At 53.8% G+C, this 68,183-nt stretch overlaps 4 protein-coding genes and 1 pseudogene across 7 annotated transcripts in view; 4 read left to right on the top strand and 1 right to left on the bottom strand.

Moving 5' to 3' along the window:
- The first annotated feature begins 11,350 nt into the window (after nucleotides 1-11,350).
- Nucleotides 11,351-11,686, top strand: LOC101582552 (annotated as a pseudogene).
- A 1,165-nt stretch (nucleotides 11,687-12,851) lies between these two features.
- On the top strand, nucleotides 12,852-27,638 carry Fads6 (fatty acid desaturase 6). 2 transcript variants are annotated; one of them, XM_004630080.2, is made up of 7 exons: nucleotides 12,852-13,008; nucleotides 13,529-13,719; nucleotides 14,363-14,529; nucleotides 23,463-23,643; nucleotides 24,313-24,500; nucleotides 25,407-25,586; nucleotides 26,133-27,638. In XM_004630080.2, exons 1-7 carry the CDS (start codon nucleotides 13,001-13,003, stop codon nucleotides 26,280-26,282), a joined length of 1,065 nt encoding a protein of 354 aa, XP_004630137.2. In that variant the 5' UTR covers nucleotides 12,852-13,000; the 3' UTR covers nucleotides 26,283-27,638. The 2 variants fall into 2 exon arrangements, with proteins under 2 accessions (XP_004630137.2, XP_023569951.1); XM_023714183.1 differs by having other exon boundaries at nucleotides 13,495-13,719.
- A 7,907-nt stretch (nucleotides 27,639-35,545) lies between these two features.
- On the top strand, nucleotides 35,546-43,305 carry Fdxr (ferredoxin reductase). Of its 2 annotated transcripts, none has more exons than XM_023713905.1 (12): nucleotides 35,546-35,676; nucleotides 36,359-36,459; nucleotides 39,406-39,501; nucleotides 39,679-39,801; nucleotides 39,910-40,023; nucleotides 40,282-40,383; nucleotides 41,056-41,163; nucleotides 41,378-41,462; nucleotides 41,578-41,777; nucleotides 41,860-42,031; nucleotides 42,590-42,760; nucleotides 42,903-43,305. In XM_023713905.1, the coding sequence occupies exons 1-12, from the start codon at nucleotides 35,598-35,600 to the stop codon at nucleotides 43,031-43,033; spliced, it is 1,482 nt and encodes a 493-aa protein (XP_023569673.1). In that variant the 5' UTR covers nucleotides 35,546-35,597; the 3' UTR covers nucleotides 43,034-43,305. The 2 variants fall into 2 exon arrangements, with proteins under 2 accessions (XP_023569673.1, XP_023569672.1); XM_023713904.1 differs by having other exon boundaries at nucleotides 35,546-35,700.
- Nucleotides 43,306-47,347: 4,042 nt separating this feature from the next.
- On the top strand, nucleotides 47,348-59,649 carry Grin2c (glutamate ionotropic receptor NMDA type subunit 2C). The gene is made up of 12 exons (XM_012514502.2): nucleotides 47,348-48,440; nucleotides 50,775-51,373; nucleotides 51,848-51,962; nucleotides 52,720-52,931; nucleotides 53,124-53,289; nucleotides 53,547-53,700; nucleotides 54,667-54,792; nucleotides 55,110-55,339; nucleotides 55,714-55,874; nucleotides 56,435-56,622; nucleotides 57,539-57,771; nucleotides 58,097-59,649. Exons 1-12 carry the CDS (start codon nucleotides 47,745-47,747, stop codon nucleotides 59,228-59,230), a joined length of 4,014 nt encoding a protein of 1,337 aa, XP_012369956.2. The 5' UTR covers nucleotides 47,348-47,744; the 3' UTR covers nucleotides 59,231-59,649.
- A 3,514-nt stretch (nucleotides 59,650-63,163) lies between these two features.
- Tmem104 (transmembrane protein 104) overlaps nucleotides 63,164-68,183 on the bottom strand; it is a 54,144-nt gene continuing 49,124 nt past the window's right edge. For both annotated transcript variants that reach the window (XM_004630073.3, XM_004630074.3), the window contains exon 10: nucleotides 63,164-65,425. In XM_004630073.3, coding sequence (XP_004630130.1) covers nucleotides 64,665-65,425 — 761 coding nt within the window. In that variant the 3' untranslated portion in view covers nucleotides 63,164-64,664. The remainder of the gene's footprint in view (nucleotides 65,426-68,183) is intronic.

The following is a 68,183-nucleotide window of genomic DNA, read 5'->3' as shown; positions in this document are numbered from 1 at the left end:
GCGATGCTGTGGTGGTGGGACTGTCTTTGTAGGGGCCCAGGGAGCTCAGAGTGCCAGCGCACCCTCAGCTAGCCAGGATCTGAGCCACGGGCTGGGCCCTTGCTGTCCCAGCTCACCCAGCCCCACCCCTGTGAATAATGCCAGTGCCTCCAGGAGTGGGCCTCACTGGGGCTTTGAAGATTTAGGGGAGTTGTACAAAGGCATGAGAGATACGGAAGTGTCCAGGACCCACCCGGCCAGCCATGGGGAAGGGCATAGAAACACTGCACTTGCTGGCAGGAGGCACCTGTCTCGCCCACCCTGTGTGCCCCCAGTTCAGTGCCAGCCCTCCGGGGCTCTATGCCCATCAACACTCAGCACCTCCTGCCAGCCCCGGGCCAGGGCGGGCTCCTCCCCATTTCACTCCAGCCACAACAGTAATTAACTTCAATGAAGCTAGCAGGTAAAGATCCAAATCACAGGAGGGAGGAATCACGGCTGCCCTCAGTATGAGAAACTCCAGAGCGCTGGGGCAGGGACCTCACCCCGCCCACCTCCATTGCCTGGGTCGGTCCCAAGGTAGCCAGCACTGGGGCTGGGAGGAGGCCCTTACCTCCCCGTCCATGTCAAGTTTGGGAAGACTTGCTTGTCTTCGCTTTGGACCATGTCTTCCCCGCCATTTAGTGTTAAAAAAAAAAAAAAAATCTTTGCTCTCCACTCTCTTGAGCCTGTTTCCCTATCTTTCCATTCACCAGTTCCACAACTGCCTGCTGAGCTCTGCCATGAGCCAGTACCATGTGCAGCTCCGGGGAAGCGGGGCTGTCCATACCCAAGTAGGACCTGCTCTCTGCCAGGCCCCAGCCCTTCTCTGAGCAGCCTGCTCTGCTCATCCACGAGCCCGTCCGTACTACATTCTGACCAAGTACGAGGCAGCGTGTGGGTCTGATGGCGAGCAGGCTGGAAGGTATGGAAGAGACTCCGTGGGACACAAGGAAGTTGTGTGAGTGAGCGCTGCTGGCCCTCAGGACACTCACGGTGTGGTTGACTGTGGGGCACAGTACTGATTCCTCTTTTCCCGGTATGCCAGGAGGCTAGAGCGCCAAGCGTCCAAGTCTGCCTGTGGTTGCCTGGGCCTGTCTGCCAGGGTCCTGGCTACTGCAGTATGGACAGAAGTGAGGAGCACTGAGCTCAGACTACCTCCCATGCCGTCCCTTCCACTGGCATGGTGGACGTGGTGGCCCACTGTTGAAAATGGGGTCCCATGAGATGGAAGGGACCCAAGAGCCATGTCACCAATTGAAGGAGGGCCACCTGATCCATTCTGCACTGTGATATGAACAAGACATGATGAGATGCTGGGCATGTTTGTTACGAGGCTGATATTGCTTATACCGACTAATCCAGGTGGACAGCTCAGGAACAGGGAACGCCTTGACTCCTATGGCCAAGCACAGCATGGGAGGGGGCTCATCGCTGAGCAGTACTTGACCACTGATGCCTAACCCTAGCTGGTAGATGGCATGCGGTCAGATCAGGGGAAGACGCTGGAAGCCACAATGCTTAGACTATAGCAGGTGCTCAATAAAACAGGTTGAATGAGTGAAATACAAGAAAGCATTGGAAGAGATTGATAGCGATGGCTGAATTCACTAAAAGCCCCTTAGGAGGGATGGAGTTTGGAGGAGGTACAGGAGTAGAAGCAATTGCTCTAGAAAGGAATACCTAGGGCTGAGAAAGACCTGGCCCACTGCATTGATGAGGGGCCACTGAGCGGCCAGTAGTTGGAGACAGGAAGCTGGGAGTTTGAGGCCCTCAAAGGCTGTGCTGATGAGCGGCACAGCCTGAGATCTAAAAGACTTTGGCAACAGTGTTCGCAATCATAGTGGTTTGGGGTGGTCACCAAAGGAAGGTATGCATCACAATCTATGGGGGGGCTGGCCAAATAGCTCAGTGGATTAAAGCACCTGCTTAGGTAGATGCAGGGGCTGGGAGTTCCGTCCCTGGGCCTGCTGTGCCAGCCCCACCCCCTGGGACATGTGGAGACAACGATTGAGACTGGGCGCGGTGGCACATGCCTGTAAGCCCAGCATTTGGGAGGCTGTAAACAGGAGGATCACTACAAGTCCGATCTAAGTAGTGAAACACTGTAGACCCTGTCCTAAGTGCAAATTTAAAAAAAAATCTATTGGGGTATAGGGGTAAAACAATATGGCTTCTATTGACAGTCAGCTCACCCCTTTAAATATATATATTTTTTTTGGGGGGGGGAAGGGTCTACAGGGTGTTCAGGGTCTCACTACTAGAAGGGACTCATAGTGATCTGCCTGTTTACAGCCTCCCACAGAGCTGGGATTACAGGCACGCGCCACCACACCCAGTCTCAATTGCTAGCTCAGTGCACCCCAGGGGCGGGGCCGGCACCACATGCCAGGGGATCAAACCCCTGGACCCTGAGCCTGCTTGCAGTTAAATATGTTTTTTAGTGTATATGATAACACAGAGGCTTAGGGAGGTTGAGCAAGTCGCCCCAGGTCACTGCACAGCTAGGAAGTACATCTGACTCCAGAGCCCAGCCATGCCCTTCACACACACTGGGTCTTATGGACAGAGAGGCAGGTCCAGGGCAGGGGACAGGGAGTGCAGGTGTGTGAAGCTCTGGCTGGGAGCAGAGGTCGAGGACCCTGGCCTGCTCATCGGACCCCCACAGCTGTCACAGGGAGCCAAACAGATGACCTAGGTGGCACGGCCTGGGTTCTGCACCCGGAACCTCACATCCCAGCATCTGGTGATTCTTCCTCACCTCCAGGAGCAGGATCTGGAGCCAGAGGAGTGGGACAGGGCCTGAGAGGTCAGCATGGAGTGACAGTGGGATGGGAAAGAGTGGTCACTTGGACCCTGGTGACAGCTGGCAGCACGGGGTTGGCCTCCCTCACACATGCTCACCCCCACGGCCCAGGAAATCCAGGTGCCCCACTTGCCGGGCTTCACTGTCTGGATTTATAATGGCCACCTCTGATTGACACTGCTGAAACTTTATTTCTAAGGAATAGTATTTTATTTTTACTGTACCTTATTTTATTGCAATATTAGAGATGAACACAGGGCCTCATATGTGCTGCATGAGCACACCTCCAATGAGCTATCTCCCCATTTATTATAGTTGATGGGACAGGGGCTTGCTAAATTGTCCAGGCGGGACTTTGAACTTGTGATCCTCCTGCCTTAGCCTTTCCAGCACTGCAGCAGGGGTTACAGGCATGCTCCACTGTGCTAGGCTCAAGACTTTATTTATTTTTTAAAAAAAACATAAGCTGGGGTGTAGCTCATTATTAGAGGGCTTGCCTAGGCTACATCACTAGAATCTAAGTGACTCCTCTTTCCCAACTCATCTGTCACTCCATTTTGACCTCTCAGCCCCTGTGCTGCTCTACCTGCACTGCAAACTAAAACAAATTAACATAAAAATGAAATTTTAATTAAAATATAGGCACAGAAAAATGCAATCAACAGTATATCATGAAGGGCCTGGGGAGATAGCTCAGTAGAAGAAGTGCTTGCCTGGCAAGCGCAGGATCCTGAGTTCAATCCCCGGTACTGCGCAAAAAAACAAAACAAGACAAAAAAACAAACAAACAAACAAAAAAAACAACCAGTATATCATGAAGGCAGGTGGACTTCCTGGCTTATACAATGAGACCCTGTCTCAAAAAAAAGAAAACCAAACCAAACAGTATAGCATGATGAGTTTTTCCAAACTGAACACATTCAAGGCTAACTGAAATTCAGATAAAGAAAAAGAATATTTGCCAGCCTCTCTCGTCTCTTTCCAGTCCCTAAGCTATAATTGCAGGTTACTGACTGTAACAGCCACCCCAGCTTCTAAAGCTATAGGCTAGTTTTGCCTGTGTTTGTTTAGGGGGTGCCGGGGATCTAAGATATGCTAGGCAAACATTCGGACACTGAGCTTTACCCTCAGCTCAGTTTTCCCTGTTTTTGAACTTTATAGAAATTGGACCATCCAGCGTGTGCTCTGTTGTGTCACATTTATCTTGTTCAACATCAGGTTGGGGCTGTAGAACATTCCAGAACACGCACATGATGCATTGTATCATTTTAGCAATACATTTATGCATTGATCTTGGCTGCTGTCGGAGGACATCTGAATTGTTCTCAGTTTCTGCCTATTTGAAGGATGGCTAAATTGGATGTGGCACAAGCTGGTAACTCCAACAATCTATATATACATATATGATATAGCTCAGTGTGCAGGGCTTGGGTTCAATCCCTAAAAAACAAAACAAAATGAACACAGTGCTGTTATGAATCCTTTTGTATGTTTCTCTTTCCATGCAGTTTATATCTAGGGTGTGCAGCCACTCAGCTCCAGGGGAGCTCCTTCCATTTTAAAGAGTTCCCTTGCTGTTTTTGCTTTAACCAGCTTTCGTGAGGTGTCATTACATACAATAAAATGTGCTCATTATTTAACGGAAGACTTCCATAAATGTTTGCACACCACCATAATCAAGATACAGAACTATCGCCCCCAGGAAGTCACCTTATACTCCTTGGCAATTACTGTCCCCCGCCCAACTAACCCCAGCAGCTACCCCTTTGATTTCTATCGCTGCGGACTCGTTTGGTCCATTCCCGAGTTTCCTATACGCAGAATCCTGCGCGGAGTTGCTGCTCCTGTTCGGTTCTTGCCCTCGGCAGCCGCCTGGGGGCGCACCATCTACTCATCCAGCTCGCTGCCTGTATCCCTTTCACTGTACGTACTGCTTCTCTCTTCTCCTGAGGATGGATGCATCTGCTGTGACCAGCGCGGCTATGCTAAGTCACACTGGTGTGATCAGGCACAAGACTGAGTGGACAGGCGCTGGGTAAACACATGGAGCTGAGTCGCTGGGTCACGGGGAGGGATATGTTTAACCTCCCAGGAAATTGCCCAACTGTTTTCCAGAAGGTTGCATGCCGCGGCACCCTCATCAGCAATGGGGGAGAGGCTCTGCTAGCACTGAGTTTTGCTGTTTATTCTCACTTAGCCATTCTGGCAGGCTGAGAGGCAGGATTTGTCTTTCCCTAAAGACTTCAGGTGGGAAGCACCGGTTCATGTGCCTCTGGGCTATTTGTGTAGTTTTTTTGGTGAATGGTCATTCAAGTTTGTTTTTTTTTTTTTTTTAATTTATGTATTTTAGTACAGAGTCTACAGAGTCTCCATACACAGATTAGACTCATAATGATCTTCTGTTTTCAGCCTCCCAAGCGCTGGGATTACAAGCAAGCACCACCACGCCCAGTCAGTCGCTGTCGCAGGCTCCCCGGGGGCGGGGCCAGCATGACATTCTGGGGAAGTTTTATTTCTCCCACTGCAGGCCACAGGTCCTGCCTCTGCTGTCAACACCCCCAGTGCCTTTTTGTTTTGAAATTTCTCCAACTTGTCTTTTTCATTCTAGTTTCTACTCCACAGTGCCGGACATGTCTCTCTATACGACACAATACATAAGTCACTCCCTTGTTCTAAAACCTTCTATGGCTCCCTGAACCTTCATGGCCAAGCCCCAGCTTTTCCAGCTGCCATTTGAGATACCTGCAGACTCTGCTTTATGTCTTTCTCTCCTGCCTTTCTGACCTTTCCTACAAATCTCTGCAGCTCTACTGCCCTCTGCCTTGCAGATGAGAAACTTCTTGTTCTGTTCTCTCGGGAGGTTAAGTCTAGCCCGAATCAATTCAGCCTCTTTGCAGGGAGGCCACCAGCCAGCCCTGTGCCCACAGGGCCTCCTGGCTCCTGTGCTCCTGGTTGGCACTCAGGCTTTGCCTGAATTGATTTGCCTTCTTACAGTGCTACCGAAATGCCTGGGTGGCAGCTGGGACCTAGAGAGAGACCATTTAGTTATTTATTTAGTGCTGAGGACAGAACCCAGGGCAAGCACTCTCACCTTGAGTCACATCCCAGCCTGGGGGTATGGGTGGTTCTTGGAACCAGAAAGTCCCCTGTATATATGATCAAAGCAGTGGTGGTCATCTTATGAACTCATAGTATCACATAGCATTATTATGTAAAAAAATACTATGTTTTAAAGATTGTACATGTTCTCTCCCTGAAAATCCTAGTTTGTGGGTGTAGGGGGAGAGGAACAACAGGAAAAGGGCACCTCCTAGCTAGACTGACCTTGAGCTCCCTAGGTAGCCCAGGCTGACCTTGCACTTGAGGAGACCCTTCTGTCTCAGCCTCCCAAGTGCTGGGATTACAGGTGTGCACTACCACACCTGACCAGACCTCTTTTAAAAAGATATTTCAATGTAAAACTGGGGGAAAATACAGCAAAGAAGGAAAAGCAGAAAGGGGAGTGAGCAGAAGTCAAAGGCTTATTATCCTCTAAGGACCAAGGTCAGCTGGGTCTGAGGGGTCTGGTAGGGGCCTAGCATTCAGGCTGGGTACCTCACATGAGTGGAATGGTAGAGGGATCGCAGCAGGTATGTCCATCCAGCTCGATGTGGACCTCTGGACCTGTTTTGTCCCTAGCCAGCCATCCTCTTTCCTGATGTACTACTGGGCTGAAGAGCCATCTCCACAGGGTCCCCTTGATATAGGGTGTTGTGGGTTCATAAAAAATATAGGAATCCAAGTAGCCAATTAGAAATTTGAAGGTTTTTTATTAGCTGAGCTCAGTGACCGTCAGCATAGACCCGTTTCAGAGTCCAAGTGAAGTGGCCCCGATCAGAGAACATGAGGTGTGTATAAAGAGGAGGGAAAGAAAATATAAAGGGAATATGTAATAGATCCTACTTGACCAAAAAGTTTAAAATAAAATGCATCGCATGAATCCTGTTTGTCTTTGAGTTAGGTCCACACACATCCTGCCTGTCAAAATAAAATGTAAAATAAATAAATAAATAAAATAAAAGGTATAGCTTGATTGCAGATAGATCTGGCTACTTTTTCCCATTTTGTTTAGGGCCAGTGCTTTCCAGGGTCTATTTCCTCCCTATGGTCACTTGTTTCACACTTAGGCCTGTTTTTACAGCCCTGGGGTCGGCTTAAGATAATAGGCAATGCTTGCTAAGAGTCTGGGTTCAGGCCATCACCTGGGGAAATGGAACTCCCGACCCAAGAGGTACCCGGGACGAGTTCATGTTCTCTACAACCAAAGAATGAATTTTAGGAACAAACGGAGGTTAAGAGCAGAATATTTATTTGGGGAAGAAAGCTTCTGTCTGAGAGAGGGACAGAAGGGGGGAGCTGAGCAGGTTGCCCCAGGAAACTGTCTTTTCCAGGGATTTTAATAGAGTAAAACCATGCAGTGAGGTGGGTCTAAGGTGGAGAACATGAGAACTCGCTTAGGTGGGCATGAGGTGGGACACAACTATGGTCAACCAATGAGATCACAAGCACCACTGCTCAGGTAAGATTGATTAAATCCAGAACCAAATGGGGAAGCGAGTCACGTAGCAAGCAGGCATGAAGCGAGTCACGTAGCAAGCAGGCATGAATATAGAGCAAGGGTTTAGCTAGTAGCCAGCTGGGAGCAGTTGGATTAGTGACTCCTCATGGCTTGCTCAGGGTGCTGATCAACCCCGGATGCTTATCGTTAGGGAGGTCAGCATTTGTTTGATCCTTGGTCTCCAAGTCTGACTCACAGCAGGAGCATCGCCTCTCTCACAGTTGCAATGTTGGATCTTGTCTTCCCTGCTGTCTCCTTGAGGGCCTGGCCCTGTCTGACTGCCTGTATTTCTGTCTAACTCAGCTGCCTACAACACTGCCCCCTCTGAAGAAGTAACCCGAACTGCCATGAGGGAATCAGGGGCAATGACCGCTTTTTCAGGTTGAAAAGGGTCCTAGTTGTGAACTAGCAGTCAGAGATACTCTCCAGAGGTTCTATCTAAAGGCCCTCAATAGACACCAGGCATTATTTAATTTTGGGCAGGTGGAATAGCTTTAAATATGGAGGAGACAAAGCCCAAGAAATGATTAAACACACATGGGCTAAAAATATTAACAGGATAACTATGAATACGTCAAAAATTATTTTCACCAAGGAGAGAGTAATGACTTCTCATAAAGATGATAAAGATAGGGTCCAGGGGACCTCCGCATCTCACATACCATTTATTTAATATCTTTATTTTTCATTTTTTATGTAATATCTTTTGGACAGCTATTGAGACATTAGCAGAAGGATCTGGAATGTAACAACCTTTTAAAGTTTGTAATTATAAAAAGACTAAACAGAAATTTTTGTAGGTCCATTAGCAGAGATCTCTTAAATGTGGGGTTTAATCCCTTTCTAATCTTCCATGGCCATTGGGTATTGTTCAGATAAATAGGCCTTTTATGTCTCACCAACTCTATTCTTACTGGGGGCACATGAATTGCCAGACCTAGGGAGAACACTGAGTACTCTCCAGTTGGCAAGTGGGGTCACTGGCTGGGTAAGTACTGACAAATCTCATGAGCATCAATCAAAGGTCTAACAGGCTTTTTCCTTATATTTGGCAGTCAACATGGGTTCCCTCAAGCTGAGAGGCAAAGACCCATGATTTTACCAATCTGCCTTTCTACTATGAAACACTTTCTGAGCAATTTCTAACTAAGACAGATTCATTCCTGCAAATCTTTCTAACTTCTGCAGCTTGTGTCAGGTATTTGGGGCCCATTGAGCAGCAAAGCTAAGGCCTTGACACGTATCACATAACTGCTCTAGACAAGCTGTGGTAGATCTCAGTAAAAGGATTCTTGATCTAGCATATTTGTTATGGATTTTACCTGCATGATTACCTGGTGTTTCGGTTACTCTTCTCTTATTGCTGGGACAAATACCCAACGCCCTAAAATGAAGGAAGGAAAGGTTTATTTAGCTCACAGTTACTGGAGGTTTCAGTCCATACTCAGCTGGCTCCAAGGCAGAGGGGCACATGGCAGAGGGCAACCTTTCATGGCAGTGGCAAAGAGCAAGGGAAGCAAAAGGAGGAGAAGCAGCAACAATGGCTGGCTTCCCTCCTTAAATTGTAACGCAAATTACCTGGCCCAGGGCAGGCGCAGCATCCACATCCACAATAATCAATCACAAACTCCAGAAGCTGCCCCAGGACTGCATGACTGCATGATGCTTTGGGGGGGGGGGGAGATGGATGGACCGGGACGGGACGACACCTATGCACAAACCATAACACCTGGGTTTTGGGATCTTCTAAGAAAGAACAAATTTTTTGAGCAATTAGCTAACAGGTACATTTATGAACCTTTTGAGGCATAGCAATCATAACCCACTGGCACGTAGATTCCTTTATTCATGGCGTCTGACAATTTGCAGACGTGGGGGACCCTTACATTCACTAATGGTGGGCGAGGCATTTGTGATCAGCAATCAGTTTTTTTTTAATTTTTTTGAGAGAGAGAGAGAGAGAGAGAGAGAGAGAGAGAGAGAGAGAGAGAGAAAGAGAGAGAGAGAGCGTGTGTGGTGTGTGTGTGTGGCCAGCTCAGCCCACCAGGGGGCGGGGCTGGCTGGCATGTGGTGTTGGGGGATTGAACCGCGGTCCCTGATGCTTTGCTAAGCTTGTTCTAAGTAGGTGCTTTAGACCACTGAGCCATCCCTCCAGCCCCAGCAATCACAGTTTACACGTTGGTAAAAACACAATACAACTGGCAAAAATCCCTTACTCTTACTTAACGTGTAAGGCACAGAAGTAAATCATTGCCCTGATAGATGCTGTAGAACGTAAACTATTGCAAGCTGCCTCAGGCCAGTTTCTGAAGGAGTGGCTAAGTTCTACTGAAAGGCTTAGGGAGAACTTCCAGTTTACTAGCAGAGAGAGAAAAGTACAATAGGTAAGAGGAGATCTTCCAATGTTCAGGAGCCAGTTTTCACCAAGGAACTTTGGGTATTTGCCAGAGAGTAACCCTGGCCAGGACCCCTCGGTTGTTCTCAGTTTCTATTGGCCTACACAACCAGAGATCAGTCTCCAGAAAAGAATCCAGCTGTCTCTCTGGTCAACATTCCATCAGCCATTAGCTTCAATGGGGATTCACCAGAAAAATGCTGGGGAAACCTGTCCTCTGCTTCAAAGAATGGCAGCTGCTCTATGAGCATTTACTAGCTGGCAGAGTAACCACTGTTTGTCCAAGTTCTATAAGGGATAGTTAAAAGCCTGAATAAGATTACCTAGCACTTTACAGTAAAGACTTTGAAGTTCACAACTTATCTCTTATACACCTGAATGATAACTAGACCTAGGAGAAAAGATTGGTGATCCTCCCTTACACTAAATGCATTTTGGTCCCTTAATTGTGCTGCTTTTGGAGACAGCTTCTTCTGGTGTCACCTAGAAGCTGGTTCTCTCTACTGTGTCTCAGGTTTAGCCTCCTGAAGGAGACCTGCCCAGAACACTAAGCTGGGACATGGCCTTTATATGTGTCCTCCTGGATGGGCACAGTGCATTTTGTCTCATCTGACTCAGAGATGGGGTATGTGTCCTTTTTCTAAAATGACTTCCCTGTCTTTGGCATTAACAAATGCACATTTTCTAAGGGCTTCACTTAGTTGGAACAGTCTAGAGTTTTCCTAATTTTACATGCCTCTAAAAAGGAAAGTACAGGGGCTGGTGAGATGGCTCAGTGGTCTAAAGCACCTACTTAGAACAAGCTAAGCTAAGCTAAGCAAAGCACAGGGACTGCGGTTCAATCCCCAGCACCACTTGCCAGCCAACCCTGCCCCCTGGTGGGCTGAGCTGGCCACACACACACACACACACACACACACACACACTAAATAAATAAATAAATAAATGTTTAAAAAAAAAAAAAAGGAAAGTACAAAGAGGTAGGAAAATTAGAAGTAAAATCAAAGAAAGGAAACTGAAACAGAGCAGGCCTAACATTTCCTTTAGCATGTAGAGGGGGCTCAGAGCCAGTCTGTCCCAGTGAAACCTGTCCTCCAAGTCTTTAAGAACGGTTGCTGGGAGCCAGGGAGATAGCTCAGTGGAATAAGTGCTTGCCTGGCAAGTGCAAGGTCCTGAGTTCCATCCCTGGTACCACCAAAAAAAAGGTATAAAGTCCAAAGTCCAGGCAAATTGTTTAGACTGGGCGTGGTGGTGCACGTGGTGGTAATCCCAGTGCTTGGGAGGCTGAAAACAGGAGGATCTCTATGAGTCTGATCTGTGTAGTGAGACCCTGTGGACCCTGTACTAAATATATAACAACAACAACAAAAAAAAATTGCTGATCTAATGTCATTTAGTTGGCAAAAGGAGTTCCATGTTTCATATACAGGCATGTATATTTTCTAAGTTTGAGCTACATTCAAAAAGTCCCATTCTACCTTCTGGACTCTATCGTTGTAGTAGTGGTGGCTGGCTTAGCTGTTTAGTTGTCAACATGCAACTCTTTGTCCATGCCCAGGACCTATATACTCTCAAAGTGACCAGCCAGGAGACGGCTGCTCAGATAAAGACTCATGTGACATCACTGGAGAGCATCACACTGGAAGATCAAGTTGTTCTCCTGGCAGGCCAACTGTTGGAGGATGAAGCCACCTTAGCTGGTCACATGCTTGGAGGTAAAGTCCACGGTTCCCTAGCTCAGGCTGGAAAAATGATTGGTCAGACTCCCAAGGTGGCCAAACAGGAGAAGAAGAAGACAGGCCAGGCCAAGCAGCAAATGCAGTACAACCGGCGCTTCATCAACGTTGTGCCCACATTTGGCAAGAAATAGGGCCCTGATGCCAACTCTTAAATGCTATGTAGCCCTGGCTTTCTCTAATAAAGCTACTTTGCCCAGTCCAAAAAAAAAAAAAAAAAAAAAAAAAAAGTCCCATTTTATAGAAGTTTATAGAGTCCACTAGGAGGCTTACTAACATTACTCTCTCTAGTGCTATTGTCTAAGGTCAAACAAGGAATACCAGTACATTTAGCAACTAGTTCAAATGCAACATATACAAGTACAAAACAGCCATAAAATGTCCCATTAGAGAAATATCATAACCTTATTACATTTCCATGTTTTAACTTGGATTTTCCAATATTTTCACCAACATTTGAACAAAACCATATGAGACAAAGCATAAGCAATTGTAAGCGATTTTAATAGAATTATATAAGACAAAGCTGTATGAGGCAAAGCATAAACAATTATGAGCAATGGGCCAAGACATATCAACACTGGAAGCATAAAAATTTGTTACCTAAGCAAGTTCCAATCCAGAATCTATGAAAGAAAAGCAAACTCATACCTCCATCCAATGATCTTGGTGGATGACCTCCAAGTGATATAGGGGAAAGGAAACTCCCAACCTGAAAGGTACCTGGGATGAGTTTGTGTTCTCTAAAACCAAAGAATGAATTTTAAGAACAAATGGAGGTTAAGAGCAGAATGTTTTTTTGGGGAAAGAAAGCTCTTGTCCTAGAGAGGGACAGAAGGGAGGCCCAAGCAGGTTGTCCCCAGGAAGCTGTTTCTTTCAGGGACTTTAGAGTAAAACCATGCGGTGAAGCAGGTCTAAGGTGGAGAACATGAGTGGGCATGAGGTGGGTCACCCAATGAGATCACAAGCACCACTGCTCAGGTAAAATTGATTAAATCCACAACCAAATGGGGAAGCGAGTCACATAGCAAGTGGGCACAGATATAGAACAAGAGTGTATCTAGAAGCCAGCGGTAGTGGTAGGATTAGTGACTGTTCCTGGCTTCCTCGGGGTGATGATCAATCCCGGAGGCTAATCTATGGGGATGTCAGCATTTGCTGGATCTTCAGTCTCTAGGTCTGGCCTGCAGCAGGAGCATCATCTCTCTCATAGTTGCAACCTATCTTGTCTTCCGTGCTATCTCCTTGAGGGCCTGGCCCTGTGTGACTGCCTATAATATTTCTATCTTACTTAGCTGCCTACAACACCCCCTGCTAAAGCCACACTCTGAGGGGACCCTGTGCGTCCTATCCCACAGGAGGAGCCAGTCTTTCAACTTCCCTGAGTACCATATCTGTGTTCGGCAGCTGCTCCAGGCGCTGAAGACACCACCTGAGCCAAAGTGGCAATGGAAAGGTCCTGCAACACCCAGGGTCCCTCTGTTGGACACAGGCAGGGATGAATTCCTCCGTCTAGGGTGGGCAGGACGGTAGGGGACTAGTGGACGATATTAAGAGAAGATCTGGGGATAACGCCGCAACAAATCCAGGTGGGGGACAGAGGGCACTGAGGTTGGTGGCCAGGGAAGGCCTTCTGAGGTCTCCGCGGTGGTCTCTGTCCCCTCTCTAGCCTCGTCCCCTCTACCCTAAGCTGGTTCTCGCTCCACTGTCGCCGTCAGCCGCTCCCCCCTCCCCCCGCACCTCGGCTCCTCCGGAGCCTTTCAGGTGCGGCGGGCCAGGAGGGTGCAGGCGGACAGAGCCTGGATCCCTGCTCAGCAGCAGGAGGGGTAGGGGAGCCCGCACCTTCACCCGTGTCACCCACTGTGCCCAGCGCAGTCCAACCCGGCGCAGACTCCGCCCCGTCCCGCCCCCGACTATGCTCCCTGCCTCTCCCGCTCCGCAGACGCTCACCGGAGTCCTCCGGTACTCGCTAGCAGGCGGGCGAGCGGGGATCCGCGCGGGGAGCCCATGGAGCCGAAGAGTCCGCCCCCGGAGGGCGGCAGGGCCGAGGAGCTGCTGGGCGAGCTGGACGGGTTGGTGAAGGACGTGGTGAGGGCGAGCTCTTGGTGGGAGCGCCGCGGCTTGGACTGCGCCATCCTGACGCTCAGCCTCCTTGCGGTGCCGGCCGGTGAGGGACTCAGGGACTGAACACAGGGGAACAAACAGATTGCGGGTGGGGGTGGGATGAAGCGGGGTGGGGGCGTGGGACAGACGCGGTCCTGCTGGCTGGAGGGGAGCGGGGAGTGAGGGTGGGGTGCGGACGTCCCACAAGGATCGAGGGACACATCTCCAACCTGAAAGTCTGGTTTGGGGTGTTTCACCCCATGTTCCCAGAGGAGCTGGGCCCTGATAGCATGAAGGTGGCAGAGGGGAAAGTTGAGGAGGCCTGGAGAGGTGGGGAGGAATGAGGTGACCTGGAAAGAGGGAAGAGACTCCAGAGGCAGTGGAGGGGAGGAGAGGGCGTGGGGCTTTCCACTGGATCTGTACTGGTCTGGAATCGCCATAATATCAGCTCTCATCTCTGTACAGTGTTGGGGCTCAAGGGCAGGACTGAGCAGAATCAGGACCACTAGTCTCACTGGGAAGCCCATGGGCTCTACTGTGTCCCAAATCTGGTAGACAGAACCACCGCGTCTACATCAGGTGCAGAGGGACCTCTGCCACCCGTGCCTGAGGCGGCCCCACGTTGGCCTGGGATCTTGGGGTGGGCTGTTTGGGTCCAGATCTCTCAGAGCTGGAGACAGACTTTGTCCCCTTGTCCTCTCCTGCAGGGTTCCTGTGCCTGCGTTCTGAGAATGTCCTGGTCTTTGCCATTGGCATCACCATCTTGGGTGTGTGCCACTACACACTCACCGTCAAAGGCAGTCACCTGGCCACTCACAACGCCCTCACCGAGTCCAAATACTGGAACAAGATCTTAGCGCTTTTCTTTGTAGAGGTGAGTGTGATGTGCATGTGTGCGTGTGTGTTGGGGGCAGCCCGGGGTACTACGTGGGTGGGGTGATTATTCCGTGTACACATACAGGTGTGTCCACATGGGCAGGCAATATGAATGCAGGAGCGTATGCAGAGTGCACTAACTACAGTGTGCATGTGTGTACATGCGTGTGTGCTTTTATGTGCCTCCCCAAGCTCCTCAGAGGGAGTTTGCACCCTTGGGTAGAGAACTGTGTGATAGGTATCCAGTGTCTATCTAGGCCGGTGGCCTTGGCCTGGCCACCTTGCTTTCTCCTGGCCCATGCGCCTCTCTGCAACACTGGGCCAAGTGTGACTAGAGCCTCTTCCTCCTACGAGATACCTGTGGCTGGTGGCTGGCTCTCTGCCTTGGCCCGTGGCTACCATTGAGGTCTTGAGGTTTTGTAATCAGGGTTTATTAAAAATGTGAAACACAAATAAAAAAGGGGGAGGAGTTCACCATCCCAGCCCCAGCTTATGCCTGTGTGAGGCCTTGCAGTGGCTGAGTGGTCCTGAGAAGGCACTGCTCCCCTGGGCCTCCAGGAAGAACCTTCCTCCTGACCCTTGCCCTCCCTTATCTACCCTTCTCCGCTCAGGCTTCTCACCTGTGGGCCAGCCAGGAAGGCAGAGTTTACTTGCTGAGCTGCCCTTCTCTCCTGACTGGTCAGCAGGCCTGTCTGGGTTACTTTCCGCTGGGATGAAATACCTGACACCCAGAATTAGGGGAGACAGGTTTATTTAGCTTATAGTTTGTGGAGGTTTCAGTCCATGCTCAGCCAGCTCCAAGGCAGAGCGGCACATGGCAGAGGGCAGCCGTTCACGGTGGTGCAAGACAGCAAAAGCAACAAGAGCAAAAGGGGAGCGCCACAGAGAGCAGGCCTCTGTCCCTCCCTTAGTGTATGCAGGCTGCTGCCCCGGGCTGGGTGTAACGCTCTCACCACCAATCCCAGCACTGGACCATGAATCAATCACAAACTCTAGAACCTGGCCCCAGGACAGTATGAAGATCTGGAGGGACAGCTGGACACAAGCCATCACAAGGCCTCTTCAGATTCTCTGCTAAACTCATTCTCTTTTCCTTTCCAGGGTGGGCCTCGCTGGCCACCCAGGCCCCTTAGGAATGAAGTGTGGGGCTATAACAAAAACAGGCTTTTTCTGGCAGGGCCTGGTTATCATGACTAATTAATTCAATTATTAACTTTTCATTAAGAACTCAATTATTAACTTTTCATAAAGCCACATAACTTTATAAAACTTCATAAAACTATACATGTACACATCTTATAATGGATCAGCGGAGCGGTAGAAGTATTTCTCACCTCCTGTTTTTGGCCCCAGTATTTCCCTTTCCCCTCTGCCCCTGCTTTCCCACCAGCACACACTGCTGAGGGGCAGAGGAGGAGAACCACCCGCAGGCTCCCCATCTTCAGGGATCCTTCCCAGGGACCCCTGGCTGTGGCCCCAGGCAGATTTGGAGGTGTGGGCCGGTCCACTGAGTTTGTGACCTGCCAAGACAGACAGGGGCAGTGCCGGCTGTGCTGATGTGTAGGCACTGTCCCAGTGCTGGACTGAAGGGGAAGGGTTAGCTGTTTGGATTCTCAAAGTTGTACCGAGTGCCAGGAGCCTGGAGGCATCTGGGGGTGAGCAGAACTGAGGACTGAGTGACGACACGACTGGACAACTGCACACAGATGGCCATGTGGATCTTAAACGTGGGTGCCCAGCCAAGTCACCTGGTGCCCCGGGCTTGTTGCACAAGAGGCCCTTGGCCGCTGCGTTTCTATCAAGTTCCCTGGTGCTCACACAGGGACCCCTGATCCTTGCTGCCCCGACATAAGAGACTTTGTGTGTGCTGTCATGTATGGGGAGGCACACACACACACACACACACACACACACACACACACACACAGCAGCTAGTACATGCTGCACACTTGCATTCACACGCCAACAGCAGTTGCCTGCTGGTGCGCACGTGCACACACACACACACACACACTCCCAGCTGTACACACCTGGTGCTGTGTGGCAAGGAGCTGAGGATGCCACCTCTGAGAAGCCTTCCCCAGGACCTGTGGGACCAGCAGCCAGGGTGCCGAATTCAGCTTACGGTACGTGGTCTTGCCCCCAGGCACCTCAGACCAGTGGCCTCAGTCTGGCCTCTTTATCTGTTCGACCTCTGCACAGGCCTGAGCTCTCAGCATGTCTTCCATTAGTATTTCCTGCCCTGACCCTGCAGTTGGAATTAGGGACAACAAAGCTGTGTGACCGAGGATCACCTGGAGACCTGTGCCCCTCAGAGCAGAGAAGCAGCTTGGTTTCCACCTCATCCTGTGACAGGGGCTGGTGCGGCAGCCACCTGGGGGGCAGGGCACAAGTAATTTGTCACTCGAGTTCTCCAGTACCTGGGTGGGGAGGCTCTCTCCATTTTCTGACCTCTGTGGTAGGCCCAACCCTGGGATGTGGCAGGGGATGGGTCAGCCGCCTTCCCCAGTGGGCATGCGTGAGGCCACTGCAGCCTTCCAGGAAGTTGCTGATATTATGGGCCAGACAGGGGCCTGAAGTCAAGGGCATGGCCTTTGGACTGTCAGCCCCACCAGCTTCCCTGACCCCCGGCATGTACTTAATTCAACATCCAGAGTTAGTTCTCTTGTGGAGTCAGCTGGAGGGATGACATCCCCTCCCCCCACACAGCTGGCATGCCTTGCGTGAGATGCCATAGATCCGACCTTGGTGCTCCTTGTTTGCTTTGCTTTTTCTCTCTGGAGGGAAAGCTCGGCCCACTGCAAGGTCAGGGTGAGCCGTGTGTGGTAGCATTTGTTTTGCCTGTTACTGTCTTGTGTTTGTTAACAGGGAAGTTGCTGAGTTCCACTGAGCTGGGTGCGTGCTGCGGGCTGGGTTGGGCGGCACGCAGGACAAGGTCTCAAGCAGCCTGGGACCTCTGAGCATGCCCTGGGCCTTCCTGACCGGCGCTTCTCACTTCTACAGGCTGGTGTTTTCTCCCTTTCTGCCTTCTCTTGGTGGGGCTTGTGCTCTTCCCCTCCCTGGACTCTCAGAGACACCACTGCTGCAAGAGCATGCAGTCCCAGGCCTGGGTTCCTGCCGGGATCTTGCCAATGCTGCAGCCTCAGCTGAGTACCACCGACTTCCTTAGGCATGCAATGTTTGTGGGGATTTCCCAGGGATTACTGGCTCCAAGCTGGGTGGGACCAGGGCCTTTCTGACCCAGTAGGTGTGAAAGGAGGTACAGAGAGGAGGGTGGTGTTGCGGGGAGAGCCCCACTGCGGTCTGCATCCAGATCGCGTACCCGTTCTCACACCAGGTAGGCTTCTCTCGGAGAAGGAAGTTGGCACAGGAGAGAAAGTTCCATCCCTCCAAGCAGCAGCCTTCTCTCTAGCTTTCCTCAGCAGAGCACATGGCCCAACCTGTCCCTGTTATATCACTGGCACCCCAGCCATATCCTTGGGGACTTCCAGAAAAGGATGCCATGTGCAGGTGGCCACTGAAAGGTGGGGGGCCAGGTGAGGGAAGAGGCCACTGTGGTGGTTTCAGTCTTACACCTGTGGAGAATTCACTCCACCGTGAAAGGGCGCCATGTACAGAGGGCTTTGGGGACTGTCCTGTATAGGATCCCCATCACGACACTCCCCTGAGTGGAACAGGCTGTGCCAGTTACGAAGCTCTGTATTGCGTCTCAGTGACAGATGTGCCTTGTGAAGCTGGCTTTGTGCTGTGTACAGGGGCAGAGTCACAGTGGTCCTCAGGGAGCCCTGCACAGTGCCGGTGCCCTGCAGGAAGAGCTGTCACACAGAGGAGTGCCTGTCACCATCCTCCTAGTTTCTGGTGGGGTGGAGACTACTGAGGACCCCCAGCCTTGTCCCCTTCTGTCCCAAGTCAGGTGCAGCCTTTAGCTCCTTGGCCTCTCTTTGACCTTCTCTGGGCTTGTCCCACCCAAACCTGAGAGCTCTTGTTTGAGTAAAATCAACTGACTCCTTTCCTTTCCTCTCTCCTCCCCCTCCCTTTCCCTTCCCCTCCCGCCTCCCCCCCTTCCCTCCCCTGTCCACTCTTACTTCCTCCTTCCCTCCCTCCCTAGGGATTGAACAACACAGGGCCTCATGGAGGCTAAGCACATGCTCCACTGCACTATACTGCTAGATCTCAATGGGAGTTGGGTCAGGGAGATAGCTCAGTGGAACAAATACTTGCCTGGCAAGCACAGGGTCCTGAGTTCAATCCCTGGCACTGCAGGAAAAAAAAAAAAAAAAAAGAGGAATTTATTATTTTAATGTCTTAAATTCATTTAGGAGCAAACACTGATCTTCAGGACAAAATATACGTTTGTATAAAAACTTAATGTTTTTGAACAATTACAGACTCACAGAACTTCCAAGAGCGGAAGATAGCCGGCGGATCGTCCACCTGGTTTCCCCCAATAGTTATATTTACGTGCATGTCATTTGATATGAAAACCAAGGAAACGATCACTGCTGGCATGTGTGCGCATGCACACGTGTGTTCTGTGCCACTTTACCACGTGCATTGCTAAAATGCATTTTTTAAGCAGTGCTTTTCCCTTCCCTAACTGTGGTGTGACCTAAAAGCCTGGGAACCATGGGGAGGGATTCTCATTCTGATTCCCATTGGGGGGGCGGGGGGCATCAAAAATCCCGGCTTCTCCCATAGGTGGCTCTGATGGGCTTACAGACAGCCCCCTAAGCAGACAGGGATGGGGGCAACAGAAACTGCCCTGGACCGGTCACAGCAGTCTGCACTGGCCTCGTGGGTATGAGGAGCAGTCCCTTGAGGGAGGGGCTGGGGAAAACATGGCAGAGACTTCAGAGGACTGTGGTGAGGGTGACAGTAGACATCCAGCCAGCAGAGGAGACTTGGAGGAAGCCCCAGGGTGCTGGGTGCTCTGGGGCAGAGACTGGCTCGCAGGTCCAGGTGGGTGAACCAGGCCAGGGCTGTGACCTGGTCCTGCAGCCAGAGCTATGCTTGCAGTACTGTGGAACTTCTGCTCTAGCCTGGCCATGTGCCTGCCACCGGGTGCTGAATAAGACCCCTTCTGTTTCCAAGGGCTGAGTCCAGTGGGGAAAGAGACCAACACATGACATCAACATAATAAAGATCTAAATCATGTGGTGGCACATACCTGTAATCACAGCAGTCCAGAAGGCTGACACAGGAGGACTGCAAGTTTGAGCCCATCCTGGGCAATTTAGTGACACTGTATCAAAATTAAAAGAAAAAAAAATGATGCTGGAGATGTAGCTCAGTGGGAAGACGGTCCCAGGTTTAATACCCAGCAGCAACACACACACACACACACACACACACACACACGCATATACACACGCAGCACGCTGATGGTCCCAGCAGATACTTGCTGGTGGCATACCATGCCCTGGAAAGGAATCATCTCATTTAACACTCCGCAGCACACAAGGGACCCAGAGAAATCTAGGATCTCAGCAATCTAACAGGGCTCCTGGAGAAAGGGGAGCAAGGAGGTCTGTGTTCCAGGCGGAGGGGCTGGGACTTTGAACCGTGGTCAGAGATAGCGTCTACCCTGGTAGTTTTTCTGATTTTGATTTTGTGATAGGGTTGTGTAGGTTGGCTTCAAACTTGTGATCCTCCTGCCTCAGCCTCCTGAATGCTGGGATTAGAAGTGTGCACACGAGGGCCTGAGTTCAATCTCTGGTTCCGCAAAAAAAAAAAAAAAAAAGAGGTGTGTACACCATACTTAGCTTACATTTTACTTTCTAAATAGGTAATGTTTTTCTAATGCAGAATTTAGAAAGCACGGGGACCTGTCTTCTTCCTCTGCTGCTCCTCAGCTGCCCCATTTTCTCTTTGGAAAGTGATGGGGGGCTGTCTTTTCTGTTTGCTCTAACAGTTCCCTCTTCGTTGTGTTTAACTAAACAGTAAACACAGTATTTAAAAACATAGTAATAAAATTATGGTGCATTCAGAGATAGTTGTGACTGGGTTCCTCTGTTGGATTTGGGGCAAATAAGGCAGGTAATGGGCCAGCGGGCAGCTGAGCCATGGGGCTAGGGGGGAGGGAGAGGAGGAAGGAAGGAAGGAAGGAGGGCACCTGGGCGGGATCTAGCTGAGGGAGAAGGGGAGAAGAGTGGGAAGCATGAGAGCGGGGGCTGGGGCTCCAGCTGGGGGCACAGCCAAGGGGAGGCCATCCTGGGGAGAGGGACACGGACAGGACAAAGCCGTGTTGGGGCATCCGAGGGCGGCATCCTTCAGACAGAGGATACCCTGGGCTGTGATGTGCCCAGCCCCCGTTCCTCCCATCCCTGCCAGCTCCTCCAGGATGAACCAGCCCTTCTGGCTGGACTCCGAATGCTGGGGGTTGTGGGGCATTGTCAGCTGCAGCCATAGGGTTCCCAGATTAAATACAGGATGCTTGGAGAAATGTGAATTTTCAGGTAAGCAATTTTCTTTATAAGTATATCCCAAAGGTAACAGATGCCTATTACTTACTCGAAGTCAGATTTACCTGGGTTATCCTTATTTTCACTGGTTGCATGTGGCAACCCTACCTCTGGGTGACCAAATTCCAGAGCTCAAGTCCTCGGGGTGAGAGGCAGGCTCTCCAGCAGGCTCCGCACGAATACAGCCACATTTGAGCCACTCTTGGAATAGCAGAGTGACGGCAGTGAAAAGTCACAGAGCAGGACATTGAGTACTCATTCGATGGCAGTGGGTTCAGAAGGAGCCAGTCAGGTACTGTCAGGGGTTCTGTCCCCTTCCAGGCCCTGTCTCTGGCATTACCACAAGCCTAGCATGGGGCCCAGTGCCAGCAGGGCACTCAGAGGACGCTTAAAGTGGAAGAATAACTGCGAGAAAGAATCAACAAATGAGAGGCTGGGGGCTCCTGAAATTTAGCTGAAGATAGCGTCGGGATGATACTCATCAGAGTCTGAGCCTGCCCAAGGGCGGCTCAGATGTGCTGTGATGCCTGCCAGGCACAGAGTGTGGCACAGGATCTTAAGAAGCTGCGCCAAGGTGCGTGTGCCGGTGCAGCCCATAATCTCGGCACTCTGGGAGGCTGAAGCAGGAGGATTGCATGTTGGATCCCAGCTGGCAACTTAGCAATTTAGTCAAACCCTGTCTCAAAAAATAAAAAGAGAGAAGGATGTAGCTCAGTGTGAAGGCTGTGGTCTCAATACCCAGTACTGCAAAAGAAGAAGAGGAGGAAGTGAGGAGTGGGGGCTGTGAAGTTTTGTTGTTTTTTTTTTTTCCAGAACCGGGGATTGAACTCAGACCCTTGCGCTTGCCAGGGAAGCGCTTATCCTACTGAGCCATCTCCCCAGCCCAAGGGCTGTGAATTTTGTGGAACTTTGTCTGGGTATAGATATGGGATCCTCTTCAGCAAGACTGTGTGTGTGTGTGTGTGTGTGTGTGTGTGTGTGTGTGTGTGTGCAGGGTCTCATTATGCAGCTCGAACTTGTAGTGATACTGCTGTTTTTAGTCTCCCTAGTGCTGGGATTACAGGCATGCACCACCATGCCTGGACTCCATCGCTGGCTCAGTGCACCCAGGGGGTGGGGCCAGGGCAATATGTGGTGCCAGGGATCAAACCCTGGCCCCTGCGCTTGCTTAGTCTGCTGAGCTATCTCACTGGCCCTTCAGCAAGACTGTTAAATGACCCTTACTTCTCACTGCCCATGGATAGATGGCCGATGGGTTGCGAGCAATGGCTGGACCATCTCAGGGGTGTCATCCTTATCTGGGGTGGAATTTGGGCCTCCTGGTCCAAATCTTGTCCTGCTGTGTTTGCTTACTGGCCAGCTTTCCTGTTGCACCAAATATCTGACAGCCACGACTTGAAGGTGGAAGGGTCTGCTTCTGCTCCCAGTTTCTGGGGATGTGGTCTGTGGTCAGCTGGCTTAAAGGCAGCAGGGTCATGGGGGTAGGGCGTGGGGTAACAGATGGGCTTAGTTCCAGGCAGCCGGGAAGCAGAGCAGGGGAACAGCGGCAGAGAGGCAGAGGCAAGAGAGGAGACACAGACCCCATGGTCACTCCTCCCAGACTCTAGACTAGACATATCCAGAATGTGCTTTACTAGTCCCTTGGGCAGCTCCAATGGGAGTTAACAAACCAATGAGGTTAACAATTAAACTTACCTAGGCACCCAAAGACCTGTATTAGGAAATCCTTCACTCCTGGAATCAGGCAGGCAGCATCTGCAGTAAGATTACTGAAGTCTTCTGGCCTTGATGAAATATTCAGTTAGAGGCTCACAGAGGCATACTTACACGCATAAGAGACACCATAGTGCCACCTCATTTGCATTCATAAGGACTGTTCTAGGAGTCAGAGTCAGAATGCACAGGTCCTCGTGAACAGCTTCAGAAAATCCCATGCAGGCTCCACGCCACAAGAGTCACCTCTAGGGAGAAGCTTGCTCAGCCCCCACTCACAGCACCCCCATCCCACGCTGTGATGAGCGGTGCTCTCCAGTGATCCCCGTGCCATCTCCCTACTCTTTTCTGTGCTGTTGTGGGCTCAGAACGTAAAGTGGTGTGGTGAAGGTGCAGGGGTTTCCAACATGCACAAAGTAACCGCACTGGCTGCCAGCCTTGCCAGCAGCAGTAGCTTCAGAGACTTAGAGGTCGTCTGGGTGGTAGTCAGTGACAAGAGCGACAATGCAGGGTCTGACCTCTCATCCCCTTAATGCTTTGCAGAGCTAGGACAAATGGGTACAGTTGTTTGGTCTGACTGCCTCTGTAAGGTAGCCAGACCAAACCTTGCAAAGTCTTGCTCCCTGTCTGTGCAGGTCAGGAAGGTTCTGGGCTGCAGGATTCAAGGAGAGTGGGCTCATTCTTGAGGCTTCTCCAGGCCCCGCCATCCTTGGCTGTGCCTGACCTGGGCCTGGTGCTCTCTCCAATCCTCCCCCAGGTATGCACAGCCTTCCCTGCAGAGTACGCCAAGTATGGCCACGTTAAGATGCACCACGGCTACACCAACGTGCTGGGGCTGGGGGACTCGAGCACGTGGAAGCTGCCATGCCTCAACCGCTACATCTACATGTTCCTTGCACCCTGCTTAGTCCCCATTATAACCCCTCTGGTGGCTCTTGGTGAGTACTGCCACTTACCGAGTCTGAGGATCCTACAAAATCCTGCTCCCAGCCCCTCCTGCCTTCTCATAGCTTCATAAAGGCCACGTGGGAGGTGGAGGTGGGGTAGGGTGCCGGGTAGAAGCCAGGAGCCTGGAGCTAAGCCCAACAGAGACTTCCTCACATGGCTAGACATGGTCCGAGTCCGGCTGTGGCGCTTCTGGCTGGTGACTGTGTGGGGGTAACTTGACCTCGGTGAGCCCCAGGCTCTTTACCTGCTGCTGCAGAACGGTGTGAATGCATAATGAGGCCGCAGATTTAAGAATGCTCAGGACAGTGACTTTAGAGCTTTCAGTGATAACGAACAGCCCCCTGCCGTGTGCCTGCCACAGGTTTGCCCAGCTCCCAGAAATCACAGTGTGTGTTGTAACCGATGGCCTCACCGGAGTGGTAGCAGAGGGTGGCAGCAACAGGGTGTGGCGCAGGTTGTGATCTCGGTGGGGTTGCTTAGTGGCTGTTTCCTCATCCAAACAATGGGTGAACACGCCTTTCAGGGATGTTGTGTGGATTCACTGAGCCTCTCATGCCACACTCTACCTCAGCAGCCTTGGCCACCCGGGAGCCAGGTCAGGATGGCTGCAGAGCTGGTCCCTGCCCCACCCCTCACTCCGAGTCTTGCTCCCCTGGCAGAGCGGCTGAGGAAGGTAGAGCTGGGATCAGCTCTGCAGACGCTGGGCCTCATTTCCCTGGGCCTCTATGCCCACTACTGGCTGCTCCTCAACGTGTCAGGCTTCAGGAGCCCCGGCTCAGCCCTGGCCTGCATGCTGCTCACCCGAAGTCTGCTGGCCCACCCCTACATCCATGTCAACATCTTCCAGGTGAGGTGTCCCACCCTGGTGCCCGACGGCAGGCTGGACCTGGGCTCTGTGGGGAGAGAGGCCACCCAGGAGGGACCCCTGCTTCTTGGCCACGCTGCATCTCTGAGTCATCTCACGGAGAGCTGGGGCTGTGGGTGAGGCCTTGAATTCTTCTCGGCACCAGCCGGCATGCTCACACCTGTGCATCAATGCCCACGTGAAGTAGGGCCCAGCCAGTGCCACGAGGCAGGCACTAGGCAGGGGACTTCGTGGGAAGTCAGCAGCTCTCATCCAGCTCTGGCGCTGTCCCCACAGGGGTGGCCCCTGCTCCTGGTCAGTGAGCACGCCAGGTTAGGGCTTCCTGTATGCCAGCCTGGCGCTCAGCACAGTGCTATTCATCACTTAAGCTCATAACTGCATCCTGTCTGCTTATCCAGCTTGGAGGAAAGTTTCTGCTCCCTTCCAACTCCCCTAGACCCAGGATGGAGCCTGGCAGAGGCCCCTGGACTTACTTTTTGAGTGAGAAAGTACCAGAGGTTGCTAGGCTTGATCTGGAGAGACAAGTAAGATTCTGAGTGGTGGGAGATCAGGGAGGGTCTCTCCAGCATGAGGCGAGGCTTAGCACCATGAGAACAAATGGAAGATAATCATGGGCCTTGAGGGAATCCAAAGGGAGCCCAGGCCACATCCCTGATGGCCCAGCTGGGGAATGAGGCCCAGAGATGGGCAGAGCTCAGCCCAGGACACAGACTGGGTCAGCACCCGAGGTAGACCAGGTGCCCCGGCCCCTGATCCTCTACCAGGTCCTGCTGGAGCAGGGTTTGGATGCCAGAGAAGCAACTGGGCTGCTTCTTGGGGAAGACACCTGGGGCTGGGCGCAGGTCCAGGGCTGCACAGCCCCCAGGGTAACCCGCGTGTCCATCCTAGCACATTGGGCTCCCCATGTTCTCCTTGGACAAGAAGCCCCGGCGGATTCACATGATGAGTCTGGGCGTGCTTAACCTGCCCCGGCTGCCGGTGCTGGACTGGGCGTTCGGCCACTCCCTCATCAGCTGCCACGTGGAGCACCACCTCTTCCCTGCACTCTCGGACAACATGTGCCTGAAGGTAAATAAGGACTGGGCTAGAGGCGGAGCAAGAACTCTGGGCTCTCCAGTCCCAGTCTCCCTGGGGCCATGGGGAGGGTATCTGGAGGACGTGCAGTGATGTAGGTTTCAGATTAGGCACCCTGGGTTTCTTACTGGTGAGAGACTCTGGACAAGTTTTCTGAACCTCAGCTTCCCTGTCTGTAAACCTGAAGGAAGCAGGGCTCACTTTGAGGACAAAATAAGGAAATACATCGATCTACAGTGCTTGACGTGAAGTAGACGCTCGGCACAGGGGGCTGTGCTTTTCATTGCCTTGTGCTACAGAGCTACCATGCAGCAGGAAGCCCTGGGGATGGGGGTGCGGGGAGACCCTGGTTTTCTTGCCTGCAGTAGGGTTGGGGGAGGCAGGAGTTCCTCAGTACCTCAGCCCCTCAGCGCACCCCAGCATCTTGAGACAAAACAGATAGAACTGGGGCTGGAAAGATAATTCCCGCCCCCAACACAAAGATGGGTGAGTGACAGGCTCAGCTCATAGCCTCCTCCCCCTTCCATCTATCTCCATAAGGTGAAGCCCGTGGTGTCCAAGTTCTTCCGTGAGAAGCAGCTGCCCTACAACGAGGACTCCTACCTGGCTCGCTTCTGGCTGTTCCTCGATCGCTATGAGGAGTTCATGGTGCAAGCCCCGCCGATCACGGAGCTGGTGGGGATGCAGTGAGGGCTGGACTCCGGTCCTGGCCTAGCCCTGTTCTGCTGGTGCTCCTGGCCTCAGGGGTGTGGTGCAGTGGCAGGTCACGGACCTGGAGCAAGGAGGCCCTGGGCAGGCAGCTCATGCTGCTCTTCTGGGATTTGAGGAATGCCTGGTGGAAGAGAATAATGGCGGCTGAGCAATGCTGTCTGTCAGGGTCTCTGCTGGCTCTGTCTCAGAACCCCTCCCTCTGCCCATCTGAACCTGAGGAGGGTGGGGGTGGGAGGCGGAAGGTGAGGCAGTGTCTTGTTTGTGCTCCCTCCACGAAGGAAGCACAGACAAGAATGTCAGCCTCGTGGGCTGCGGCCTTCCTGCTGCCAGCAACAGCCCCTCTGGCTCCGCCACTGTTATTTCCTGCACTGTTTGAAGCCTTGCCTCCCCCCACCCTTGGCCCTCTTCCCAGGCACCACAGGATCTGTCACTTTTGACAGAGCCCCTGAGTTCCTCAGCCAGAGAAGCTTGTGCTGGCACAGGCTCAGCAATTCCCAGGGCCTGTGGTCTCAAGGAGATAAAAGTATGCTTTGTGGGGTGAAGTATTCCAGGAGAAAGGGGAGATGAGACGTCAGGGACAGAGCTGGGGAAAGAGCACACACAGCTTTAAGCTTGACCTGGGCTAGTTCTAGAAAAGTGTCTTGTGTGATGTTTAGAAGTAGTAGACCAGGGAGAGAAAGTTATTATGGGGAGGCATCTGGGGTGGGAGGGGATTATGGGAACTGCATCCGTCCTCAGGGAAGATCAACTTAGGACAGGAAGGAGGAGGGTGGGTGAGAACAAAAAGCTTGGCAGTGAAAGTCCATAGCCTGGGCGTGAGGTGGGGATGTAGGAGGGCGACTACTGCCAACCCCACAAAGAGGCCAAGGCGCAGGGGTACCACTGAGAGGGAACCCGAAGTAGGCAGAGCTGAGAGGCTGGAACCAAGAGGGTGCAAGGAAGCTCCTAGGTGAAGGTTAAGGGAGGGGCAGAGAGGCCAGGCCTAGGACAGGAGGCCAGAGAAGTTAGGGCAGGATTTCTCACCCATCACTGTTTTTTTTGGTAGTACTGGGGATTGAACTCAGAGCCTTGTGCATGCTAGGCAAGAACTCTACCACTGAGCTATATCCCCTGCCCATTATTTTTTTTTAAAGAAAATTCAAAACAACATAAGAGACTAATGATGGTTAATACAGTTCACATTATGATCTCTAAATTAGTTACTCTGAGTACAATATATAAGCATTTAGTTGTCCAAGCAATGAACTAAGTTTCTCTTAGTTTCTTTTCAATGAACTAAGAGAAATTAGTAGTATTATGTATGTGTGTGTGTGCATGTATATTTTGCTTTTTCCTTGCTTTTTTCCTTTCCCCATACCAATTTGTCTTACCTTTTGAACAGTTTCTCCCAGTTTACAATATCTATTATACATTTTGGATCTTATTTACTCTTTGAGTTTCTCACACTAGGGAGACAATATGATGTCAACATTTGCATCTGGTTTATTTCGCTTATGAGTATGGCCTCCAGTTGCATCCATTTACCTATGAAAGTCTCTCGTTTATCCTTCTTTATGGCTGAGTAGTATACTCCATTGTATAAAAACACCACCTCCTTTTTTATCCATTCCTCAGTTGATGTCACCGGTCACTACTGACATTTTGTCTGGATGATCCTTCAATGCTGTCCTATGCATCATGGGACGTTTGACCATGCTCCTGGCTTCTAGGTACTACACAGAGCCTGGGAGCCCAAGTTATGACAATCAAAAATGCCCCCAGATATAGGCAAATGCCGGGGGGGGGGCAGAATTGTCCCTGGCTGAGAACACACAAGTTGTTTTTCTGTGCTCCTAATTGCCTGGTTTTTCAGTTAAAGCTTTGCATGGGTGAAGGGTGCGATGACCCTGATGAGGGGAAGCTGAATGCCAGCGAACGGGAGCCCTTGAAAGGGGTGAAGGCGGTAGATTGAGGGGAGCAGGCAGTAGCCAGCAAAGCCATCCTGGGAGGCTAGGCTATCGGAGGCCCTGCAGTGCGTGTGGCCCTGAGGGCTCAGCTGGCACCTGTCCCTGCCTGTCCCTTCAGGTCCCCTCCCCAACCCTGTTTCTGCTCTGCCCTCCTCTAGCAGAGACCAGAGATCTTTGATTGAAGTTCCCAGACAGCTGTCCTTGGGCTCCCTCGGGGCCTGGCGGGGCAGCGGCACCCCACTGCTGCTAGGTCCCGGAGGGAAGCTGCTTTGTTCCCACAGCCCTGCTCACACCTCTGCACCGAGCTCCTTCGCTCAGCTTTCCTCAGCCACCCCTCTGGGGTGTGCTGCCTGGGAGGCTGCTCATGGAGCAGAGGGCTGGATCTGCTGCTGTGCTCTGTTACTGCTCCTCTTTTGAAATATATTAGCAGCTACGGAATGGTCTAACAGTCTGCGAGTGTAAAGCCTCCAAGTGCTAATTCTCCCTATGAAGAATGCAACGTCAGAGAAAGGTCCTGCGTGTGTTCCAGGCTAATGATTAAAACCATGCAAATATACAGCCGGTGACTCACTGTTATTCATCTGGACCTGAAGCGAGTCTGGGCAGCAGCTGGGAGTCCTGCTGCCAAACCTAAGCGAGGCATGGGCACCCCAGAGACAAGCCAGCTTGGGCTCTTTGAAGCTCGGTTTTCTGTTACTCAGAAGACCTGGGCCTTGAGAGATAAGGTACGGTGATAGTAGTGAATAAGTTTCGAAGGCTCTGCAGAGACCTAAAGTCTAAAGTTATATGGAGGTAACAATATTGGTAAGGTGAAATAGCTAACTTTTTTTGTGTGTGGTACCAAGGATTGAACTCAGTACCTTGTGTTTGCCAAGTAGGCAAAAGAAAGGTTACACTTTTTTTTGTGGTAAGGGAATCAAACTCAGGACCCTATGCTTTCCAGGCAGGTGCTTGGGCCTCTGAGCTATATCCCTGGCTCAATGGCTAATATTTATTTATCACAAGTGACAGGTACTTTTTACCTGTCATCTGGTTTTAAAACCAATTACTTGCCAGGCATGGTGGCATACTCCTGTAATCCCAGCACTTGGGAGGCTGAGGCAGGAGGACTGTTGCAAGTTTGAGACCAGCCTGGGCTACAACATGAGCTCAAGGCCAGCCTGAGCTACACAGAAAGACCCTGTCTCAAAAAGACAATAAAATAAAATACATAAATAAATAAATAAATAGGGTTATGCAGTGTATTATTTGTTGAAAAATAAAAAATAAAAAAAATTAAAAAAAAATAGGGTTGGGGAGATGGCTCAGTAGAATAAGCGCTTCCCTGGCAAGCACCCCCTATTCTGAAAAAAAAAAAATTAGGGCTGGGGAGATAGCTCAAAGGTCTAAGCACCTGTTTGACAAGTACAAGGACCTGGGTTTGAACCCCAGTACCACATGCTGTGCCACCAAGCCAGCCACCAAAACTGGGTGTGGTGGTACACACCTATAATCCCAGGGCTGGGGAGGCCAAGACAGGAGGATCACTATGAGTCCGAGCTGTGTAATGAGACCCTGTACCAAATAAATAAATACATTTTAAATAAATACAATCAATTACTTGTTTTCTTCACATTACACATGGTAAACGGGAAGCATGCTCTCCTTCCTCCGCAGTACATGAATTGAATCCAGAGCCTTTGTGCTAAACTACATTTACATTCCCAGCTCTCTTCATTTATTTTGAGACATGGGGTTGCTAATTTACCCATGGAGGACTTAAATCTTTTCTCTTCTTCTTCTCCTTCTTTTTTGGCGGTACCAGGGATCGAACTCAGGACCTTGCACTTGCCAGGCAGGTGCTTATGCCACTGAGCTATATCCCGGGGCCCCCTCTTTTCTTGCCTCAGCCTCCCAAGTGCTGGGATTACAAGTGTGTACTCCCAGAACTTCCTTTCTTTCTTTTGTCTTCAATATTTGAGATTTTACTGGTTGTGTTGAGGATCAGTACACATGATTCACTTTGTACACAATTCTTAACACACATACCAAAAAAGCCATGTACTGTGTTTTAGTTATTCCAGGGACTTGGCAGCTTCAAATTTAGAAGCGAATTTTCTGTAAGAGGATTAAGTACCAGTAACTTCAAATGCTGACAGAGTGTTACTTAAGTCCCACCAATTCACAATTTTGTATCACATATACCACATACTCAAATTTTTGATCTTTCACAGCACATTAACAAAATTAGGCAAACCAGACTACCACTACCAAAGATGGTACAGAGTGCACATGATTCTGACAGGGCAACAATTAGGAAGTAGTTTTCTTTAGGAAACAATTCTACCAAAAACATAGGAATAGAAGTCATTTAAAGTGTCGAAGACATATTAAATGTGTGAGTGTAATTCCAAATTGCCATTTAATATACTTTGTATTGCAGGATATAAAACTAACCCCCACCTATGGAATGTTAGCTGACACCCAAGACAAGCAAAGCCTGCCATAATTCAATGTCCCACTATTTCTGGTTGTACCAAAAAATAACCAGAGATGGATTTCACCTCTAAAAAAATCATTTACACTTAAAAAATGCGATGAGGTGGGATTCCCTCCTTTTTAAAAATGTTTCTAGGGGTCAGGGAGATGGCTCAGTGGAATAAGCGCTTCCCTGGCAAGTGCAAGGGCCTGAGTTCAATCCCAGGTTCTGCAAAAAAAAAAATAAAAATAATGTTTCCAGAGCTACTAAAAAAACTTGCATTTACATGATGGTTGATAAAAACATTCTTCTGGATTGTACAAGAAGGGAGACAGGGAGCACCAATAAGACATGGTGTGTGATCAATCAGACGTGGCTTTTCTCCTGCTTTATTGGAGGCTGCACTCGCTCCTCATTTTCAGTTTCTCCATTTTCCATAGGTAAATCTTCCTTGGTTTCTTTTTTTTTTTTTTTTTTTTTTCAGAACTGGGGATTGAACTCAGGCCCTTGCGCTTGCCAGGGAAGCGCTTATTCTACTAACCCATCTCCCCGGCCCCTCTTCCTTGGTTTCTTGATTAGCCCCTTCAGCCTATTTTCCCTAGGCTCCCCACTTCCATAATTCAATGTCCCACTATTTCTGGTTGTACCAAAAAATAACCAGAGATGGTTATTTTTGCTTACACTTCATCTGAAGATTTATCCTTTCTTGCTGCCTTTTTTGGCTTTGTTTCCACTTTAGCAGGAACAGGTTTAGCTGACAACCTGGCCACTCTCCTCTTCAGCTCCTCCTTTGCCGCCACATTGGCCCAGTTGACCTTCTTCTTGGGCATCTTGAGGGGGCGGGAGAGTGCGGAAGCTGCGGGGTGTCGAGGCACATGGGAGGCTCCAACTTGCAATCTTCCTACCTCAGTCTCCCTAAGTGCTGGACTCACAGATGAACACCACCACGCCTGGCTCAAGACAAATTCTTTGTGAGCATCCACCAGGCTCCACACACTGCAGAGCTCTAGGGATAAGAGGGAATGAGATTGGGCCCCCACCCTTGTGGCTTCTACAGTCCAGTACAAGGGGTGTCAAATTCTCTCTGTAAAGAGACTGGCACTCAATATTTTGGGCTTTATGGATCAAGAGGACTCTGTCACAAAAGTAGTTGTGCCATCAAAGCATAAGAACAGTCACAGACAGCATGTAAAGAAATGACCATGGCTGTGTGCCAACAAAATTTTAATGAAGAACGCTGAAATTTGAATTTCATACACTTTTCATGTCACATTTTTGTTTCATTTGTTTTTAAGACAGGGTCTCACTATGTAGTCCTGACTGACTTTAAACCCTAGGTTTTTATTTGTTTTGGTACTGGGAATTGAACGCATAGTCTTCGCTTGCCAGGCAGGTGCTGTGCTACTGAGCCATATTCCCAGCCTAGGTCTTAAACTCTTGATCCTCCTGCCTTAGCGTCTCCACTGCTGGGGGTGACCTAGGAGCAATATTCCCGTTAGATGTCAAATGGGCCCAGTTCGCGGTCCCGTATCATCCAGGAATAAGGCTGTGAACCAAAGGAAGCTGGAGAGTTTTATTGGAAATAAGGAGAGAAGACTAGCTCTGGATTTGCAGCAGGGGTCCCAAATGGAGTGGCCTGTGAGGTCTCTTGTCAGGGTAATTTATAGAGCAACATCACAAGGTGGGTACCACATGGGTCAAACTGCAATCAGCCTCCAGGATTACAAGTACAGCTACTTAGCTAATATTGATCAAATAGGGAAACAAGTCAATGGCAAGGGTAGGGATGGGTCTGGATGTCCTGGTCACAGACCTGGGGTACTGATGCCTAGCTGGACCTACTGGACCAGGTGATGCTAATCACAATATAATCTTGTGTTACTATCTATCCCTTAGGGAGGCATGAAGGCCTAGTCACTCCATCTTTATTTTGAGCCCTGGCCTTCTTCAGATGGGCCTCCAGCCAACATGCTCATGTCTTTATTTTTGTGGTGACTTCCTTCATAGCCCAGTCTCTCCCTCTCTGGCTGTATATCACTCTCTTTCTAACTTAGCTGCCTATAATAGGATTACAGGTATGCCCCCCACATGCCCTGCTCATGTCGTAGCATTTAAATTGTTTTTGCTGGGGGCTGGGGAGATAGTTCAGCAGTATAAGTGCCTGCCTGGCAAGAGCCATGTCCTGAGTTCGATCCTCAGTACCGCCAAAAAAAGAAAAATCATTTTTGCCATTAAAAAATTTAAAAAATCCATCCTGTGGGTTTTGCAAAACAAGCCCATGGGCAGCATTTGTCTTGCAAGCCATCCTCAGCCTATTCCTGGTTCTGTAGCACAGGCATGAGACACAAGGGTATAGCAGAAGAACAGTGTTTACTTCTCAGTAGCAGAGAAGAGTGATAAGTAGGGCACAGGGGACTCATGGATAGTGGGGACACTCTACTGTTCATGCCATTACGCCTCATCAGCTGTATATTATGGTTTGTGAACCCTTTATATATTATACCTCACTTTTTAAAAAATCACTATGAATGACAAAGAGAAATTAAGACGTCTTATGTGCATGTACCGACTCTCCACAACGAATGTACTCATTATGCGCTGCAACATGTACTAGTAAAAATTTTACAATAATCAAGTTTTCTAAATGACAAGGAGTGTGCCAAATGTTAAACATTACCGGAGGCCATTATTTTGAAATTCAATAGGCCAGAATGAAAATTAAAATGGAACCACTCACCTGAAAGTTCACCAAGCTAAAACTGAGCTGTTTATCAGACACTCTTGAGAAATCAGCCCATTTTCCTGTCAGGCTTGTTTCAACTGGCATAAAACCATTCTCTCTGCTCCATTTCTTACACAAAAGAACATGAGATAACCTGGTGTCACCTAAGCAGTTATCCTCCCGTTAGTCTGTTGGTTCCCTCTCCCTATCTCAGAAGAAATCTCAATCCACCTTCTGCTCTCTTTTTCTTCAAGCCCTTGTTGTCTATAAAACCAACCTCCACCTAGACCAACTATCTGAAAACTTGCTCTATTTTACACAATTGTGTTGTCCAAGTCTAGAACCAAAAATAAGCCAGGGTAAAACAAAACAAAACAAAACAAACAAACAAAAAAAGCCAGGGGACACTGGGTCTGGTGGCCTGCGCCCGTAATCCCAGCATTTGGGAGCTGAAAACAGGAGGCTCACTGCGAGTCCAATCTGTGTAGTGAGACCCTGCACTAAATATATAAATATAAAATGATAAAAACATAAAAAAATAAGTCAGGGGTGGAGTGGTTAGACTATTTAGTACACGTGAGCCTTCACACACACACACACCCGCAAAAAAAGGCTAATTGAAGAAAAGCTAAATTGTGACTTTGTCCTTTGACATAATAAAGTGATGTTGGGGATGGCAGGCCCCTAACTCCTTAAGAGTTGGAAATCGGATGGGTTAGAGGTTTGTCCAAGGAATATTTGACAAGACATTCTGGGGAAAGGGAAGAGGCATTAGACATATCGTATCAGAGGTGAGTATAAGTTGTGTGCTTTTTACATGGAAACTTTTTTTTTTGTATTTTAGAGAAGGGTCTTCAGGATGTTCAGGGTGTCACTACTACAGCCTCCCAAGATCTGGGATTACAGGGGCACGCCACCATGCCCAGTCTCAATGGCCATCTCAGAGCGCCCCGGGGATCGAACCCCAGACCCCTGCGCCTGCTTGCAGATGCTTTAATCCGCCGAGTTATTTGGCTGGCCCTGGAAACTTGTTTAAATTTTTTTTTTTTCTTTCTAAATTTTTTTTTTTAACATTTATTTTAGTGTGTGTGTGTGTGTGTGTGTGTGTGTGTGTGTGTGTGGCCAGCTCAGCCCACCAGGGGGCGGGGCTGGCTGGCATGTGGTGCTGGGGGATTGAACGGTGGTCCCTTTGCTTTGCTAAGCTTGTTCTAAGTAGGTGCTTTAGACCACTGAGCCATCTCACCAGCCCCAACTTGTTTAAATTTTTGGGATTATTTTTTATCTTTTAAAACGGACGCATACAAATATATACTTTTTATCGCTTCTCGGCTTTTTGGTTAAGATCAAGTGTAAAAAAACATTATTTTTTGATTACTGAATTTTTGGCGACCTCCTGAATTCTGTGCTCGTGGCGAGGGTCTCGTGCTGGACGACAGCCGGGGGCAGAGCTCTGTTCTTAGTACCTGGGTAACCCTCCATTACCCTCTTCCTCACCTATAACGGGAAGGAGGTGAGGCCACACAAGATTTCCAGTGTATAACATTTTCTTTGGACCGACACTGAGAGGATCTTGCTGGGGCCACGCCGCTGCAGCTCGCCAGAGGGCCGCGAGAAAGAAATGCAGGGACAGTCTTTCTCCAGACTTCCGGACTCTGGGGCTATTACCCAATGGGCGGGAGGCGCCCTTGGAAGTTGACTTCTGATTGGCCGGAATGAAACTACGCAAACAGAGGCTAGCCTATCAAAAGGTAAAGGACTATTTTGTCATTAGTGAGCGACGCGAGCTCCTGAGGCGCTAAATAAAATAAACTCCTTTCTAATTGGCTTCCTTCTTCTCGAGAGACTGAAACAGCGATAGCGATTCGCTCTTCTCCAATTTGGAACGAGGGTGAAGACCCGAGAAATTCTCTCAGGACCCGGAAGTTGGGCGGGGCTTCGGCCGTACGGGGTGGCCCCAAAGGCGGGCCTCTCTCTTGGGGCGGGATTCTTTTGAAGCTGGGGTGGAGCCGTAACTCGGCTTTCCTAGGGCGAGGGGCGGAGCTTGGAGGCGGGTGCGACGGTGGTGGGCGGGTCCAGAGGCCGCGCGGGGGCGGGGCCGAGCCAGGGGCGGGGCCAGCCGGCCGAAAGCGCGGCAGTCCTGAGTCACCTGTTGGTCGCTGTCCCCAGCCATGGCTCTGTGCTGCTGGCGCTGGGTGCGCTTGCCGGCGTGGCCTCGAACCCGGCCGGCTCCCGCTAGGAGCACTCTGGGTAGGAGAAGGCGCTTCGGACTGGGTGGCAGCGCGGGGAGGCCTGCGAGCGCTAAGGGAATCGGAGCGGAGCTGGGACTAGGCTGGAGAGGGGACGGCTGGAATGGTGTACAGTAGTCAGGAGGACGAGTTGGGGTGGTGTAGGGGACAGGTGGGGACCTGTGCGGTGAGGTGTGAGACCTCTAGGCTGAGGCAGTTCAGCAAAGGTGGAAGGCCATATGCGAGACAGGGTGAATGGACAACATTGTGTGGACAGTAGGGACGCCTGGGGCCAAACGGGTCTCTATGAGCAATGAGGATTCTGCAGAGAGGTTAGAGAAGACAAGATGGGTGCGTTGCGGGGCGATCCACAGGGGTGGGGTTGGGATGATAGGCAACCTGTAAGGAGATGTGAAGTAACAGCGGCTAGGAAAGGGAACCCCCTATGGAAAGTAACAGTGCGTTGTGGAGGCTCGTGGGTAGGCCATCAACAGCGGTGTAGTAATTTCATGGGTGAAGTGTGGGGCTCTGGATGTAGACCACGCCATTAGGGGTTCAGATGAAGTAAGGGACCCTGCAACTGCCAATGCTGTGAGGAACAAGAGGAGGAAGGTGCAGGCGGGGTGGCACTTGCTGAGGTCCATCTCCTGATTTGGGACTGGGGAGAGGGTGTTGATTTGGCCTTGCTCCTCTCCTCTGCCCAGCCCCAGCCTTGTACCAGCAGTTCTCCACTCAGACAACCCCCCAGATCTGTGTGGTGGGCAGTGGCCCAGCTGGCTTCTACACAGCCCAGCACTTGCTAAAGGTAAGCCACTTCCTCCAGCATCCTACATGTTGAGGCTAGCCCTCTCCTAGCTTTCTGTAACTTTACCTTCCTCCACAGATCTTCCAGCCTCCTCCTTTCCCCCATTAAAGGCCAAGGTCTCAGAGCTTTTAGCTTCGGCGTTGGCAGGCAGATAGGCAGGGCTCCAAGGCCGCCAGATCTACTCAGACCTTGAGAAGGAGAGGAAAAAGGAGATTTAGGTTTACGGAGATGAGACAGTGGCCTAGCTTTGGAGGAGCTTGGTGTGTCTGTGCAGGACCTAGGAATAAATGAATATATAATTACGCACACATGGAGGTACTTGAAGGATGGCATGGCCCACTGTCCCGGTTGACCTGGGCCACAAGACTTTTAGTGCTGTAACTAGGAGGGTCTCATGGAGACAGGGATGGGTTGGTCGCTGTTGAAAAGTGACAGATGAATGCTCCCAAGCAACACAGGTGACAGAGCTAATTATAATGATGCGAGCAGAGTGAGCTGAGTGTGGTAGAGATGAATCTGAAGCTATTTTCTGAACTGCACTGAAGGCCACAGGTTTGGCAAGGGCCTCTCCTGAGTTGGGAGTCAGCCTGAATGCAAGCCCACAGACACAGGAGGACAACTTGGGCTCCGGGAAGGAGGCGCTGCAGGGCCCTGAGCTCTGGGAGGGGAAGAGCAGGCCCTCCAGGCAGGGCTCCTGATGCTCCTCTGCAGGCAAGCTGCTGGCCTGTGAACACAGGCATGCGCTTTCCCCACAGACTGGGTGTGGACGCAGAGGCCAGATATCAGTTGATCTTTGCCCACTGGGAGCTCCAAGCTATGGGCACGTTTGCGGCAGTACTGATTAGCTTGAGTCAGGCGCTGAGTACCATCTCAGAGCAGCTTCATGTTAACCTGTGGTGCCGAATCACAGCGCTCACAGGCGAGGACACAAAGACGGAGGGAGAGCTCAGTGGTCTCAGCATGGAGCAGGGAAGGCACTGGCATCTGACCTAGGCCGTTGGGTCATCATCACCCAGTAGTCACACACTGGACACCAGCGTGCTCCAGGCATAGGCTGCTGTAGGAACATGGGGGTGAGGAGGACAGGGCTGGTCCCTGTGCTTAAGGGCTTCACATTCCAGTGAGGGTGGAGAGGATTATTGGTTTACAAGGAATTTTCAGGCTCACAGTGCGGGGGGCGGGGGGATGCCTAACGTAGAGGGAGAGAAATTGCAGTTTGAAGGAAGGTGGAGGTGTCAGGTCAGGGGGTAGAACGGCAGGAATATCCCAGGTGCGCAGAAACAATGGACAAAGGCCAGTGAAGGGAGAGAATGGCCCTCCAAGGAAGGGGCAAGTTCCAGAAGGCAGGTGTGTGCAGGAGAGGCAGAGAGAAAAAGCCAGACTGGGGAAGATGTAGGACCCAGAGCCTGGGCCTCAGAAGCTACTGACCAGGCTGTGGACTTGGGTGATTTTCTCAAGGTGCTGCACAACACCCCCTACACCATCAGAGTCCCCTGAGTGACCTATTAAACATTTCTGGCAAGATGTTGGCAGCTCATGCTTGTAAGGTTACTCATTGAGGCAGAGGTAGGAGGATTAAAAGTTCAAGGCCAATGTGGGTAACTTAGTGAGACCCTGCCTCAAAAACACAAATAAATTACAACAAAATAAATAAAACAGTTTTGGGCTCAGCCCAGAATTAATCTAACTCTAAGACTAGGGCCTGGAATGGACAGCTTTAAATTAGAACCCTAAAAGATTCTGGTGCCCACTGCTATAGGCTTCCTTGAAGGGTTTTAGACAAGACCCAAGATACTCCCCACCTTTCTTTCAGTGCTGGGGATGGAGCCCAGGCCTCGCACATACTAGGCAGGTCCTCTACCACTGAGCGATCCTCTAGCCAAGGACCCTGTTTGTGAAATTTGGAGTGTTCTGCCTGCTCAGTAGACACAGCCAGTATGGGGGCCTGAAGTTCAGTAGGGATGGGGAAGGTGAAGATGTGAGTTTGATGGGGTAGGATGGAGAAAGGTAAGCAGGGAGCACCAGGTTCTGGCTCGGGCTCTGAGTGGAATGGGCAGCAGGGAGCTCAGGAGCAGAAAGGGCTAAGGCCTTGGTTTTATCTGCATGTATTCAGGGTGTCTGGGTGACAATGTCCTGGGGTCTCAGATTTGGAGCTTGGGGAGAGATGTGGATGGGAGAAGGGAGATAGAGATGGAGACTGACCCAGGCGATACCAGAAAAGAGCCCTGAGAAGGAAAAGCTGAGGCTAAGGAAGGAAGAGAGGGCAGGAGAGGTTTCTTGGAACAGGAATGTGGGCTCCAGGCTGTGATGTATGACTGTCCCTTGGAGGGAGCCTCATGTCCCCGAGCAAAGGGCACATAGGGAAGAATGAAGGATGGAGACAACAAGGTCAGGTGGCGCTAGGAACGGACCACCTGCTGAGCACTTAGAACTATGTCCAGCAGCAATGACAGGTTTTAAAGCAAGAAAGTGAGATGGTTTTTCTAAGGCTAGGAATGGTCCATTGCCACCTCCTTCTCCCCCTGTACTGGACTCCCTGTCTTGCTGGTCCCCGTCATAGTGCGATGACAAGAGCTAAGGCAGGTTAGCCTTTCAAAGAAGGCTTGCGAGTCTTTGGCCCACAGGGTGTTTCTACCAAATACGGAAGGGTTGGAGGGCAGGGCTGTGGCTCATGTGTAACTTGGGTAGTGGAAGCCCCTAACTCTCAGGGCCAGGGGAGGGGAACTCTGGTCCTGTTTCCCTGGCCAGATTTCTCCCATTCTCACAGCCGGTAGTCCTTCCTGAGGTCTAACCTCAGCTCCTGCTGCTGCCCCTTTTCTGGCTTCTGGGCAGCTGGGGATTCGAGAGGAATTCTTTGTCCTCACAGATGGTTGGGGCATCTGTGTCCTCAGTCCAGTCCTCTGCCTGGGGAATGGAGGACCCCAGCAGCTGTGCCCTCTCCCCTAGCACCACACCCGAGCCCAAGTGGATATCTACGAGAAGCAGCTCGTGCCTTTCGGCCTGGTGCGCTTTGGGGTGGCGCCCGACCATCCTGAGGTGAAGGTAGGTCTCTCTGGGCATGGAGGGTGACATTTGGTGCCACTGGTCAAAATGAGGGAAGGGGGCTGCCTGGCTGGGTAGAATGACTCAGGGACACTGGGAAAGGAATAAGGGTGGCACTGACATGGTCCCTGCGCCTTCCCACCCTCTAACCCCTTGTACTCTGGACCTGCCCTGCAGAATGTCATCAACACATTTACCCAGACAGCCCACTCTGAGCGCTGTGCCTTCCGGGGCAATGTGGCAGTGGGCAGGGATGTGACGGTGCCAGAGCTGCGGGAGGCCTACCACGCTGTGGTGCTGGTGAGCACAGATGATCGTGGTTGCTAGAAGGGGACACTGGGAGCCAGGAGAGGCTGGGCACCAGTCCCCCATGTAGGTGCTAAGACTCTGGGCTTGGCCTTTCCTCAGAGCTATGGGGCGGAGGACCACCGGGCCCTGGGGATCCCTGGCGAGGAGCTCCCTGGCGTGTGCTCTGCCCGGGCCTTTGTGGGCTGGTACAACGGGCTTCCTGAGAACCAAGAGGTGAGTTTGGGGAGCACTCCTACTGCCTCTTCCTCCCCACCTTTGCCAGGCCAGGAGCAGCCCTGGGTGCCAAGGAGGACAGAGGAGGTGGTGAGGAGAAGAGATGGCCTCGGGTGGGGCTGGGTGGGCGAGGACTGAGGGCTCAGGGAGGGTGACCTCACCAGTGTGGGGGTGACAAACTGGGCATGGGGCATTTGCAGATAAGATTAGGCTGATGGGAGCTCAAGCTGGGGCTCTATTAAGACCCTTCCCCTTCAGCTGGCACCGGACCTGAGCTGTGACACTGCTGTGATTCTGGGGCAGGGGAATGTGGCTCTGGATGTGGCCCGGATCCTGCTGACCCCCCCTGAGCACCTGGAGGTAAGTGGTAGGTTAGGAGCTGGAGGTGGGCTTGGGGCCTCCCCTAGTGCAGGTTCCCTTGGGTGCCAGGCCAGGCACAAGAAGCCTTCTGGAAGGTGGCCCATGCCATGGCTCCCTTTACCTTGGCACGCAACTTCATTGTACCGCAGGATCTTTACACATGCCATTCCTCCTGCCCGGAACATTCTCGCTTGACTCCACTGGCCGGCAGTTGGCTGCCAGGTAGCCTTGCTGGGTTGAATAGCCCATTTCCCCTGTCATACGTTCACCTAACGACCAGTGTGCTTCTATTTCATGTATAGCTTCTTATCAACCCTGCCATTTTACTCATCCATGCCATCCACTGAGTATCTCCCCATGTCAATAAGGAGCTTTGTGAGGGCCAGCACCACATCTGTTTTGCTCATGTGAACTGCCCTTTTCTCTTCGCCCCTCTGCCCAGTACCAGGCACTGGGTAGATGCTCATTGAATACTCGCTGAGTGAGTCAAGACCTAGCTTGTACTAGTTGGAGCCGCTTGCTGCATTGGCGGCAATGCCCCATCTGACCACAGGAGGGCAGTACTGCGGTCTTGCGCTGTCAGCCTTCTACCTTAGGGGTTAGGGCAGGGACACCACAAATCAGAGTCCTGGATCAGCCACCCGTGATTTCAAGGACTTCTTTTTGTGCCAGAAAACAGACATCACGGAGGCTGCGTTAGGGGTCCTGAGACAGAGTCAGGTGAAGACAGTGTGGATCGTGGGCAGGCGCGGGCCCCTACAAGCAGCCTTCACCATTAAGGTACCCGGATGGAGTGGGATGGAGGTCCCCCAGGAAAGGGTGTCTCCTTGGAGGGGGCAGAGCCTCTGGGAGTAGCTGCTGCCTAGGATGGCGGGGAGCAGGCCCCGGGGCCCCGTGCCTTCGTGCCGGCCTCGTCACCTGGGCTGGACACCGGTGGGCTCAGGTGGACAGTGTTCAGGGGCTGACCTCCTCCCCCTCTCCCCCCTCCTACCAGGAGCTTCGGGAGATGATCCAGTTACCAGGAACCCGGCCCATTTTGGATCCTGCAGATTTTTTGGGCCTCCAGGACAAGATCAAGGGTGAGGGGCCCTGACCTGGCCCCCAGCTTCCAGGGAGGGACTGGCCTTGGTCGCAGGAGGTTTGGGGGAGGCCTTGTGGGGCAGGAAAGCCTGAGATATTCTCCATTGATGACAGAGGTTCCCCGTCCAAGGAGGCGGCTGACAGAACTGTTGCTTCGCACAGCCACGGAGAAACCAGGGGTGGAGGAGGTTGCTCGCCGGGCCTCGGCCTCCCGTGCCTGGGGGCTCCGCTTTTTCCGAAGCCCCCAGCAGGTGCTGTCCTCTCCAGATGGGCAGCGGGTAGCAGGCATCCGCCTGGCAGTTACCAGACTAGAGGTGAGTCTTCTGTTACCCAAGGAAACCCCATTCTCAGGCCCTTCACACCCCAGCTTGGTGTTGCCCACACTCTCCCCAACAGGGTGTCGGTGAGGCCACCCATGCAGTGCCCACAGGAGAGACGGAGGACCTCCCTTGTGGGCTGGTGCTGAGCAGTGTTGGGTATAAGAGCCGGCCCATCGACCCTAGTGTGCCCTTTGACCCCAAACTTGGGGTCATCCCCAATACGGAGGGCCGGGTTGTGGATGTGCCAGGTGAGAGGATATGATAAAGCTGGACGCCTAGTGGTGGCGGGAGGCTGGAAGACTGGTGTCCCTGGGGCTATTTATTGTTTCCTCTAGTAACATATACTGGGCAGGTATTCTAGGCAGGCCCAGTGCTGGGACCCAGCCTACTCTCCTGGCCCTAGGTGACGTCTTGGAACATGCAGGACATATGTCTAATGATTAGGTCCTTCAGTAAATCTTCCCTGAGGCCAGCTCTGGTCTAGCCCTTGTGCTCGGTACTGGGATTAGAGACAAGGCAAACCCTGTCATAGGAAGCTTCTGGTTTAAGTACCCATGCACCTGTTATTCATTAGGATTAATTCATTCACTGGAATTAATGAATGAGTTAAAAACAGGAGCTGCTGAATTGGAGGTGGACATGGTCACAATCTGAGCAGGTTGGGAAGAATCCAGGACGGCAGCCAGTGGACACAAGGGGCCCAGCTGCCGTGAGATCAGGGGTGTACATCTGTGTGTACGTGTGCACACTGGGGCCCAGGCTGGCTGGGCAGTGTGCAGTCACTCTCCTCTTGCCCCCCCCCCCAGGCCTCTACTGCAGTGGCTGGGTGAAGACGGGACCCACAGGTGTCATTGCTACCACCATGACCGACAGCTTCCTCACCAGCCAGGCACTGCTGCAGGATCTGAAGGCTGGGCTGCTGCCCCCTGGCCCCAGGCCTGGCTACACAGCCATCCAGGCCCTGCTCAGCAGCAGAGGTCTGGGCCCCCAAGGCCAAGGTTCTGGGAGGAGGGATGGGTGGCTTCTCTCATAGGTGCCACTCTTTGGGGGTGGGGGACTGTACTGGAAGGGGAATGCAGGAGGGAGTGGCACCACTGACTTATCTCCCCTCTGCGTCAGGAGTCCGGCCCATCTCTTTCTCAGACTGGGAGAAGCTGGATGCTGCAGAAGTGTCTCGGGGTCAGGGCTCTGGAAAGCCTCGGGAGAAGCTGGTGGATTCTCAGGAGATGTGGCGATTGCTTGGGCACTGAGCCTGGATCTTAGTCTTCAGGGGAAGGGTCCTGAGTCTGTCTGGGCTGGACTCAGCTCCTTTACGATGTGCCTGCCACTCTTCATGGTTCCTCTCTGCACTGCCTTCCACCAGATGGTCATCCTGGCTAGTGTGGTTTGGCCCCAGGAGGTGATCTTAACTTAGGGAGGGGTGGAGGCACAGGTTGGCCCTACCCTTTTCAGCTCTCTCCTGCTGGACTTCGCAGGGCTAGGAGGTCGGAAATATGTTGGAAATAAAACAGCTGAAACCAAGGGTCCTGGTTGGTGTGCTTGTTCTGGGGTCCCAGGTCACCTTCTGGCTGCAGCTTGCCTGTGGTCAGCAGGTGGCGCTGCAGAACCGCTGCCCTGATGGGGGCCTGGTGAAGGTTTGAAGGGGGGTTGGCAGGCTTGAGAAGCGCCACCCTCCCTCTCTTGGCTTTCTTGCCATGGCTTGCCTGTCTTCTGCCCACAGTACAGTCACCACTGATAGGTCCCCTATCCTGCCTGCCTCGCTGTCCCTTTGCCTGGTGCCAATCAAAACACTTGAAAAGGAAAAACCTGGGAACCGCAGGACCCTCCCAGTGGCCCTGCAGGACTGGCCTGTGTCCCCACTCTGTGCTCCCAATCCCTTCTCGTCTCCATCAGTCAGTTTCAGGCCAGATCCACAGCCTTTTAAAAATAGTACCTCAATCTGTTGCAGTTTACAGTCTTGTGGCATCACCGAGACGCTGCCTCACTTTATAAACTGAAGGATCCTGAAATTAACTGGCCCAAGGTCACACAGCTAGTGAACCGAGAGTGGGACCTAGGGCACCCCGCTAGGTGAAGTTCCCTCCGGGGTCGAACTTGCCTCCGAGTGTTGAATCTAGGGACACCATGCTGGAGAAGGGAGAGGAGACCCAGACCTTCAGCCAGCAGGGAGGGGCCTGGGGGGGCTCGGGCGGCTGGCCGGGGCGGGGCGGAGGCGGCAGCAAGCGCTCAGCCAAACGGCTGGCAGCCCTGGGAGCCCTGGAGCCGGAGGCGCGCAGCCCAGCCTGGGAACTAGCGGGGTGCCCGGTGGGTCGTGGGCTGGACGTGGGGGCGGGCGGGACCCAGGCCGCGCCTCGGGCACTGGCCCTGCGGTGCGGGGTTCTGACGCCCGCCCGCCGTGCTGGGAACGAGCGCGCCAGCCGCCGGGCCGAGGCGCCGGGACATGCACCGCGCGGGAGGCTGCGGGTACGGGCTCCGGGTGTGGGTGCAGCGCCCCTTCCCTCCGGTGAGTGTGGCTGGGGTTGCTCGGCAAGCTGGGAGTGCCAACTTCGCCGCCAACTTGAGGCTGGGGCTGGGGCGCCGCGCCGGAAAGGACGGCGCAGACAGACTCGGGACACCCGGGGAGAGTCTGGCCCGCGGAGGGAGCCGAAGTGGGGACGACCAGGGTACATGGGCCCTTGGGACCCCGGTCTGGGGTTGGGACCCCGGCGGGTGGAGGAAAGGAGGCAAGGAAGAGAGGCTAGGGAGAAAGACTAGTAGCGGGCACGAGGGAAGGACGCGGGCGAGGCGCCCAAGACACTTGTCCCCAGGGTCGGCGAGCCCTCCTGCCTTTCGCGTGGCAGAGCAACACTGCTGGGCAGGGGGCGTTGCGGGGACGCGGAATTCCGAGCTGCCAGGTCCCCCAACTGTTGCTATTGGAAGCTGCTGGGATGAAGAGCGGGTCGGGGTCCGCGACCTGAGTGAGGCTAGGTTCAACCCGAGCCAGGCGCCTGGAGAGGCCCGGCGCCCACAGGGCGAAAGAGGGCTGTGGCCGCTCCCGGATCTCGTTCCCTGGCTCCCCGGTGTTCTCTCGGCACCTGCTGCTTGCTTGTGTCACTTTCGGCCCCCTTCGCTGGCAGAGAGTCCCCCAGACTCACCCTTCCCGGTTCCCCTTCCTCTCTGAGCCTCATAAAAGTATCCTGTCTCTGACCTCAGGGAGCCAGAGTGGGCTTCTGACGTGGTGGGATCTTCCAGAGGTGGCCTCCAGCCCCGGTGGATCCAAGCTCGGAGGGCTGGAGCGAAGGATAGGCGAAGCCGGCTGGGGACAGCTTGCACCTCTGCGACCTGGGCCCGGGGTGCACCAGCAGGGTACTCTGGTCTCTCGGGCTTGGACCTGAATCCCAGACGACTGCGAAGCCTGCGCCTCCTGCTGCGAGGGCGTTTCGTGCTTAGGCCTCGGCAGGCAGGACTAGGACGCTACTGCAAAATCACCCAGTAGCCTTCAATTCCCAAGGGTGCACCTGGAGACCCTGTGAAGTCCCCGCTGTGTGCGCTCGAGGGTGGAATTTCTGCTGGGCCTGACGCTAGCCCCCTTTGTCCACCCTGCTTCCCAGCTCTGCTCACCCACAGGGACTTCTGACCCTGTCCCCCAGCCCTCGGATGGTGGCCCCGTTCTGGCTCGGACACGGAGCCCCGGCCACGGGAACATCGAGGAAAAGAGTTTATCCGGAGAAGGTGCAGTTCCACTGGATTTATTTTGGGGCCGGTCCAGAACGTGGTGGCAGTGGCTCTGAGCCTGTTCGTAAACTTGGAAGAATAAGAGTGCGAAAGGGACAGGTAGGCAGGAAAACTGCATTCTTGGATTCGGTCCCGCACGAGGATGCCCTGAGCTGGGACATGGCCTGCAGCGCCTCCTGCCAGGAGAGCTCGGCCACCTGCCGCGGGGCTTGAGGTCCAGACCCAGCTTGGGCGAGTGGGGCGGGGCCTAAGGGCTTGGGAACCCCGCGGGGGCCAGCGGTGAGGCTGGGGGCGCTGAGCGCGTGGTGCCCAGTTTGGCCGCCAGGAGGCGTGGCGCGGGTCCCCGCTCCCCGAGTCGCCGCCGCCGTCGCCGCATCGCGAGTGTCCTTGAGCCGCGGGTGACGGTGGTTCTTGCCGCTCGCGCCCCCTCCTCCCGCAGGGGCAGCCTGATGCCACGTTCCCTATGAATTATTTATCGCCGGCCTAAAAATACCCCGAACTTCACAGCCCGAGTGTAAGAGATTCCTGCGGAGGGGAGGGGGCCCAAGTGGGATCAGCCGGGGTGGGGGGGCAGTTAGTCTTGGAGGAGCCAAACTTGGGGCCCCCACATGTGGGGTCAGATGAAGGGGCAGTCTCTCTCCTGACGCCTGGGTTCAGGTTTTAGCTGGGTGGGAGGGAGGGAGTTCGGCAGAGGAGGAGCCATTCGCTGAGGGCAGTGGGTCCAGCCCCTCTGCTGGGGGACTGCTCCAACGGGTGGGGCTGGCTCCTGGGACTGGAGCTCCAGAGCTGGGATAGGGGAATCCGTCAGTGTCCCGCATGTGAGTGTGTGGTGCTTTTCTTGTTGATGAGCCTGCCTGAGATGTGGGGAGCCAGTGGGACAGAGGGTCCGAGGCATGTGGAGGCCTGTGGCCTTTCAGCATGCACAGTGTCCCTGGCCATCCTCTTCTCCGTCTTTCTGGGATGCAGGTGTTTAGCAAACATTAATCTGCCAGCCATTTGGGAAAGGAATGAGTTCAGAGTGGTTGAGCAGGGGCTCTGAGATAATGCCCCTGCCCTCAAGGAGCCCCAGTCCAGTGAAAGAGGAGACATTCGGTGGGCAACTGCCTGCTACCTGGAGAGGTCCCTGCAGAGGTCCAGTTCAGAGATCCTAATCCATGAGAGAAAGGTGCTGTGCAAACAGGGGACCAGAGCTGGGCAGGGCAGGAGCCTAGGAAGGGATTCAGCTTGGACTCTAGAGGATGAGAGAAATCTGTTGAGAAGAGAGTGCTTCAGCAGGGAAACAATAGCTTCTAAGGACAAGAGCTGTGTGTGCCTGCTTGGCCACTGGCCAGGTGGTGCTGAAGGCTCATGGAGAGAAGACCAGAGGTTGGGGCCAGAGTGTGTGGGCTCAGTACATGGACTGAGGTGTCTGGATTTCACTGTGGGCGCCAGGTGCAGCTGTCCTGCTTGTGGAAGGGCAGAAACAGGACCACAGGAAAGTTTTAGCAGCCCAGTGGGATAGGCAGCTGGGCCAGAGGGAATGGAGAGGAGAGAAAAGAGGAAAGCAGCCAGAGGAGGGGCTGCACCAGAGGCTGCAGGCCACCTGCTGACCTCTCCTGTAGTGGGAATTGAACCCAAAGCCTTCACACTGAGCTACTTTCTTAGAGCTTTTTATTTACTTTATCCTCTGATATTAGGTTAGAATGATCCTGTGTGCCAGTGATAGGCTGGGCCAGAGGGAGGGGAGACGATGACGTTCATTGCCCAGAGGCCAGAGGACAGTGTCTGCCAGGTGCAGCCACAGGGGGGAGGGTCCTGGAGTTGGCTCTGTGTCCACACAAGCAGGACACTGAGCAGTCGCATATGTGCTGGTGAAGGACAGATGGAAGAAGTGGTTTTGGCTGTAGAGAGGACTGGGTGGGGCACGGGGAGTCAGAGCTGCCTTCCTTCTCCTGGCTGAGGGCTGTCACCTGTAGGATAAGGCTGTGGATGACAGAAAGGAGGCTCAGAGCTGTGAGACAGGTCCCGTGATTAGCTCAAGATGAGAACCTGGCTTGGAGGGGCCAGAGGTGACTGCCCCAAGACCACACAGGTGGTCTGCATCAGATCTGGGACTCAAGTTCAGGTCTGTCTGGCCTTGAACGTGACATCATGCACCACACCATGCATGCTGCCGTGCACGTGGGCACCATGCTGGCATGCTCAGTGCCCCTTGCTGGGCAGAGCTTGGAAGGCGGAGCTTCATAGCCTGGGCCTTTCTAGCTGCAAATGCAGTTCAGTGGTAGAATGCACGGTGACAAGCTTCTGTCCTGGCCTCATTCTCTCCCAGCCCTTCCCCCTCAAGTGTCTTGGGGACACTCAGCTAACCTTTGTCTCTCCATGTCTGTCTCTGTGTTTGTTTCTCTGTCTGTCTGTCTGCCCTTCTCTTTATGGAGGGAGGTGTCCCCCCTTACCTGTCCCCCTCTGAATATGTGTCCTCTGGCCCTGGCCCTCATCTCTTGCCTGGTTGTCCATCTGCCTCTCCCTGTGCCTGTCCCGGTCTTTCTGCAGGAGCCTCCAGTGGACATGGGTGGGGCCCTGGGGCCAGCCCTGCTGCTCACCTCCCTCCTGGGTGCCTGGGCAGGGCCAGGCCCAGGGCAAGGTGAGCAGGCGGTGACAGTGGCCGTGGTGTTTGGTAGCTCAGGGTCACCACAGGCCCAGGCCCGTGTCCGCCTCACCCCCCAGAGCTTCTTGGACCTGCCCCTGGAGATCCAGCCACTCACTGTGGGAGTCAATAACACCAACCCCAGCAGCCTCCTCACCCAGATCTGCAGCCTCCTGGGTGCTGCCCGTGTCCATGGCATCGTCTTCGAGGACAATGTGGGCACTGAGGCTGTGGCCCAGCTCCTGGACTTTGTCTCCTCCCAGACTCATGTGCCCATCCTCAGCATCAGTGGAGGTTCTGCTGTGGTCCTCACCCCCAAGGTGCTTGTCCAAAAGCATGTCCTCTGCTCCCTTGGGCTCAGAAAAGGGCTGGGGCTGGGGGCCAGGGCTGAGTCTGGCCCAGGCAATGGCTCGGGGGCTGGGAACAGAAAGGAGGTGGAGTTGAAGGTGTGGTAGGGGAGGGTGTGAGAGCATGTTCTCAGGTTTCAGGAGACCAACTTTTTTAGGCTGCTATGCAGTTTGTCTGTGGCTGTACCTCAACCCACTGCTGCAGTGGCCAGGGGCCTACCCTCTGCTTCTCTGGGAGTGCTCAGTTAGTCAGCCAGGAGACCTGGATTACAGGGTCAATTGGGAATGGGGATCTGATGCCATGCCCTCTGGATTATTAAATTCACCCATAGGAGCTGGGCATGGTGTTACACATCCGTAATCCCAGAACTTTTGAGGCTGAGGCAGGAGGATCCCCATGTGTTCAAGGCCAACTTGAACTACGTGATTGAAGGCTAGACTGAACTACATAGTGAGGCCCTGGGGGCGGTGGGAGGGGGAGACAGAGAGATAGAGAGAGAGAGAGAGAGAGAGAGAGAGAGAGAGAATAAATAAATAAGCTAAAAGGTTCCCCTGTAGGGGACATATCCCAGGGCAAGTCACTGTTTCCAGCAGGTGGGAGGCCCATGCCACCTTCAAGGTACTTGCAGTCTCCTGGGGAGAACATTCTCAACACAGCACCTGCAGTTTCATACCAGAAACTCAGAAGGAAAAATACAGGAGGCCAGAAGGGAGGGAGTCTTGTGGGGCTCCTAAGGGGCAGCTGGCAGGAAGGGTGAGGAGCTGGGAGAGTTCCAGACCAAGGAGTAGGTAGTGCTGTTAGAAGCTTTAGAATAAAGAAGTTGAGGAGGAGGTGAGTCTCTGTTACATGGGAGACAGTGGCTGTTACTTCAGTGGCAGGCAAGAAAGGTACTGAAGGAAAAGGCTGATCTGATATGCATCTATCTATCTATCTATCTATCTATCTATCTATCTATCTATCTATCTATCTATCTCTGGGGATTGAACCCAGGGCCCTGGCATTGAGCTACATTCCCAGCCCCCTCTCTTTTTTGAGCTAGAGTCTTACTAAGTTGTCCAGGTAGGAATCCACCTTTTGATCTCCCTACTCAGCCACTGTTCCTGGCCCAATTTGTCTTTATTTCACTACTACTTTCTTATGGAGAATTTTGTGCAGAAGGGACTATAATGAGTCCCCACCTCCTTCCCACCCCCCGGCCAACCTCCCCAACTCCCTCCTATGTGCTAAACTGAAGCAAAGCTCAATCCTCCTATTGTTCCACCCAGAAATATTTCTGTACATATCTTTAGCAGACAAGGGTTTTAAGAAATAAAGCTACCATGTTATCGTATCTAAAATATAATAAAAATTCCTTAACCTTACCAAATACCTGGCCAGTGCTCACATCTCCCAAATGTCTCATGAATACCATATTTATTTATTTATTTGGCAGAACTGGGGATTGAACTCAGGCCCTTACGCTTGCTTGCCAGGGAAGCACTTATTCCACTGAGCCATCTCCCCGGCCCCTAGATATTTATTTTTAAGTCTACTCAAGTCAGTAGCAGCTGGTGGGTATGATTTCTGAGTCTCAACCTGTAGGCTTCCCCTTTATCTCTTACTCTCTCTTTTAGCTGCAATTTATTGATTGAAGAAACTGGGTTGTTTAGAGTGTAGTTTCCCCCATTAGCTTTTCAGAAGCATCAGGAGGTGGCAGTGTAGTGAAATTTCTGAGGGGCTACAGTGCCACCTAAGACACTGTGCCAGCCCAGCCTCCAGCTGTCAGGACTTCGCGCTTTAGAGGTGGCAGCGGCCCTGGGAGAGAAGAAGCACAGTTCTCGCCCTGACTCTCCCAGTTATCTTTGGGTCCTCGACATCAGCTCTCAGGACAGTGGTTCTTAGAGCCTGCAAAAAATACAGATGCCTGGAGTCACATCTGAAACTCAGATTTAATAGGTCTAAGGTAGAGCTTCTCAAATTAGCCAAAAGAAAAAGCTGAGAAGCTTATTAAAAAATGCAGATTCTGATCTAATCAGTAGGTGTGGCCCAAGAATCTATTTCTAACAAGTTCCTGGGTGCTGCTGTTTGTGGTGCAGTATGGTCACGGGGAGCGGAGCGGGCCTGCGTAGCTTACAGAGCTCCACGGGTGATCCCGATGGGCAGCCGGATAAGGAGCTGCGTAGGGCAGGGGGACCGCGAGGCTTTGGGGCACGGGTTGGGGAACCTACAGCGTAGTGCTGGGCAAGGGTTTCGCCGAGCCCGGCGGCTTGGGGTGGGGGCGGGGCTCCGATCGCCCCGCCCCGGCTCAGGCCCCGCCCTGCCCCCAGGATCCGGGCTCCGCCTTCCTGCAGCTGGGCGTGTCCCTGGAGCAGCAGCTGCAGGTGCTGTTCAAGGTGCTGGAGGAGTACGGCTGGAGCGCCTTCGCCGTCATCACCAGCCTCCACCCGGGCCACGCGCTCTTCCTCGAGGGCGTGCGCGCCGTCGCTGACGCCAGCTACCTGAGCTGGAGGCTGCTGGACGTGCTCACGCTGGAGCTGGGCCCGAGCGGGCCGCGCGCGCGCACCCAGCGCCTGCTGCGCCAGATCGACGCGCCCGTGCTGGTGGCCTACTGCTCTCGCGAGGAGGCCGAGGTGCTCTTCGCCGAGGCGGCCCAAGCCGGCCTGGTGGGGCCTGGCCACGTGTGGCTGGTGCCCAGCCTGGCACTGGGCAGCACCGACGCACCGCCCGCCGCCTTCCCCGTGGGCCTCATCAGCGTTGTCACCGAGAGCTGGCGCCTCAGCCTACGCCAGAAGGTCCGCGACGGTGTGGCCATCCTGGCCCTAGGCGCCCATGGCTACCTGCGTCAGCATGGTGTCCTGCCAGCCGCCGCCGGGGACTGCCACAGCCACCCCGGGCCCGTCAGTCCTGTTCGGGAGGCTTTCTACAGGTGGACACCGGCACAGGCATGGGGGAGAGAGGTGGAGGTGCTTTAGGTGCTTCAGGAGCTTGGCCTAAATTCCACCTCCTAGTCGCTGTGTGCCTGGCTTCAGGGCTCTCATCTGAAAATACAATAGGTGTCAGGGTGTCGCCAGGATGGTGGGGTGAATACAGGAAAACACTCAGAACAGAAATCCAGGTGTAGAGAAACATGTCCTGTAACCCTAGCACTCTGGGAGGCTGAGACAGGAGGATTGCAAGTTATAGCCTACTCTAAACAGCTTAACAACTCAGGAAGCATTGTCTCAAGGGGGAAGGGGCGCTGGGGATGTAGCTCAGTGCACAGGTTCTGGGCTCCATTGCTAGTATGGCAAGAAAAAGGTGCATAACAAATGTGTCTTACTGTTGATTTGGGGGGGTGGGTTCCTGAGCAGAGCCACAGGCTGGGGTACCAAGACATCCTGGCTTCTCTTTCCCCTCACAGGCACTTGCTGAATGTCACCTGGGAGGGTCGGGACTTCTCCTTCAGTCCTGGTGGGTACCTGGTCCAGCCCACCATGGTTGTGATCGCCCTCAACCGGCACCGCCTTTGGGAGATGGTGAGAAGGGGGTGAGCCCAGGGTCCTTGGTTCCTCTCACGTGTCCCCAGTCTCAGTTGAGCCAAGAGCTGAACAGAGGCCCTTCTGTCCCTTACCCAACCCCTCATCTTCCAGGTGTCAGCTAGCTCCTCCCCCACTGGGAAGCCTTGCAGAGCCCCCAGGGTGGGTGAGGCCCCTGCTCTGGGCTCCCCTCCACTGCAGAGTTCATCAGGCGCTGGGTCCTGGCCCAGGTGGGGCAGCCCAGTCTGTGCAGACCAGACAGACATGTAGACAAATAGGGTACAGAGAGATGGGTGCTAGAATGGAGATGCGGGCAAGATTTTGGGGGGATAGAGAGGAGGAGCCAGACTTCATTCTCCCCTCAAAGAAGGGAATTAGGGGAAGCTTCACAGAAGATGGGACATTGGAGGCAGACTATGGGGGTTGAGTAGGAGCTCAGCAGGAAAGGGTGCCAGCCTAGTATGGAGAGGGGCATTTTAAAGTGACATGGCAAGTGGGTTTCGGGGCATGGAGACTGAGGAAGTAGGACTGGGCGATGGAGTATGTTGGGCCTCAGTGTGAAAGGCCTTGAGGCCTGTCCTGCTGGCCCATGCTTAGCAACTTGCTCTGGTCTCCAAATGTCCCCACCCCAGCCCTTCTGTGTCTGCCCGAGTTGTCCCTAGGTGAGAGGGAGGACTCTTGGCCCTAGCAGACTACACTTAGGCACTGAGGATAGCAAGGCTAAAGGTCCCGGGCTGAGGCTGCCTGTCCTCTGCAGGTGGGTCGCTGGGATCATGGTGTCCTCTACATGAAGTACCCAGTGTGGCCTCGATACAGTGCCTCTCTGCAGCCCGTAGTGGACAGCCGGCACCTGACAGTGGCCACATTGGAAGAGCGGCCCTTTGTCATCGTGGAGAGCCCTGACCCTGGCACCGGTGGCTGTGTGCCCAACACTGTGCCCTGCCGCAGGCAAAGCAACCACACTTTCAGGTCTGGTGCAATCTGGGTGCTGCTGTGGAGTTGGCTGTTGAGTGTATATATTTTATGCATGGGCTCTGGGGTGAGGTCTGCATGTTAGGTTGGGAGGAGCTGCTGGGGTTGCTGGTGACACTGGGCTCTGACTCTTGTGGTCTCTCGGGCTCTGACTCTTGTGGTCTCTCGGGTCTCTGGGCTCTGACTCAGCAGCAGTGACACAGCCCCCTACACCAAGCTCTGTTGTAAGGGCTTCTGCATTGACATCCTCAAGAAGCTGGCAAAGGTGGTCAAGTTCTCCTACGACCTGTACCTGGTGACCAATGGCAAGCACGGCAAGCGAGTGCGCGGCGTGTGGAATGGCATGATCGGGGAGGTAGGCCCGCCCCTGGGCCACTCTGCCTGCTGCCAGGCCCTATGCCTCTCTCAGTCACCCCCCGGGGTGGGAGGAACTGGTTTGCCACCAGTGATAACCCTCACCCAAGGACAGTCAGTACTTGGAAGGTGAGCTCTGAGGGCCCCAGGCGGGAATGACAGATTCCATTGGTGGGCGTGGCTGGGGTGCTGGGAGAGGACAGGAGAGAATGCTGCAGCCCTTGGGCACCCCTTTGCTGATCCCCTTGGGGCTCCCAGGTGTACTATAAGCGGGCAGACATGGCCATTGGCTCTCTCACCATCAATGAGGAACGCTCTGAGATCGTAGACTTCTCTGTGCCCTTTGTGGAGACGGGCATCAGTGTGATGGTGGCGCGAAGCAACGGCACCGTGTCGCCTTCAGCCTTCCTGGGTGAGGCTGGGAAGAGGGCCAAGGGGGTGGGCATGTGGGAATGGGTAGAGGGAGGGTGGGGGCGGCCCTCGGGGTGGAGCAAGCAGCCTCAGAGACGCAGGGGCCATCGGAGGAGGAGGAGGAGCTGGAGAAGGAAGAGTGAACCTGGTGCCATGTTCTGAGTCTGGGAAGAGTGGGGAGACGGAGGCCAACCATGAAGCCATTGTGAGGGGCCAGAGCCAGGACAGGGGGCCGTGGATGCAGGGAGGAACGCTGAGGGGAGTGCGGGAGAGAGGCCAGCTTCTCATTCAGCTGGAGCTCAGCGTTGCTCAGCCAGGCCTCCAGGACAGCCGCAGCCAGGGGTGGGAGGCACAGCCGCAGCCAGGGGTGGGAGGTACAGCCAGGGTCCTCGCCCTCCCAAAGCACCGAGCAGGAGACCAGGTGGGACATGCAGTGGGTGCTGGTGCAGAGAGCTGCGAAGACGGGAGGGGGCTGAGAAAGGGAGAGGGTGGTCTCCTCCCCCCGGGTGGCCTTAGGCCAGCCGCTGACCTCTCTGAGTGCAATCCTTGGTCACAAGGCCAAGTCCCATGTCCAGGGTGATCTTCACAGCACAGGAACAAGTACTCATGGCTGTAATGATTTCTTCCTCCGTGGGACTGAGACCTGGGGTCTTAGTTTCCATGTCAACAGGATGAGGAATAAGACCTGACCTCAGAGGCCCTGAGTCCAAGCAGGGGGATCCCATCATCCAGGCTGGGCCAGCCAAGGGATGTGAAGAGAAGTCTTGTAGGGGAGGTGTGCCTGATCCCGGGCAAGACGCCTCCTTGTGGTCTCTCCTGGCACTCTGCTGCTCGGACAATCTGAGGCCCTTTTGGCTGCACACACAGGGCTGGCAGGACCCTCCTTAGACCTAGTGTTAGCAGTCTCTACCTGGTGAGCCAGGCTGGGGGGCACCAAGGTCTCTGAGTCACCTTTCTCTGTCCCCAGAGCCCTACAGCCCAGCAGTGTGGGTGATGATGTTTGTCATGTGCCTCACCGTGGTGGCCATCACAGTCTTCATGTTCGAGTACTTCAGCCCTGTCAGCTACAACCAGACCCTCACCAAGGGCAAGAGTAAGCTGTACCTGGCAGGGTGGAAATAGCCACTGATGGGTCCCTGCCTAGAATGGGGCTTCCCCAGGAACCCTCTTGTGGGGGGCAAGAGGAGCCCAAGCAGTTGGGTGTGGTGGCTCATGCCTCCCAAAGCCCTGGGAGGCCAAGGCAGGGGGATCACAAGTTGGAGCCCAGACTGGGCAACTTAGTGACTCAGTGAAAACCTCCCTCAAAATAAGAAAAGGCTGGAAATGTAGCTCAGTGCAAAGGCCCTCAGTTCAGTATCCAGCAATAAAAAAATAATCAAAGCCTGAGCAGTACCCCCTTTTGCATCCCAGAGCCTGGGGGTCCATCCTTCACCATTGGCAAGTCCGTGTGGCTGCTGTGGGCGCTGGTCTTCAACAACTCAGTGCCCATCGAGAACCCCCGGGGTACTACCAGCAAGATCATGGTCCTAGTCTGGGCTTTCTTTGCTGTCATCTTCCTCGCCAGCTACACTGCCAACTTGGCCGCCTTCATGATCCAGGAGCAGTACATTGACACAGTGTCAGGCCTCAGTGACAAGAAGGTTCCAGGGCCTTGGCTGGTGGGGGGCGGGTGGGTGGGGTGCTTGGAGCAGGGACAGGCCTGGGGCAGGCAGACACAGGGCAGCTGGAAGCTGGGGAATTTAAATTGGGGGCTGGAGCAGGAAGAAGCTATGGGGCTTGGTGAGGAGGGGGCTGGAGACAGAAGATTACTCTCGTCCACTGACTGAGGGGCTTGGGTAAGTGTCCCCTTTCTCAGGCCTCAAGGTGCCCATCTGCAAAGCACAGGAGCAGCCTGGACAGTGTGTGCAATGATTCCATTCTGATGATGCAAGCCCCTGGGGTCGGGCTGTAGGCTGGGTTTGGGGGCTCAGGTGCATGAAAGCTTGGATGAAGGGGACAAATGGCTCACCTGCAGTTTCAGCGGCCTCAAGATCAGTACCCGCCCTTCCGCTTTGGCACGGTGCCCAATGGCAGCACGGAGCGGAACATCCGCAGCAACTACCGAGACATGCACACCCACATGGTCAAGTTCAACCAGCGCTCAGTGGAGGATGCACTCACCAGCCTCAAGATGGGGTAGGTCTCTGGCCCTGCCCCCGTCCTCCGTCTCTGGCCATGCGTCTCCACAGTTGTGTCTCTTTTGGAGACACCCAAGGTAGGAACAGCAGGGCTGGGCTGTCCTGTGTGACTCCTGGAGAGGATGTGACAAGGTCTCGGGACAGAGTGGAGCTTGAGAGTGCCGAATCCTAACCACTAGACCACCAGGGAAGTTCAGAGTGGAGCTTGATGTGAAAACATGCCCACCGTGTGTCCCAGAAACTCAGCTGTGGGGTTGGTCAGAGGTCACCTTGGCCTGAGATGGTGCTCCTGACCTTCTCTTGGCCTTAGGGGTATGGAGAGGCTGGGCAGAGGGGATATGTGTCCTCTGGGGGCAGAGTCCCCTGGCCTTTCTGAGAAGAAGGGTGTGCAGTTCCTCGTTACATCTAGGACCCAAGGGTTCCAGAGAAGGCTCTGCCCATTTGTCCCTCTGCAGCAGTACCCAGTGGGATCATGTGTTCAAATGCCTGGCAGGCTCCAGGCTTGGGTTCCCCCTCCTTTCTTTATGGTCCCTGAGCCTCAGGACTGTATGTCCCCAGGAAGCTGGATGCTTTCATCTATGATGCTGCTGTCCTTAACTACATGGCGGGCAAGGATGAGGGCTGCAAACTGGTCACCATCGGCTCTGGCAAGGTCTTCGCCACCACCGGCTATGGCATTGCCATGCAGAAGGACTCCCACTGGAAGCGGGCCATAGACCTGGCGCTCCTGCAGTTCCTGGGTGATGGTGGGTACTGCCACAGCTGGGGACCATGGAGGGTCTGTATTGGGCCCCAGACCGCAGGGTTGTCAGGGTCTCTACCCTTCTCCATGCCTAGGCCATATGGGTAGAGAGAGGTCCCTGGGAGTGAGCCTAGGCAGCTAGGGAGAGGCAGCTAGGAGCAACTGGATGGAGACCTGTGGTTGTGAGTGATCTAGCCCAGCTGCCCCTAAGTCCACAGAAAACTTCGAAGTTAGCGGAGCTCCATCTTGATTAGATAAAATTTTGTCCGAATTCCCCATGACACCTAATAAGGAGGGCAGATAATGAGGGTGCTGCAGGCTCTTTGTGGCCCCGCTCCAGGCTTGGCATGGAGATGGTCAACAAGTGAATGAATGAATGAATGAATGAATGAATGAATGGCTGCTGACATTTACCTGACCCACAAACCTTTATTGGGCACACAGGTGTACTTTGCTGGGGGTAGGCAGGTGGAGGATACAGAGGCTAGAACACCTCACTTCACCCCTCCCCAGTGTCCTCTCTGCTTTTTGTTCTTCTCCTCCTTCAGCCCTTCCTCCTTTCTTCCCCTTCCTCCTCCTCCTCTACCCTTCCCCTTCCTTTTTGGTGGTACGGGGGATTGAATAAGGGCCTTTGTACTGAGCTACATCCCCAACTTCTTTAGAAATTTTAATTTTTTATTTTAAGAAAGGGTATTGCTAAATTGCTAAATTGCCCAGGCTGGGCTTCAATTTGCAGTCCTCCTGCCTCAGCCTCCTAGAGTGTGGATTACAGGTGTGCACTGCCACACTGGGCCTTTTCCTTTCTTCTTGCTGGTTGACTTTTTGCTCATTGACTCCTCCTGGCTCTGCTGAGCCTCCATCCAGGCTTGTGGATGTGCTACGGGGTCTTCTGAGCAGCTGTGACCCCCTCCCCCCTGCAGGAGAGACACAGAAACTGGAGACAGTGTGGCTCTCTGGGATCTGCCAGAATGAGAAGAACGAGGTGATGAGCAGCAAGCTGGACATTGATAACATGGCTGGGGTCTTCTACATGCTGTTGGTGGCCATGGGGCTGGCCCTGCTGGTCTTTGCCTGGGAGCATCTGGTCTACTGGAAGCTGCGCCACTCGGTACCCAGCACGTCCCAGCTGGACTTTCTGCTGGCTTTCAGCAGGGTAGGTGCGCACCCTTGCCCAGAGCCCGGTTTTAGGGCCCCAACTCAGATCGGGCAGAGCTGGTCAAGGCCCCGTTTGCAGATGTACAGACTGAGTCCTGAGAGGCGGCATGGCTTCCAGGGTGGGGGGCAGGGGTCCCCACAATGCCCTTTGCCATACACTGTGATCAGGAGAACAGTCAACCTTCAGAGTTCACAACCTCCTTCATCTGCAGGACGGTGCCTGGCGCCTAGCAATTCTCATGAATAGTTGGTTCTAGGTCTTAGAAGGCTGAGGCGTCGGACAGGGCGGGCCGCTCACAGCCTGCTTCCCCTGTTCTGCCCAGGGCATCTACAGCTGCTTCGGCGGGGTGCAAAGTCTTGCCAGCCCCGCACCGCAGCCCAGCCCAGCCCTCACTGCCGGCTCGGCCCAGGCCAGTGTGCTCAAGATGCTGCAGGCGGCGAGGGACATGGTGACCACGGCGGGCGTGAGCGACTCCCTGGACCGTGCCACACGCACCATCGAGAGCTGGGGCAGCAACCGTCGCGTGCCCCCGCCCGCCTGTGTTGGCCCCGCCCCGCGCCCGCCCACCCCCACCCCGCCGCCGCCCCAGCCTAGCCCCAGGAACTGGGGGCAGCCCTCCGGGGGTCCCGCCACGCTAATGCGCAGGGCCCCGCAGTCCCCAAGCTGCTGCCCGACGCCTGGGACGCAGCTGCCCAACGTCTCCCGGGTGTGCAGTCGGCCCCCTTGGGAGACGCGGTGGCCAGTGCGGGCCGGGCGCAGGGAGCAGCACCTCTCGGCCTCCGAGCTGCGCGCGCTCCCAGAGCGCCCTCTGTCCCCTGCCCACTGTCACTACAGCTCCTTCCCTCGAGCCGACAGATGCCGACGCCCCTTCCTCCCGCTCTTCCCGGAGCCCCCGGAGCCAGATGACGTGCCACTGCTAGGCCCGGAACAGCTGGCCCGGAGGGAGGCTCTGCTGCGTGCGGCCTGGGCCCACGGCCCTCGCCCGCGCCACGCTTCCCTGCCCAGCTCCGTGGCTGAGGCCTTCGCTCGCCCTGGCTCGCTGACCTTCGGGTGCACCGGCCACGCCTGCGCCTGTCCTGATGCCCAACCCGCCTGCAGGCGCCTGGCACAGGCACACTCCATGCGGCTCCTGTCCCACCGGGAGGCCTGCTGGGAGGGCGTGCCTGCTGCGGTCCAGGCCTGGCAGCCTGGGCAGCGCATCTGCCTGCACACCCACGCCCAATTGCCCTTTTGCTGGGGGATGGGCTGCCCTCACCTCCCACCCTGTGCCAACCAAAGTCCCTGGCTCACTGAGGCCTGGGGCCCTCCAGCGCACAGGAGCAGGACCATGGGGCTGAGCACAGGCTACAGGGACAGTGGGGCGTTGGAAGAGGTCAGCAGGGGAACCTGTGGGGCGCAAGGCTTCCTGGGACCTTGCACTTGGAGGCGGATCTCCAGCCTGGAGTCAGAAGTGTGAGATGCCAGGCACTCCGGGTTCCTGTTGCTCTGGATTCTCTGCCTGGCACTGCCAAGGGAAGAAGGCAGGCAGGTTGGATCGTTTCGGGCTTCTACTGTGAAATCCTGGCCATGGAACCCCGTTGGCAGGTGATGGCTTTCTTGGCCACCTCAGTGACCTTAGCAGGCTCAGGTCCTAGAGTGGGCTGGGCTATTGCTGTCTCCATAATCACACAAAGTCCTGCCCACCCAGCCTGAGTTACAGTGAGCAGAAGGGTGGGACCCCAGAGGGTGACCCTGCCTGGATGTTCGTCAGTCCCTGGTCATGGCCGCTGTGGCCTTGGCTTGGGGGCATGGAGGCTGGAAACTTGAGGTTGGGGTAGAGACCTCCTGCCTCTTGCTCCACCTAGCTGGAGTTTCCTCCAGGACATTAAACCGACCTTTTACAATTCACTGGCCCTGGCTGTCTCATTCTGCACTCTGGACGGGGCATCACAGCCTGCAGGCAACAGCATCATGGGAGTATCCTGGAGAGGCCAACTGCTTGTGTAGCTGGGTAGCTTCCTGTGAGGAAGACAGTCTCGATCTGGGGTGTGAAGTAGCTGAGGAAGGGGCTCCAGGCAGCAGAAGCCACTTAGCACTCAGTGCCAGTTCAACCAGTGCTGGAGGTGACACTGTGCTCAGCCTGGACATGGTAAATGGAGTTAATCCTTCAAGGCTCTTTGAAAAGAGAGCTTGTGCCAGGGCTGTGGTTGTCCTCCCTTACCAGGACCCCCTGGGAGCCTGACACTGTCAAGCTGGGAACGGCTATAGAAGGTCAGCTGTGGGGAGCCTGCCACATGGGCCTGTGCCTTGACTGGCTACATCTACTCAACGCCCTTGGATGTTGGCCAAGTGGCATTAGGGCTGGGTGAGGCTCAGCCTCACTGCTGCCAGGACTTCTCAGGTGGGAGAATCCAGCCATCATTCCAGCCCTCTAACCTCCCTCTGGGGCTCCCAGCCAACCTCCTTCTGCTGTCACACTTCACTGGCCCTGCGCCAGCTCACAAGATAGCTCTTGCTTATACTATGCAATGCTTTCACATGTGCATTGACATCTGTCCTTCCACAGTAACTGTGAGGCAAAGAGCCATTCATGTGGCTATCCATTCTGAGCACAGAGGGACCATCCATAGTTAGACCCTTCCCCCACTGATGAGGGTGTACAGGTTGAGATGAAGCAAACGGGAGGGAGTGCTGAAGGCGAAGACCACTGGAGTCTGCCCAGTTTCCTCTCCCTTAGCTCCTTGCTGGTGCTCAAAAAGCTGGGTATCCTTTTCAGTTTCCCAAGCCCCCACTGTTTGGGTGAAGGCCAGAACTGGACCTTTATGATTTACTTTAGGGATAAAACAGTAGGATGGGCTATACCTCCATTCATGGTGAGTCTGACTGTCCCCAGAAAGGGTGGCCTTCATCCATTATGGTCAAGTTCACTTTCTCTACAAGATCAATGTTCTTAGCTGGAGCAAGGTCCAGATCAGGGGCTCAGCAACATGTGTGAGTCTTGGGGTGTGCATGAAAGGAGCTTGACCTTGGTCACAATCACAGTACTGACAGTTAAGTACTGGCCCCGAGGTTCTGAACTTGATCCCTTGTCCTCCCCGAGCCTGGTTTGCAGTGCAGCTCCCAGGCAAAAGCTGCAGCAGGTGAGGCTGGGAGGAGTCGTGAGGTCTAGACTGCTCCGCTTGCTGCCCAAGATCATTAATAACTAAGAACTGGAAAGCTAATTAAGAGCCAAATGTAGAGCTGAGCCTGCTGCTGGCTTCGAGGAGGGGCAGCTTCTGCTCACAGGGCCCAGCACTGGCTGTGTTGTTTTTTCTCCATGAATATTTGGAGGGGTGTGCTGGGAAAAGGAGATGCAGAAGGACAGTCATGGTGGGTCGAGACGAGCAGCCTGGCTCCCTGCACAGAGGCACCACGCTCTGCCTCTCCTGACTCCAATGGGAGCCTTGCAGGGTACAAGGAAGGGATACTATGGCTACTTTAGCTCCCTAAAGAAGGGCCTGAAAAATGCGGCTATTATTGTTCATTTCGGCATGACATCGGGAAAGTCTGACCCTAACGGTAGGACGATCTTAGTCTTCACAGGTTTTTTGCTGCTATTCCCCTATTTTCTCTCATCTGTCTTTAGCCAAAATCTCCTGCCCCTTTTCCAGGGAGCTAGCTTGGGGGAAAGGGGGAGGAGCCCAGAAAAGGGCCAGCATCATGTCCTCCACCAGAATCCAGCCTCTCCTGCTTTGGCCCCCAACCCCTATGCTGGGGCTGAACCCAGGGGCAGTCTACCATCACTGCTGCACCCCCAGCCCTTTAAACATCTTGAGATGGGGCCTAAGCTGCCTGGGTTGCCACTGAGCTTATGATCCTCCTGCTTTAGGTACCTGAGCTTAAAGGTGTTCATCACAATGCTGGGCTCTGCCTCGTACTTTGGAAGGGAGGGGCTGGCTATTCAAGCCTCAAGGGGGGCTGGGAAGCCAGAGCCAACACATCTCCTCAAAAATCCCTCTAGGCCCTGAAGAATTCTGATTAGTTTCCTGCTTGTGCATTGCAGCAGGAAGTGGCTACAACGCTCCTCTCATTAGAAGCCTGGAAACCAGTTAGGTGTCTGGAGTCGTGAGTCCTAGGTCATGGGTTACAACTGCAGCTAAGGCTGGCAAGCGACAAGGGAGATAAGCATCAGTAAACAGCTTTACCCAGCGAGCACTTCTGGGCCAGGCGCTAAGCTCACTCCTTTAATTCCCAAGACGATGGGCCATATCCGTGCTGTTACCCCACTTCACAGAGGAAGAGGACTGGTGGCTTGCACAGGCTGTGCCCTCCTTACAAGCTGCTTTATTCAGTGTGCAGGGGACACTGCCAGCCTCACAGAGGACAGCTGGCAGGGCTCTTCTGGATTGTGGTCTCTAAGAGCCAGTTTTTCTGTGGCCCCTGACAAGAGTCAGTCTTGCTTGGGACTCTGCCACCCTGCAGGCTGAAGCCTCAGCGTTCCACAGTCCCTGGGCTGATTTCCTGGGAGGCCAAGCAGCTCCGGTATGGGCCTGTTGCTGAGGCTGCTCCCCGCCCTGCGTGGAGAGCACAGCTGTGGCCTGGGGCCTGGGCCTGGCCCTGTGCCCACAAACACCTTCCAGCACTCAGCAGTGCCTTCCAGCCTGTCACCTGCCATCTGCCTCATCACCAGGCCTCAGCTGCCACTTTGGCCTCAGGTGAACAGCCAAGGCTGCTGGCACCAGGCTCTGGGGCTCAGGAGGACCTGGTGCTTCAGCAGGGGGCAATACAAAGAATGCTACTCCCACCTTGGCCTTGCCTGTCCTGGGGACATTACTGGAGGATGCCGAGTTTAGCGTCTCCTCCAGTGACACCTGTACCTGGGACCAGGCTGGGATGGCATCCTCGGTGTGCTCCCCACCACTGACCCTCTGCAAATGGAAGTCATGACCTAGCTTGCCCATCTTTATCAAACTGATGTAAAAACGTGCAGGTGACTAGGGTTAATATATGTGGTATCACCCCAATATCTAGCTAATCAGGGTTCTTTCTTTTTACGCTAGCCTGCCTGGCTGCATCAGTGGCAGAGGCCTGGTGGTATAGAACAAGGCGACCTCACATGACCTCTCGCAGAACAGACAGCAGGTGGAGATAGAGGAGAAAAGACAGTGGTACCGGGAAGGGCCCCAGCTTGGCATCAGAGACGTGGTCACCCTGGGCCAGTTCCATCCAGGGCTGGGGCTGCCGGCTGGGAGGTGGAGGGGAACTCAGCCACTAGGGCTGGCTTGAGATTGTCACATAAATCAACCCGAGCTTTATGATGCTAATCAATTTGCATCCAAAATTTGGTTTGGAGCCTGGGGCAGCAGGATGATTTAATTTGCTTTGTCCTTAAGCAAGAAGGAATATAATTGGAGAAGAGTAAGTACAGATGTTTTAATTGAGTTCTCAGCAAACAGCTGGGCAGCTTCAGGGAGAGCCCAAGCACAGGGTGCCAGGCAGGTCTTTGTCATTCCGGGCTTCGCCATCATGGTACTGGCCTCTTCGTGCATTCCAGGGCGCGGTGTCCTGGAAAGATGCCACAGTGGCAGATGGGGAAGGGGAGTTTCTCTTCACATGGGTGGAAGCTGGTGCCACGAGCGGAAAGCCATGAGAACAGTCGGCATGCGACAGTAGTGACAAAACAGTGAAGTCAACTGTCACCCACGACTCTTAGAGGTGGAGATGCTAGGGCCAGAGGTGGAGGGGTGCTGCCTGCAAAGCCCACATCTCCTGCAAATCCCACAATCTGCCCTGGGCCGCAGGACACCCCGCATCACCTGCTGTCCAAGCTTTAATAAAGATGCTGAGATACTGAAGGGAGGAGGTGAAAGTTCCCGCACAAGGGGTGAGCAAGGCACTGAAATCAACAGGGAGGGGCAGGGGCTTGAGCCCCTGATATCCCCAGAGGCAGCTCCGAAGCAAGCTGCTCTACACTCCAGGATGGGTGGGGCCAGGCCCGGGGCTGGGGGAAGTCAGGGTCAGGAAGGATCCCCAGCTCCAAAGCAGAAGGCACATGGAAAATGTAGTTCACTGGCCACTTGGGTACCAAGGTGACTGGCCCAGTAGGTGCATGCGTGATTGAGGAAGAGGTGAGTGGCACCTGGCCTTCTGCCATGGGAAAGGTGGCAGGGGCTTTGTCCAACCCACTGGGCTCTGTCCAGTGTCACAGAGCATGTGACCACTGAGCACCTCCGGACAGACTCTGAGGGGGCCACCTCTGGTGTTGGAGCAGAGCATGGCAGCGAGCTGGGCTTCTGCTCGGGAGGCCTGACCTCCCCTGCGTCGGCCACAGCTTACAGCTTGCTGTGTGTCCTGCAGAATGCGTGTGCCATCTTCCTGCTGCCCAGAGCTGGCACCCACAGCAAGGGGCCTCACACTCTGGCCTGGGGACCCTGGTGCCAATTAGCGCTCCCTCTTCTCATCACTGGGGCTGGCCAGGCTTACCTTAAGGACCAGTACTTAGCAACTCAGGCTTGGTAGGAAGGTGGGCCCTGCCTGTCACAGGCAGGCTGAGTTAGGATGGCTATAGCCTGGGATTGGCCCCCGAAGAGGCAGCAGCTGCTAGTGGTGGACACACAAGGGTGCAGGAGGGGCTGAGAAGGATGGGGAGGGACAGGGGCCTGTTATAAATAGTGGCAGTGCCAGTCTGCCTCTTCTACCATACAGAGGGAGGAGCCTGCCTCCAGAGGTAGGGGTAGAGTGTAAAACAGAAGGGTACCTTCTAGAATCTGGGAGTGGCCACATGTGGCCCCAGTAAGCTAGGCCAGGTGCGGATCAGGCAGTCCTGCGGCAGGGAGACCTCCTGCTGAGGAGGCCCCCTGAGAGCCCCTGCCTTGCCCTCCGCGAAGGCCTGGGTGGCAACGAAATCTTCAGTTACCAGGGATGTCCTGCCATCAGAGCTTGGTCTCGCTGAGGACGATGTTGGCTGTGACAAAGAAGAAACAGGAGAAAGCCCAGAGTAGCACGAAGCCCACCCAGAATGTGTGGTGGAATGGGGACCTGTGCTTGTTGACAGTCCCATAGCCAAAGGCCAGCTCAGTGTCCTTGCGGCAGAGGTATACCAGGAAGGCAGGGATGACATACTGGATGCCAGTACCCGCGTAGGCCCCTGTGATGCCCACCAGGGACTCCAGGTCATGGGTGCAGAAGGCCACCAGCACAGGGGGCACGAGGGTGATAGTGGGGAACACCACTCGGTCTACCACCCACGGGTATGTGCCGCCCTCGCGGTGGAAGAGCGTCTTCCAGTTGTTGCGTAGGGTCACAGCGATGATGGGGAAGTTGGTGCTGATTGTGAAGACGGGAAAGAGGCCCAGGAAGAAGCGGACAGCGGCCAGGCTCACGGCATCACAGCGGGCAAAGTTGAGTGTGTACATGTCCATGAGGCTGTCTCCACGGAAGCAGAAGATGGCAGTGAAGGACAGGAGGCCGTAGAAGGCCAGGATCAGCGTGTAGTCCAGGAACACTAGGCGCGTGAGGTGGCGCTTGGAGGAGACGGGGGTGATGAGGGAGGGCAGGGAGTGCTGGCACATGAAGGAGTAGACGCACACCCCAAACAGGTTCCGGACCCCTGAGAAGTCAGCCAGGGGTGGGCGCCCCTCCCCTTGCCCCTTCCCGATTCGGACCAGGGCCAACACGATCATGATGGCGAAAGCTGGAAAACAAGACAGGGTAGTGAGCCAGAGGGGACAGAATTACCCTCCCTCCGCCAGGGTCTGGTGTGGGGCCCAGAGGCACAGGGGAAAGAATCTTTAAATGTAGATTCATGCAACTCCAGAGCCATGTTCTGGGGCGGGTCAACAGCGCTGCTGGAAGTAATCAGGGTCCTGTGCATCCTTCTCCATGTTCTTTCTCTTTCTTTCTCCAGTGGAGGGGGAGACTGGGCATGTCCCAGAGCAGGGAGGTGCTGGGGTGATCAGCAGGGTGAACTGGCCTTGGTGAGCGTGACCAGCTCGCGGCCCCCAGCCCCAGGGCTCTCTCAAGGCCTCTGCCAGCTCCTGCAGGGAGCAGGCTGGGTCTGCACACCATTCCTTCTTCCCCCCTTGGTTTTAGGATGTCTGCCTGGCGGAGGGCAGAGGGCAGAAGGGCACAGAACATTTGGAAGGAGGTATCCTCTGCCAGGATCTGCTGAGAGCAAAAAGGCAGGGATTTGCGCAGAGGGGAGTGCCCGGTACTTCAGCAGGCAGGAGCAGCCAGTGGTCCCTCCAGGGAAGGGGCACCACAGGGCAGTGCTGAGGACTGCGGAGTGCTGAGCTGCTTCCACCAAGGCTGAGGCCTTGGCACAGGGCTCTGTTCTCCTGGGCCTGGTGGAACAGGCAGGGGGACCTGTGACATTATTCAGAGCAATGAGGGCTTCCACCGTGTCTGGCTTCACCCAGTAGCCTTGTACAACGGCCCTCCTCTTGCCTCTGCCAACCTGGACACTGGCCTGCCAGTCTGTCCTCCAGAACATGCTCCCTGAAGGTGGCGGAGTGCCAAGCCCGCACGCAGCAGGCTGCCTACACCCAGCAGTGTTCAGGAAGAACTGCGGACCTAAGGACAAGGATCCCTGGCACTTCTAGATCCTTCTGTGGCTCTCTGGCCTACTGGATACCTACTATCCAGCTTTCCCAGAATTGCCACAGTTAGCTACTCAGCTACTGGTGGTCTACTCAGAGACCACTAGGGTCCCTGTCTCCATTCTGGAATTGACAAGCCCCTGCTGTCTCTCTTCAGAACAGATCTCAGAGCCCCTCCAGCCTGTGCCCCGGTCCCTCAGGTAAAGCCATGGGAAGATGTGACACTTCGTGGTGAGCAGTACAGACAAGTTGAAGAACGGTGGGCCAGCAGTGCCCGGAGGTCAGCTTCTGCCAGCTCCAGCAGAGGCTCAGGGCTCTCCTGGGGTGGGGAGGCTGCGGACCTCCACTGTGTCCTTGGGGTCCAACACAATCCTGGCTCCTAGGAGGAAGAAGTCACTCCACAGTGACCCACTAGAAGCCAGGCTGACGTCTTCCCACAATGACAACTGAGAGCAGGGCAGGATCATCTAGTACTTTTAATCAGAACTGCCTGACACTGTCGGGGACAGGAGGGGAGGGAGGGAACAGCCCTGTGAAAATTGCCAATAAAAAAGATGATTTGTTTCCACCTTTCACAGCCTGTTCCAGCCCACCACGCCTGCCGCTCCAGGCCGTCACAAATCTTCCCAGTCCCAGCTAGTCAAGGGGAAGCAGCGACCCAGTTCCTTGAGCCTCAGCCTTGGCCCTGGGGAGTCTGGCTCAACCTAGAGATTCCTGGGATGGCTGCAGGAGGTCTGTGCCTAGCAGAGGTCAGTGAGGAAGACCTGGGCCACATGATGTGGGACAGTAGGCAAAGGCTAGCAGGGAGGGGAGTCTCGGTGCCAGGAAGGGGTACCAGGGTGACGGAGCAGGGCCAGGTAGGGCTGGGGCTGGGGCTATCTGGCTATTACCCACTGTGGGCAGGCACTTGGCCCAGGCCAAGGAGGCAGCTGCTACAAGGCAAGATTCACTGCTGCTCCGTCCTACCACTCATGGCCCCACTCCAGGCCCTCAGCAAGGCCAATGTGGATCTGAGAAGAGGCCTGTTATGGTTTGTGTCTAGTTGTCCCCCCAAAGCCTCATGCAGTCATGGGGTGAGGACTTCTAGAGTTTGTGTTAACTCATGATCCACTGGGATTATGTGTGATCCAAGGCTGGGATTATGGGTTTTAGTACTGCTGGGATTACCCATAGGTGGGTAAATACTGGGAGGTACCCATAGGTGTGAGTACTTCCCCTACCCTGGGGCAGGTAATTTGCATGACAATGTAAGGAGGGAAGAAAAGCTAGCTGCTTGAGCTGCTGCTATCTCTCCCTTGCGCTCTTGCTCTTTGCTGCCGCCATGAAAGGTTGCTTTCTGCTCTGTGCTGCTCTGCGTTGGACCTAGCTGAGTATGGACTGAAACCTCCAGTAACTGTGAGCTAAATAAACCTTTCCTTCCTTCATTTTGAGTGTCAGGTATTTGTCCTAGCAACAAGAGAAGAGTAACTAAGACAAGGCCTGTGGAGAAATCTCTGAGCTGTTTTTCTGCTGCTTGACCTCGGCCTTGGACTCTGGGTCCTATAAGCACGCAAGAGGGTAAGCAGGCAAGAGGGCAGGTGGAAGCTGGCTTTTTTTGTGTTTGTGTGGGACCAGGGATTGAACTCTGGTCCTACTGAGCCATTTCCCTGGCCCTAAAGCTGAAGAAGCTGGCTATTTAGATGCGCACATGTAACTGTTTCCAGCCTGGATCTCAGTTAAGTGTTCTCTGCCTCACTGTTCCCCATCCCTAGATCTCCAACGGTTGGAGGAGATATAGGTAGAAAGTGGCTTGGGTGTTGAGGGAGGCTTTTTTTTTTTTTGCGGAACTGGGAATTGAACTCAGGCTCTTGCGCT

Source organism: Octodon degus, unplaced genomic scaffold, assembly GCF_000260255.1.
Source record: "Octodon degus isolate 3935 unplaced genomic scaffold, OctDeg1.0 scaffold00033, whole genome shotgun sequence".
Lineage (NCBI taxonomy): Eukaryota > Metazoa > Chordata > Mammalia > Rodentia > Octodontidae > Octodon > Octodon degus.
Note: the sequence above shows the minus strand (reverse complement) of the source record. Positions and strands in the feature narration are given on the sequence as shown.

Coding starts and splice junctions, on each gene's coding strand:
- Grin2c (XM_012514502.2), top strand. CDS start 47,745: ATGCAGTTCAGTGGTAGAATGCACGGTGACAAGCTTCTGTCCTGGCCT. Junction 54,793..55,109: donor GACCCTCACCAAGGGCAAGA/GTAAGCTGTACC, acceptor TTTGCATCCCAG/AGCCTGGGGGTCCATCCTTC. Junction 56,623..57,538: donor CCTGCAGTTCCTGGGTGATG/GTGGGTACTGCC, acceptor TCCCCCCTGCAG/GAGAGACACAGAAACTGGAG.
- Fads6 (XM_004630080.2), top strand. Junction 13,720..14,362: donor CCTCCTTGCGGTGCCGGCCG/GTGAGGGACTCA, acceptor CCTCTCCTGCAG/GGTTCCTGTGCCTGCGTTCT. Junction 23,644..24,312: donor AACCCCTCTGGTGGCTCTTG/GTGAGTACTGCC, acceptor CTCCCCTGGCAG/AGCGGCTGAGGAAGGTAGAG.
- Fdxr (XM_023713904.1), top strand. CDS start 35,598: ATGGCTCTGTGCTGCTGGCGCTGGGTGCGCTTGCCGGCGTGGCCTCGA. Junction 35,701..36,358: donor GAGAAGGCGCTTCGGACTGG/GTGGCAGCGCGG, acceptor TCCTCTGCCCAG/CCCCAGCCTTGTACCAGCAG. Junction 39,502..39,678: donor CCGACCATCCTGAGGTGAAG/GTAGGTCTCTCT, acceptor CCTGCCCTGCAG/AATGTCATCAACACATTTAC.